Raw genomic sequence first — 71260 nt, forward strand, 5'->3', positions numbered from 1 at the left:
GCAGCACACACAATTCAGCTAAAAAAACAACTGAAAGAAGCTTCTTACCAAGGGGCATACATATTCATGCAACTGAGATCTAAACGGCTGCCCTCAAAAGTCAGGAATCAGGCAGATGCACCAAAGCATTAACAGAAGAGTAACCTTCAATCAAATTCCAACACAGTCTCGATTAAAGTGGGTAACCGAAGGCCAGACTCCTGCATTATTCATTCTCTTGTGTTTCATTTTAAATGTGTGCTCCAACTTGCCACTTTATTTTGAAGGCAAAGCCACTGCAGATCCTCAGTCTGGCATTATGCTCTGCCTGAACTGGATTGGGGCCCAGTAGCAGTTTCCTGGAGAAGATTGCTTCTCTCTCAGGGCCAAAGAGCTGCTAAGGAGGGGGTGGCTTTCAAGCAGGAAACTGGTCTGTATTTGGACCACAAGCTGGACTAAGGCTCCACCGCTACAACCCCGCACCCACAATAAAAAGCAGCCAGTTTAAACAGGCTTCTTTAAAAACTTGAACCATGCAACACATTGTCTGATCCTGAAAGAGTGAAACTGTAGCACCCTGCTTGTGGTTAACGCTTAGCTGGAATGAAATATTCAACGCAGCAATAGAGAAATTAAAATAATAATTTATTTGTCAGACAAATAAATGAGAGACACAGTGGTATATGGATACCAAAGCTCTGCCCACTCCAGCCCTGATGGCCAGCACTTATATTTCCTCAGCCCAGCCCCCTTGCTCCTCCTTTGACTGCCTCTGTCCAATCAGCCTGATTGAAATTCCTATTGGCTGTTTGCTAGAACCAATCATAAAAGATACACCCATTTCCTATTACCTTTTATGGGAGACAAAGACCTTCTATCCATAAATGGCAGACAAGTAGCCATATATCTTACATTTGCCTCGACAAGGCACCTTAATTATCAGATCATCTTTGCCCTATTGCCCTATTGCCCTATTCACTCCAAAACAGATGGCTCATGGTTTTAAATTTTTATTTTAAACAGAGATCTTGGGCTCACCTTCTCACACACCATCAATGAAATAAGAATCTAACATAAGAATCTAACATTTCTTACTTTCTAAATCCTTTGCATAATTACATTTAAGCCAATATATTTCATACATTAACATATATAGCTTTTTAGAAGGAAAGGAACTTAGTAAAAACAGTTTCCAAAAGCAACCCCTTAAATTTACACCCCCCTTTCAAGCCAGCTGCTGTTTCTATTAGCTCTTGCCCTTTAACCTTATGAAAATATGGCTCAAGTCTAATGGGAGGCACCTAGTATTATTTTCTGTTAAACAATAAATGTCACTATTTACCAACTCTTAATTGTGTTTTTGCAGCTTGATTGTATTCTGTAATATGTAGGGTCACTGTAACCTTTGCTCCCAGCCTGTAAATTCCTTTTACAACTTTGAGAAGCGTGTCTCCTGCTACTGCTATAAATCAGAGGGGCCTCTGAGCAGGAAGACAAACAACTGCCAAAGCACCCAGCCAGCTGCTTTATGCCTGGCATGAAACACACAAGCATCTGCAAATATATCTTTTAAGCTCATTTTAAAATACAAGCCTTGATCAGATGCCTCAAAACAGCAGGAGAGATTTACACCCAGTGTGACTGAGGATACGTAGGGAGTTGGCCATGCACACATATATCATCACACTCTTGACACAAAGTTCATATTTAATATGGGGTGTGCTGAGGTGTTTGTGAGCCAGAAGCTAGACACAGGCAGCAGGCTGAAGCCTCTGAGGGAGAGACATGTTTGATTTCTGCTTGAATCCAAGGCTGCGGCTATTGGAAAAGCAAAAGGTGTGAATGCTGTGAGCCCTTCCACCATACTCTCAGGTTGTATGCAGATATCACAGTCTCCGCTGTCACTCATTCTCAGGAAGACAAACCTGGATATGCACCTGGAAACCTTGGAATCTTGCTTGGGATGGTGTGCGACTCAGAAATTAAAAACACAGGGCCTCAATCCATTAAAAAAGGGGAGGAAGCCTGGTGAGTAGTTAGGAAACATATGCATGCCCATCTTTTTTAAAGTAATATTATAACATATTCGCACAGGTCATAGTTAAGCTTTGGCACTCGCTCCCACAGGAGGCAGCGATGACCCCTAACCTAGATGACCATAAAGTGGACAAATTCACGGCAGCTAAGGCTATCAATGATTACTAGATATTATGACTATGCTCTGCCTTCATGGCCAGAGTCAGTGATGCTTCTGAATCCCAGCTGTAAGCCAGGTGGGATGGAGAGCGCACTTGTGTTTGGACTCTGCTTATAGGTGTCCTACAACATCTGGTTGGCCGCTGTGTGAAGAGGATGCTGAACTCAATGGGCCATTAGCCTGGTGCAGCAGACACTTCTAACATTCTTATTCGGATGATTTCTAAACTATAAACTGTTACCCTCAATAAATCTCCAAAGGGGAAAAAAAACCCTCTTGTATTTATTCTAATCAGATAACAAATCCAATTAGATAGCTAAGCAGAAGACAGTTAATCAACTAAAGCCCTACAGTCAGACAGGCCCATGATCCAGCTATCAAAATGTAACTTAACAATGAATGATAAAATGTAATATTGTGATTACAAATATTGCTGAGATGGGAGAGGAATGAGGGGATAAAAACCATTTCTAATGAGAAAACCTAACACCTCCGTTCCCACTCCCACTCTCAAGAGAGAGCAATATTGTTCAGCTGTAAAGTTTATCACAATATTATATTTTACTATTTCCATGCATATTAAAATTAATAATACATTAGCTAGGTCCAGTATTTGGCTTTGCTGTTGTATCTTCTCAGGTTTTCCCCACATTTCTTCCCGCTGCATTTTCTTCTATCTGCATTATTGAAATAGCATTTGTTCACCGCACATCTCCCTGCCTTGCAACAATTGTACCTCACTGTTCCTTTAATTTACCACATGACATTGCTGCTGTTCTAACTTATGCAAGCACACCTGTCTCTACTGAGGCCTCCTCCCCATTGTTTATCTGCGGATGCACCTTTTTATGAACTCTGCAAATCCTGCTCTCCGAATTCTCCAAGGCGGTGCTTGTGTTTGTATTATCCGCTTATACAATGTGTCTGTCATAATGCAGCTCTCTCTGGGATCTGTAAGCCTTCCCATTACAGAAAGAAAAATTCTGTCCATTTCTGGTGCAATCGTTTGTGTGATTGGTCAGGATTAAGTTTTCCTCAGTTCAGTGGGACTTACTCCCAGCTAAGTGTCCTTAATATGAAGCCTTCCAAAGTTTTCTTCAGTGCTTTGTCTTATCTTGTGTCATATTCTGTACTTTCTGAATGATTTCTCGCACTTTTTCTATCTATTAGGTTTTTGCAAAACACCCTGTTTTGTGCTGAGAATTTGTACCTGAGGAGAAATAAAGAGCTTCTGACCAAAAAAAATAAAAAATGAACTTCTGTGTAGACAGTATTCCTACTGGGCATTCTGTTCCGTATTTATCCTGTCTGAATTTTACCTGCAAGATAGAAAACGATGAGATAAAACATTAAGGCAGTTTGATTCATTTATATTAATAGCAGAAATATCTCAGACACAACGTCTCTGGAGATGGGGTCTTCAAGACACAGTGAGTTCTGTTTCATTAAAGCCAGGAATAATGTCAGCGTCACTAACTCATTCTCAACAGTAGACATTTAAGACACCCCAAGGCATTTCCTAATGCTTAATAATATATGTATAAGGTTGGAGAGACTCCGCTTGAGAGCTTACTCATGCTTGGCAGGTTTTTCAAGTCATCAGTTAGTGATGAGTGTGGATTTGCCTTTTGAACGAATGGAGACCTTCATCTAGAACATGAGTCATCTGCTGAACTTTAAACTGACAATAAGCTCGGAGGTAATTCTCAACTGAATATGTGTTTATTATGGAGACAGCAGCACATTTAGGACATGACTATAGAAAGCATCATTAACAAAGCTGAAACAAATAGCTTTTCATTCAAGCTTTCTGCAAATTATCCCATCCATTCTGAACTTTTTAAAATACCATTGTGGTGCGTTTTTTTAAAGAATACCAGACCAAAATAAGATTGTATCTAGTTTATGAAAGTGCCATGTTTTTACTAATGCCAATCATGAAAAACAAGAGGGTGAATGTCCCATTGGTGAAATTTTTGTGTCTGCAGAATATAGTTGCATAAGATAATGCATAAGAAACAGCCTAGGACCCTCGTACCTACGGGACAGCCTCTCCTGGTATGCCCCACGGAGGACCTTAAGGTCCATAAATAGCAACACCCTAGAGGTCCTGGGCCCTAAGGAAGTTAGATTAGCCTCAACCAGAGCCAGGGCTTTTTCAACACTGGCTCTGGCCTGGTGGAACGCTCTGTCTCATGAGACCAGGGCCCTGCAGGATCTGATTTCTTTCCACAGGGCCTGTAAGACAGAGTTGTTCCACCTGGCCTTCGGCTTAGAATCAATTTGATTCCCTCCCCCTCTTTCTTTTTTCCTTTCTCCTCCTGTGATGAGGCTGCATTTTAATGTTTCAATGTTTCAATGTTGTATTTTAATCTTGTTTTTAAGTTGTATTCATTCAACTTGTTTTATTATTGCTTGTTAGCCTCCCTGAGCCCAGCCTTGGCTGGGGAGGGCATGGTATAAATAAAAATTTTTATTATTATGCTAATAAAAGACAATAATAATAGCATAAGAAACGTGCTGGTGATTTGTTGCATAATGGATTGTGCAATTTGTTCTGCAATGAGTTCCTCCTATCACAACTGTTACATTGAATTCCTCTGGTGTGCAAAATTAAAACTCACCCATTCACTAGTGCAAGAGCCCTGGCACTAGTGGGGGGGAAACCACTGGATACAGCCCATGGCTTTGTATTACTTGTTGAGGTACTAAATATTTTTTTAAAAAATAAGTGGGACAAATATTTAATCACACATTACACTTCTATTGTATGTTTTATAACCCACATTAAAAACAATATCTCTGGTCTAGGGCAGAGTGTTACTTTTACATTGACATGTATAATGTAAAATTTATGATCGTATGAGAGGCAGAATTATAAAGACTTCATCTCCATAATGTAGGGTTGCCATATTTCAAACTGAAAAATCAGGATTTTCCTGGGCATTTTAGCAATTCCTGCCCAGACATTGCTTCTGACCATGGTATTCTGGGTATGTCTGGGAAACTCCAGAAGTATGGCAACCGTACCATAGTATCCAATGGCCTTCATTCAGTAGAGTCAGGCCTAGCAACTGAGATGTTGGTGTATCAATTAGCTGATTACAATCTTCTACTTCCTTAAGTCCTCATCTTTCCTCCTCTGTTGTTGGGAAGCATATATATTGTCACTGCACGTTCATGACAAAGTTGTTGATATTAATATATGAGATCATTTGAAACCTGTGGGGGGGAATCACAAAAAGTGTTGGTGTGGAAGGAATGTCAGTAAATTAAGTGACCCCTACTATTTATTTATTTGTTATTACATTTTTATACTACCTTTATCTTCCAAGGATCTCAAGGTGATGTACATGGTTCTCCTCCTCTTTTCATCCTCACAACAACCCTGTGAGGTAGGTTAAGCTAAGAGATGGTGACTGGCCCAAGGTCACCCATTGAGCTTCATGGCTGAGTGGGGATTTGAACCCTGCTCTCCCAGTTCCTAGTCCAACACTCTAACCATTATGCCATGCTGCCTCTATTCAAGTTGCTAGAGCCTGTCAAATCCCTTTGGGTTCATCCAAAGCTTTTGAAAGAGTCTGGAGTTCACTTACCTTAAAAAGCTTGTTATGATGATGATCATTGACAACCACCACTGTACATAAATTATCTTAAATCACACCTTTCTTTCCCCCCCTCCCTTTATGGGTGTGTTAATTAAATCTTAATCTATCAAAAATCAGACTTTAAAACTTGATTAAATTTCCTCATCCCATCCTTTGTCTGCTACCTCTTAGGATCAAAACAGCAGAGGAGGGAGATCTAGGGGAAAACAAGGACAATAACCATTTGCCCAACATCTGACTTGTGGCACTGTAGTGTGAATTAACTTTAAGCCGCATAAGAAATAAAGGACAGCTATCTGTTGTCGTCCTTCCCCTCACTTTTCTACTTATAATCAAGTGTCAAGAGGCAAACTGAAGAGCACGAAAGGTGATGCTATCCATGCACTTTAGCTGCTCTAATTTATTCCCACTCTACCCTGCATAACATTTTTAAAAATCAAAATCATTTGCCCATCGGCTTTCTGTGCTGTCTACACAGCATCATCAACATTCATTTGTAGTGTCTGTATTTCACAGTGTAATAGTAAAGCCACATATTACAAATCTTTGACAGTTAAGTAATTTCAACCAAGGGCTGGTGTTAAGAGTTTCTGAATTGAATGCACTGATCCTGGAAAAGTCCTTTGAAATCTGCATTTCAAGGTTACCGCACAGATGTGTAAGTGGTACAATGATGAGGACACAGAATGCAGCTTCTGTAGGCTACAGTCCCATCCATCTTGCTTGCAGATTGCACAGAGATGTATGAATGGGCCACCCTGCATTGAACTAGTATATGTGTTAATGACATATTGCTGACTGGATGCCTTTAATTTCTCATTCTTCATCCTTTCCCCCTTGTCAGTATTTGATTTCAGCACACAGAAGAATCACTCCTTTTCCCCGTTAAAGCTTCAGCAATATTTTATAAAAACCAAATATTGACGCTCTTGAACACCACATTTGTTTCCCTACGAGCGGCATTTTTATACAAATTTGCTAAACATAGACCTTTAGCCTCCACCTTCTTGCAGTTTACAAAAGCACCTGTTTCTCTCACCTGTATTCCTATGGGGGGTTCATTAACAAAAAGTGAAGGGCAATTTTTACGTTGTGCCTGAAATCAGATTCAATGAGCATAGAAAAACTTGCATGCTAAAATAAATTGGTTAGTTGTTAAGGTGTCACAATGTCTTATTCTTGCCCTAATGCATTGGCATCCATTGGTTCAAGCCCACCTAGCTCTATACTATATTGCAGAATTTATGTGTAAAAGAATAATTATAAGAAGAGTTTGGATTTGATATCCCGCTTTATCACTATCCGAAGGAATCTCAAAGCGGCTAACATTCTCCTTTCCCTTCCTCCCCACAACAAACACTCTGTGAGGTGAGTGGGGCTGAGAGACTTCAGAGAAGTGTGACTGGCCCAAGGTCACCCAGCAGCTGCATGTGGAGGAGTGGGGAAGCGAACCCGGTTCACCAGATTACAAATCTACAGCTCTTAACCACTACACCACACTGTAAACTGTAAACAAAATAAGGTATGCAAATGAGAAATTTATATTTTCAACAACATGTGCATGTGTTGGGGAATTGGGGGATGTCCTTGCATGCATCCTGTTCAGGGCTGGAACCTTATAATGCTGTTGGTGAAACTCAGCAAGAGAACAGTCCAATCACCTGGGATCAGAACTCTGGACAGCTCTCTGTGGAACATTCATTATGAGCCAGATGCAAGGCAACTCCTAAGGATGTTTCTGTGCCCCCCATAGGTGTAGCCAAGGGTGGGCGGGGGCATCTGCCCCCAATAAATAAAACTCAATACAAATCAATACAAATCAGAAGTTCTGCCCGCCTCAACAAAAGCCTGCCCCCCTAACAAAAGTCCTAGCTATGCCCATGCCCCCCGTCCTACCAGTAGAAAGGCAGCTATTTAAACGTTTTGTTTGTAAATAGAGCGTGTTTTATTTACCGTATTTTTTGCTCTACACGACTCCCTTTTTCCCTCCTAAAAAGTGAGGGGAAATGTGTGTGCGTCTTATGGAGCGAATGCAGGCTGTGCAGCTATCCCAGAAGCCAGAACAGCAAGAGGGGTTGCTGCTTTCACTGTGCAGTGATCCCTCTTGCTGTTTTGGCTTCTGAGATTCAGAATATTTTTTTTCTTGTTTTCCTCCTCTGGTACGTCTTATAGAGCAAAAAATATGGTATATTTTTTATAATTTATACAAAATACAATTACATAAAATGACAGGAACATAATGAAACACTGCTGAAGAAGAAAAAACATAGAATCATGCAGCTGGAAGGGACCCCAAAGGTCATCTTTCTAGTGCAACCTCCTGCAATGTAGGAAACTGAGCTAAAGCATCCATGACAGATGACTATCCAACCTCTGCTTAGAAACCTCCAAGGAAGGAGTGTCCACTACCTCCTGAGGGAGGTCCATCTTCCATGTATTATTAAAAAGTAAACAACACAAAGAATTATCTTTCAGTGTTCCATAATACCACATAGCTGGCTTGTGGTTTCTCAGTAGATAGGCACAGCTTAGAAGAAATGTGTTTACATCCATTCTCAATGAATGCAATGGAATGGAATGGAATGTAAACATGACTAAGCCTTTGATTTCAGTGGAACTGAGTCATGCTGTGTTGGCTGGCAGCCACACCAATCTGGCAATGGAAACAAGTCACAAAATAGTAACTGCAAGATAGGTAATGTTCAAATATAGGCAATGGTGCTGCACACCTGCCTTATTTTCATGGTTTTCAGCTGTAATGGGCTGGCATTGTAATTGGGTTGTTCTTGAGATAGGACTCTGATAGGAGTCACTCCATTTCATGAATGGAACTCTCATGCAGCAGATTTTGTCATTCACTTCAATGGAGCAGGCAACTCTCAGCACATCCAACCCTACTGAAACGAATGAATTTGTTAAGTCATTTTGGGGAGTCTGGATTTTAACCTACCAGCATTTAATATTTCTTATTCTTCTAATCGCCAGACTATACTTTTTAATTGCACCCACACAATTAGCATTGCGTCTAGTTTAGCCACAGCACACTGTGTATCTAGTTTTTAAAATGTTCAGAGCTTTCCTCTTATGAAGATTTTGATTTAAAAGTTCTTGATTTGAAAATAAAATATTATCTTCATACTCATTAAGACCAATTCCTTAGGGGAGAAAAGATAATAAGAAGAACCCACGCTAATAATCATTGTTTGAAAACCAAAAAAGCTTTAGTCACAGTTAACAAAAAGGGGTGCATTAATTATCTTAGAAGATAAATGAACTGCTTCTCTGTACCATTTTGTTATACTTGCCAGCCAGCTTGCTTTTTTTGTACTCTCGTGAAGGAAAGACAATTCACCTCTGAGGTTTTCAGCGATGTATGAAATAAATCAAGGCAGAGTGGTGCAGTGGCTGATCAAGAAGATCAGGGAGAACTAGGTTCAAATCCATCATGAAGTTCCCTGCATGACCTTGGACCACTCACAATCTCTTAGTCTAATCCACTACACAGGTTTGTTGTGAGATAAAGTATACTGAAGGGTGGGGGAGTCAAACTTGGGAGAAACAGCAGTTTGTTTTTTTCTTCATGGAGTAACTACCTTGGAGCTAAGTTAAGTTTCAGCCTTGCACAGATGTACAGTTTCTGAAAATAGAATTATGTTGTTCTTATAGCTCCTATTCTTTTACATATTATTGCTTTAAATCCGGGCATAGTATATGTACAATTCACTATGATATGCAATATCCATTTCTTGCAAAGGGGCTCTTACAGCAGATGTTCCTGGCGGAATTGTATAAATAGAAAGGGCACCAAATATCTATATTTGCTAACAGCTTGCATCTGCTAGCTCATGGTGCATGAATGCCCACAGCAGACTTTAAATGAAGTTCTCTGCTTGCAATTAGCCATGGGAATAACCTGCGTGCGTGCTTTGTGCAAATGTTACATTACACTGAATGTGTGGGCTATTTGAATGCAAACTGATATTTAACTAATTAGAGATTTACATTGAATCACAAACCTTCAAGCCTACACGGCAGACGATTACTGAGCTCACAGTATTGAAGCAGAACAGAAGGATGGGATGCAGAACAACATCCAGATTGCATTTTAAGCACCATGGACAGCAGCACTCTGTGTACTTTGCCCTTTTCTGCCTTAAGGAAAGCTGGATTCTGTGATCTGCATAAGTAAACCAAGCTTATTTGGGATAATTTATTCTGCTTGTGCTAGTCAAGGGGAAGGACAGAGAACTCTGCAGAGTCCTTTGCTAACTATTGGAAACTTTATTTTATTCTAGCCTCAGTTTTACCTGACACCCATCACACATCACTCATCATCCATGAGGCAAGTATAATGTGAATATTATTTATAGTTCTTTTTGAGAACATTCTGGGCAATTGCACCTTTTGCCTCCAGTTTCAGTTCCTAACTGTAATATAAGAGTGATCTGCATATTCAGTCATGACATATTAACTATCCATTTTCTTGCTTTGAACATTTGTGCTTGAAGAAGGGTCCTTATGTGTTCCAGTGTTTTGTACCAGTTGTTTCAGTCAAGGTGTTCCACCTAACATGATCTGTGATTTTTGCCTGCACTTTACAGTTGTTGGAACATATGCAACAAAGTCTACATAGTCCTTTTAAAAAGCTTCTATATATCTATATCTATATCTATATCTATATCTATATCTATATCTATATCTATATCTATATCTATATCTATATCTATATCTATATCTATATATAGAGCAAAGACTGGGAAGAAGTAGAAGATGCCAAACTGCTTGCAGACATTCTCTGGACAAAGAGAGAAGCAGATATTGCCACACGCTAGGCACATCTGGTGCAGACAAGAATTAAAGAGAACCTGGATCAGAGCACAGAAGAACAACTGGAAAGATGAGGAAAGGCAGCGAAATGACTCCCTTATGAACACTTGCAGTCTGTTCCTTCCCATTACTGGACTTATCTCTGGGAATTGTTCAAACCCTCAGCTGTAGCTAAAGGAATCATTGAAGCTAACTATGGTTCCCATGGAATCTTCTCGTTCATTAGACTGGGTAACTTCGATCCATTCCCTGTGCTTTTTTATTACCTCTCAGAGAACCACCATTTGTCACAGATGACTCATCTCCCTTGTGCTGACAAAACTCCAAACTTCCCAGCTGTTGACTGTTAGTGGGAATGAACCTGTGATCTCCGGTGAGCAGCCAATACAGCAAATTAATCCCACTGCAAAAGCATTTTGTGTTCTGCCAAAATATTTTTTAAAAAAAAACACGGTAAAAGGGTTAAAGTGAGAAATAAGGAAATCAGATAAATAGCCCATCACCTTGCTGCAATTAACAGACAGTGAAATCTACCAGTCCAGTTTGCCCAGAAGAAGCGAATTGGCAGATAAGAATTGAATGAAAAGTTGAGGTGGTTGCTAAAATTCAATGTAGGGGCTACGAGGTGGGCTTTGCTGCTGTGCTTTTCCTGGGAATGCAGATAAGAAAATACTCCTTGCCATTGGCTAGGATTAGCATTCAAAACATGCTCGACAAGTACAGCTAAAGAAAACAGGTTCAGCATGCATTGGGTCAATCGCTCAATTCAGTACACAGGTTTTAAAATAGCATTGCCCTAAGCCAGCAAGAGATGTAAGCATTTTTCCCATGTGTAAATCCTTTCCTCCACTGTAGGGACAAGGAGTTCTCCCCCCTACACCCCCCCCCCGCCCAAGTCCTGAGTGCTGCTTGAGCCAGGTGTCATCATCTCTTTCCCCTGCTAGAAATCTTTCCGGAAAGGGAAGTGGAGAGGCCTGTGAGTTTTAATGCTCTCACAGGACTCAGAGCTGGTGCATGTACATAGCCGAGGCAAGAGGGTGACGGTGATTGCAAGCCAAATTATTCTCCCCTGTTTAGTAAAACCGGGGAAAACAAAAAGTGTTGAGTTGTAAAAGCACATCAGGGTGGGGGAGAGATGAGACATAAGGCTTCCTATAGGCGGATGCTTGAAACATGCGTCATAGTGCCATAAATCGTTGCAGCAAAAGGGATGCTGATGTTCAAGAAGCCATCCAGTGGGGTTTCGGATGACAAGGCTCTACTTTGATAAAGAAAGCTACCTGACACCTTTTCAAGTGTTCCATTGGTGCGTAAATTGTATTAAGCCAGTGCATTGCTGTCACCTGCTGTTCACTACCAGGTTAATTCTAACTCAGAAAAGCATGTTGCAATGGAAACGATGGCTTTCCTTCACTTTGCTCAGAGGTTGTGGTGGATCCTCCCCCACCTTTGCTTGGTTTGATTTGTCTCCTTGGTGATGATATGGCTGCTTATTAATTTGTTTAAAAATGTTTACTAGCTGCCTTCCATTGTAACAATGACAATGTCAGTATATAAATATTTCCATACCCAAAGAAGATTGGAAGCAATCCCAAATGTTTTTAAAGCCCACCTAATCACTGCCAAGGAGCGGCTGCTGCTATGCCTCCGGGGAGGGAATGACAGAGCTGTGGGGCCCCAGCAGAAAAGGCTCTGTTCCTTGTAGACACTAGCCGGACTTCCCTTCCAGGTAGGCACATGAGCAAGGGCTCATGAATCCATCTCCAATCCCTGGTGGAGTCCAAAATGTATAGCCTGCCTTTCGAAGCAAAACCAATCAAAGGTGCCTTACAGACATATTCAATGAACAATGTCACAGAGCACAATGACCCTGTGAGAGGACCAAATGAATGGTGACCAGCTGTTCCTGATTCTAAACCGTGGCAAAGCGTAAGTTCCAGCAAAAGAATGGAATTTTGTGCCTTCCAGAAGACTGATCCTAAGTCTGAAACTAAGGGTCAGCCTTCTGTGAAGAGTCTTCATATTTTAGCATTAAATCCAGAGCCATTCCAACAGAGCTCAGATGAAGTTTGAGACCATTTTCACAAGACACTGCACCCCACTAAAAAGGACTTAAAGGTACTGTTGTCCATTCTGTGTGCTTGGGAATCTGACATTGCACCATTGTTTGGGAGAAAGAGACACATCTGCCTAAAAGGCAATAAAATATCTTAAGCCACCTGTGCTTTGGGGCTTCAATATGTCTGAGCACAGCCTGAGCTTAAAATGGGGAAGCACAGCCTGAGCTTAAAATGTGAATTAGCAGATGTGTAAAAAAAAAATAAAAAAAAATCCGCTCAACTAATATAAGACAATCAAGATTGCACATTCCGCTATCTGTCAGGGATGCTTTAGTTAAGATTTCTGCACTGCAGGGGGTTGGACTAGATCAGTGTTTCCCAACCTTGGGCCTCCAGCTGTTTTTGGATTACAACTCCCATCATCCCTAGCTAGCAAGACCAGTGGTCAGGGATGATGGGAATTGTAGTTCAAAAACAGCTGGAGGCCCAAGGTTGGGAAACACTGGACTAGATGACCCTTGGGGCCCCTTCCAACTCTACAATTCTATGATTCTATGCAGTGATGTGTATTGCCTGCTGCTGTTTCCCACCTTCCAGCTCAAAGATGAGGAGCAGGGATGACACAGAAACTGACATGGCCACTGCTGAAGCCTGTCCAGGGCTCACCTTACAACTATGCTGCCCACCCCCCAAGCTTCTATTCCTGCTTATCTTCTGTGCTAGACACGCACCTCTGTCAGCCTCTTAAGCATATATATAAGAAAGCACCTCTGCTTTATTCAAGTGCAGAGTGCACTGTGTCATCTTCAAAAGGAATGGCTGAGAAGTTTACAGTAGCAGGTTGTATGAGAGAATATCAAATGGAAATGTTGGTGCACATAGTTCATCAAGAGCCAGAATCAGAGGTTTGTTGGTTTGTTTTTTAAAAAAACAGAAATAACAAATACAGCTACATGATGAAATTGTATTGGGTCTTCAGCCGTTCTTACCAGTCATGGTCCAGAGATTGTTCTGCATGACTCTACTTATGTGTAACTCTCAGAATCATTCTTGGACCCAGCGGACTAACCCATTGCAAATAATTGGTCAAGGCTTTCGAGTTGTGAAAGAATCTGAGCAACCCAGGGCAAACAAAGAATCTGTTAAATAAAAGTGAGATTTGCTTATGAAAATCGTCAAATCAGACACATCTGAAATAAGTTTTAGATAGTATTTTATATTATTGCTGTAGAGCGGGGATAAGGAACCTATGTCTCTCCAGATGTTTAAAGCTCTGTTGTCCTGCAACATCAATTATATTAGAAGGCCAGTATCCTGTTTGCAAAGATAAACAAAACAGCCTAAAGGCTCGATGCACTGGGAAGTTTTCCAACATTTCTTCTTGCAGAACGGAATGTTTGTCCCCATGGCACCTGATATATTTAATCAAGGAGGTATGCAGATGCTGATTTAGATAGCACCTTGGTGAGCAAAGCACTTTCCCCAGGGTCTGGACATGAGTCATTCCCCCAGCTCAGCTCATGCCTGTGCGGTATATATTAGTTGTGTGCACATTTGTGATGCAGGCGCCATTCCTCTGCAAGCTCTGTGTCCTGGACTGACTCACACCAGGTTGAATCAATTAATCTTGATGTCATTCCTCTTACACTGTATTGCAGGATAAGAAGTTAACCATCTGAAGAATATGCTAAAGCTACATTGGATCATACTGCCACCAAGCCTAGTACTAACTACTTGGGCTGGTGGTGCCTCTCCAGGCTGTGTCTGCATGAAGCCTTTTCACCAGATGATCCCAGGGCCTGAAGCAGAGACCTCCTAGATGAACAGCATGTGCTCAGCTCTGCCATTAAGCCAAGGGCCGCTGGTGTCGGGTTTAATGGATCCTTGAGCCAAGGCACTTAGCTTTATTGTTCTTTTATTTTCAAAAAAGTAAGTCAGTCTGACATTTCTGAAGAAAGTTAAAGCAGAAAATGCAGAGGCAGCTGTAATGCCTCTGCCCTCAGCAGGCAGCACCATTGCTAAGGACACGTAATTGCTTAATTGCTGTTACGGGACCAAAGGAAGGAATGTGGACCTCCCTTCCAACTGGAGGGGACAGACCATAGGCATTGTAGCTAGCAGCCCTCTGATTATCCTCCATCACTTTATCCAAACCTCTTTAAAAGCCATCCAGGAGCTCAAGGTTCTATACATATTCCACCCCTCTCTAACTGAAGTGCACTGTCTCTGCCTTAGATTTGCTTCTTTTCCAGCTCCAGTTGTGGATGGTGCATTCTAGGAGAAAGAATTTGTCAGCAAGAGGATCTGTCCACATCACTTGCTGTCTGTCACTTAAGAGCATTGAATTTTTATTTATTTTTTTTGACAACTCATTTGAAAGACCTTGGGACTTTGGGACATCATGTATTACAGAAACCTGGAGTTAAAAGGTATAATCAATGCCTGCCATGAATACAACCGGTTCTCTCTTGCCCCGTACTGCTCTGGTATAGGTGCCTGAATAGGAAACATGCATCTTGCATTAATGCTAAATGATGCCAGCTGAAGGTTGAATTTAACAGATAAGAATAAAAATAACAGCAGAAGACTTAGTCAAAAAAGCAAACTAATCTGCATTTGTATACAATACTTATCAAACACTTCCAGGATGCACTCCTGGGCGAGTCCAGACCCTCCAAGTGTCCCTATTTTCCAGGGGCATCCCTGATTTAGAGAAGCTGTCCCGGTTTCTGATTTGATCCCAGAATATCCCACTTTTCCTTAGGATGTCCCTATTTTCATTGGATAAATGTTGGAGGGGGTGGAGTTACCTGACCCCTGAGCTGTCTGAAGGCAATACTGTATAGAGAAGGGGTTTTTTATGTTTAATGTTTTATTATGTTTCCATATGTGTTGGAAGCTGCCCAGAGTGGCTGGGGCAACCCAGTAAGATGTGTGGGGTATAATGGGACGTCCCTATTTTCAACGGAGAAATGCTGGAGAGTCAGGGAGTCAAGTGACTCAAGCCTCACTCTCACCCTGAACAAAGTGCTTTTTGGGGAGTGATTGTGCAGCACGAGATTGAGGCACCCAAAATGACTGCCGAGATCTTGCGAGAAAAAACAGGATGTTCCTCTTTTTATCGAGGCACGTGGAAGGTATGGCTTTTATTCTTATCTTCAGTTTTTAAAAACGATCAGGATTCAGGTGAGAGACTTCTGCCTTAGACAGCAGCTGCCAATCAGAATAGATGATACTGGACTGAATGGACAAATGACCTGATCTGATAGGAGGCAGCTTCCAATGTGAGCAGCTGCTTCAGCTTTCCTCAGTGCCAACAACACAAGCACCTGCCCACCACACAGTTGAGATTTTACTGCGCCTTTACTGCTCATAACATCAGACTTGCTATTGCAGCCAGATTCATTACGGTGAGCCAACCTCTTGTTGGTGACTGTCTGAAAGGTTACTGCTTTTCCCCCTGCCAGGACTAAAGCCTCAAGCCTAAAAGAGCCTTGGAAAAAAATCTTGGATTGGGGAAAAACAACAACAACTAAGTTTAAAAATGCATAATGCCCTGCTGGGTAGTTATGAAACAAGCATTTCCTCAAACATCACAGGAAAAGTGTGCACAGCTTATGCATATTCGAAGCTGCTACAGGCCTGCATTTAATTCAGTTGCCTGTGGACTTATGGCTGGCATTATTGGGTACTGAAATAATGTTGTCTGAGGAGACATAAAGACAAAGCTGGCATCTGAGCTTGTTGCAGGGTCTGGCCCCTGTGTTTGGGACTTGTTTATGTGACCCTCTGTTGTTGGTGAGTAGCTGCTTTTGGGGGGTGTTTGTAAGCAAGGGCAGGGCTACCAGTGGCATAGTGTTGGGTGAGGGGGACAGAGGGGCTGTGGCACCAGGCGTAAGCGTCCCAGTGTCCCAGGTGCAAGAGGGGGCGGGGACAAGAGTGGCAAGTACACATGCACTCCATGGTGTTTGCTCTGTGGTGCAGCCTCTTGGCATCTATGCTAATGGTCCACATGTTAGGGGATGCAATACTTGCCCCGGGCACTGGCAACCTACGCTATGCCACTGAGGCCTACCACCCGGGATAGGCTGTAAGACAATAGATCTGAGTGGTTTTAGCTCAGAGATGTAGGTGAGAGCCAGTGTTGTTCTGCCGTTTAGACAATTATAGCATGTAATTTGAGGCCATCCTGCCACCATCTTCTTTTGTATCCCAGTGTTGAGACTAGACTCCTTTCAAAATATGACATATGCAAATAGATAAGATTATGAACATACGTGAAGTGTCTTCCCCACACACCTGAGTAACCAGCAGTCCCAGTGGTTCAGATTAAGGAAAGCTAGGGCCAAGAAAGTAACATATTTAATACCTGCAAGTTCTGGTTATTCTTACAAAGGGACACTGCTTGCCTTTGCAGCTGCTACATATGAACCTCTTCCTGAAACCTGTGGCTTTTAATGATGGCAACATTTTGTTCTCAAGCACCATTTCAGTCAAAACCGTTTGCTTGGGAGAGCCACAGCAGAGCATGCATACTAATGATGCTGAACTCGGCTCACAGCCTAAAAGCTGATGCAGGGCAAGTCAGAAATCGCCAGCTCAAAAATCAGATTAGTCACAAACCCCTTGAAGCAGGTATGCAGGGGCCTCAAGAGGATATCCTGGGCCCAGTTCATGATATGTGAATTGGGCCCCTACATCCTGCCCCATCCCTGCAATCTATTAAGAGCTGGATGGACCAATGGTGCGACTTGTTATAAAGCAGTTTTTTCTATGTTCCTTAAGCCCCTCATAGCTTACAATGTTTGCAAACACAGCAAACATTCTATTGAAGCAAATTTTTCCCCTCTCAAAGAATCCTAGGAACTGTAGTTTGATATGGGTACTGGTAATTGCAACTCTGTAAGGGGTAAATTACAGCTCCCGGGCATCTTTGTGGGTTCCTTAAATGTGGCAAGCTCCCTAAATAGGAATATTTCTCTTAGGGAGCAAGAATCTCTTGCAACAGTCCCCCCCCCCCATTCCCACTTGTATAGTGCTGATTTAATTTATAAGTTGCAAGATTACATATAACTGTAATCTTCGGCTGGGGAGGGCGGGACATAAATAAAATTTTATTATTTTTATTTATTATATAAATATCCAGTATGTGGTAGAGAAATGCTAGTTATTCTTAGCAAACTGCTAGCATTCCAGTACACCAGTCATTCCCTTTGCATGCTCTCTGTAACTTTTACTGATGGAAACCTTTTCCTTGAATAATACTAGGCTTCCCCCTCATTTTCATTCCAGTTGTGTTTTGCTGGGGACCCTTCATCATTGATGCATGACGAACTCCTAACTTTGCCAGTTCATTTCACATGCACTAAGAAAGGAAATAATAGATTTCAAGCGGGCGAGGAACTTGCACCCAAATTCAGTAAAACTTAAATTACTCGATCTGTTTCTTAGTATCCACGGTGACAATGTGACTGGAATGCTGGAATTAAATTCATGCCAAAGAAACTGGTGAATAATTATGTGATACTCTATTGTGCAGCGGGTGTGTGTGTCTCAAAGAAAGTCTTATCGGCAGTTTCTTTATTAAGAAAACGGAAATGTTCAGTCTTTGGGATCATTCTAATTTGCCACCGCTGCTCTAAAAGGAGGGATGTTTTATAGCAAGAACTCGCTACCCTGTTTAGGACAAAAACATGGCTTCTTTCCTCCTGGACAGCAATGTAAAAAAAAAAAAAAAAAAGGTAAAGGACCCATGGATGGTTAAGTTCAGTCACACTATGGGGTGTGGCGCTCATCTCGCTTTCAGGCCCAGGGAGCCAGCGTTTATCCACAGACAGTTTTCCGGGTCATGTGGCCAGCATGACTAAACCGCTTCTGGTGCAACAGAACACCGTGATAGAAACCAGAGCACACAGAAATGCCGTTTACCTTTCCACCACAGTGGTACCTATTTATCTACTTGCACTGGCGTGCTTTCGAACTGCTAGGTTAGCAGGAGATGGGACAGAGTAACGGGAACTCAACCCATCGCAGGGATTCGAACCGCCAACCTTCTGATCGGCAAGCCCAAGAGGCTCAGTGGTTTAAATTTATATACCACCCTTCATCTGAAGATCTCAGAGCAGTTCACAAGATAATATATACGGTATATATAATATAAATGCAATGTAATGAGATGAGATGATGCATTTGTCTACTTAACTAAGAAAATGGCCAGAGATTCCTTCTGAGAGGCTGCTTTCCACAGCTTCTCCCTCCCTGAAGGGAGATGATGTCATCAAGCTGCTTGCATCACTGGCTTTGCTGCCTGAGACAAAAGATAGCAAGATAGCAATTTCCCCATTTCAGGTACAGGAGCTACTAAGACCAGCAGTTGCCAGTTATCTCAACAGCATCCTCTATCTTACCTGAGTGCAGCAGGCTCATATAGAAAGCATGAGGCAACTGCCTCACCCAGGCTCTGAGACAGAGGTCTGTATTGCAGTTGAAGAGCAGAGTGGCTTTTTTTAGGCAGGAGGAAAGCCCCGCTTTTTAGGGGTTCAGTTATTAAGCTTTTTTTAGGGAGGAGAAAAAGAAGCAGCTTTTTTTTGGGGGGGGGGACTTCCACAAAAAGATCGCTGTGGATGAAAGCTCTGACTTCCCTTCTAGAGATCAAACAACATTGGAGGACAGGGCAGGAATCAGTTTTAGCAACGCTAAGGAAAGGGAGCCTGAGATCGACCGTGATCTACCAAAACCTCGTGGGGATCTACCAGTAGATCACGATCACTCTGTTGGACATCCTGCCCTAGAAATCCACTGGGGAGCAATAACTTGGGGACAGCTCTGGAAGTCAAGCTGTCTCTTCCTCCCTCTTCTGTACAAGGCTCACCGAGCAAATAGCACAGCTGGGGCCCTAATTGGTAGCAGCTCACCAGGATTAAAGTCAGAGTTCTCTCCTAGCCCATCTGGGAGATGTCAGGAATTGAATCGAGGCCCTTCTGCATTCAAAGCAAATGAACTCAGTCACTGAGTTGAGGTCCTTCCTATTTCATTGCCCACCCCTGACCCCAGTGTTTTCTGAAATGACTGCATATTGTTCCTCTTTATCCCAGGCTTCCTTCCCAGTCCCTTGCACAGTTGTCTTATCTGTTCTGATTTCTAGATTCAACGCCCCTCAGGGCAGGCTAATCTGCTTTATTATTTAAAAAAAGTTACACGCTTGGGTGGTACCGTAAAAATAACCCACTATTGGCAACAGTTCAGAGCACATTGCTTCTACTTGAGTTGCTTGTAGTGTGATACAAGGAAGCAAGACTAGAAACTTCAGATGGAACCTACAGGGACATATATCTCCCTGAGTTCCTTGAGAAGGGAAGGCTGTGGTATAAATTCAAGTGTTTCCTGCTTGGCAGGGGGTTGGACTCGATGGCCCTTGTGGTCTCTTCCAACTCTATGATTCTATGATTCTATGATTCTACACCACCCATCTCCAAGTGGTGCCAGATTCCATGCACTTACCCAGGGTTCATGTTTCCTTTGGAAATGGGGCAAAGTGGATACTGTGGTGTCTTTATGATACGAGTTTATTTACACACATATACAACCTGAGCCAGGGACACGGGTGGCGCTGTGGGTTAAACCACAGAGCCTAGGACTTGCCAATCAGAAGGTCGGCGGTTTGAATTCCCGCAACGGGGTGAGCTACCGTTGCCTGGTCCCTGCTCCTGCCAACCTAGCAGTTTGAAAGCACGTCAAAGTGCAAGTAGATAAATAGGTACCACTCCAGCGGGAAGGTAAACGGTGTTTCTGTGCGCTGCTCTGGTTTGCCAGAAGCGGCTTAGTCATGCTGGCCATATGACCCGGAAGCTGTACGCCGGCTCCCTTGGCCAATAAAGCAAGATGAGCGCTGCAACCCCAGAGTCGGTCACGACTGGACCTAACGGTCAGGGGTCCCTTTACCTTTTACAACCTGAGCCCACAGTGGAGGGGTTCACAGCATCAACATCCCAAGAGGGTCTTGTTTCTCCCATAGTCACAGCCTTGGATTTAAACAGAAATCAAACCTTGCTCTCAGACATTGCTCTGACTCTCTCTCCAACTTGCTACCTCTTCCTAGGTCACATCAATGCCCAAAAAAACTCTCAACCCTGGTTTTGTCCTTTTTGCCATCTATGAGTTTAGGGAGTGGGGAAAGGGGAGGGGGAGGGGTTCCACCCATTTGCAATCTTCCACAGAGCCCCTTCCTTTGTTCTCCTTAATGGCTCATCACTCAGGCTATCAGCTCACCAGGAGACTAGCTTGGCTACTCCAAGAACTGAAAGCCTTGACTGAATTCTGACACTTGGTAGATCCAGGGATTAGAGGGGTCTTGGCATACAGGCTACTTCCCCCTGCCCAAACAGTAAGATAAGAATTTATGTTATACTTCCTATGTACTTTACAAACACCATTTGGGCTTCTCCTAATTTTACCACAGCAGCATTCCCATCTCATTTACAGGCTTTCATTATTATAATTCTAAAGGCCTGGTTTTCTTTTCTTTTTTTTTTGCATTTTCTGGAGTGCATCCTTTACATTGGTGTTAATTACACTGCAGATTGCTTTGTGGAACTATTTTTCTCCAAGGGGACAAACATTCAGCATTTGTTCTCTTGCCACATAAGATAATAACCCAATGTATCACAATTAAATCAGACCAATGTACTTTAATTCCTATTAAGATTCTGCAGTGTATTTTCCTGTGCCATATTTGTAGTACTGTACTTGGCTTATTAAAAATGAGAGAGAGAGAGAGGAAGGAAGGAAGGAAGGAAGGAAGGAAGGAAGGAAGGAAGGAAGGAAGGAAGGAAAGAAAGAGAAAGAAAGAAAGAGAGAGAGAGAGAGAGAGAGAGAGAGAGAGAGAGAGAGAGAGAGTTGTGTTGTTCTCGACCTCAAATGTTCCTCAATCCTAGATCAAGAACAAGATTGTGTCTTAAGTAGGACAGGAAGACATCCCAACTCACTTACCACAACACATCATGCAGGCTGCCTCTGACAACTAATCTGAAGCAGAATGCAATGGACATTGCTCACTCCAAACACATCTCACCAGTCGCCACAGCTTCACTGGCTGCCTATCTGATTCTGGGCCCAATTCAAAGTTCTGGTGTGTACCCCCAAAACAGGCTGCGCCAACCTTGTGCCCTCCAGATGTTTCGAACTACAACTGCCATCAGTCCCAGCACTGGCCCACCATTCAAATACTTTTTAGTCTAGTTCTACAATGCTATATTGGAATTAACAGCACTGTTCTATAATGGCAAAGAGACAGCCTCATATTTATCATTCTCGTCTGTTCTAGTTATAGCAACGCTCCCGGCTTTCTGGGGGTATATTTAAAATGTACACCATCATCAGTTTTCCCAGTGAAATGTTGAAATTGTGAGTTGGTAAAGGTAGAATAGGGACGCAGGTGGCGCTGTGGTCTAAACCACTGAGCCTCTTGGGCTTGCCGATCAGAAGGGCTTGTCCAACAGTCTGTCTCCGTATATGGCAGCTTCTTCAATTCCTATTCCTGCTTTTCATTTTGTTGGGAAGTTTAGTGTTCATTCTCCAGGCTGCCGTCACGCAGACATGGCAATTCAGAACAATTCACACATGCAGAGACACCAAGAGTTCTTTTAAATGAAAAGATGTTTATTAAAAGTGCTTTTAGTTTGTGGTAAAACTACAGTCCCGAGTCCTTGTGGTACAGTACAGCTATATACTAAAGGTCCTCTAAAAATAGTTCAAGCAACAAGATTAGACACATGACCTGCAGTGCCCTATTAAAAACATAATAATTTGGCCAGATCAACTCTATTGATCAGGAGGCAAGTGCTTCAGTTTCTGTGCATTTACTGGCGTCTGTTGCAGTTCATAGCAGAGGTAGAATGGCTGGGGGCTCCAGGAGGGATACTTGCATGTACCTGCGAAGGAAGAAACCACTCAGTACAAAGAGTTAGCAAACTCCCCATTGATAATTCTGCAGCACTTCAAGTACTCGAGATTAGCAGATTGCGTAATCATGATTGGGAAATCTGCACTGGATTTAAGTTAAAAAAGAGAAGAGTCACATCCATGACTGTGGGGTTTATTCTGCTATTTGCAAGTGCCTAGGAATCTCTACTTCTATAAAAGAAAACACGCCTGTGTCTCTGGCCCTTCTGACAGCAGCTGTGTTCTTATTGGTTATCGCTTGGAACATCCTCAGGGGAGAAGCAATTTCCAATTTTTTAAAAAAAAAATCCTTGGAGAAAATAAGGCTGAAAGCATATAGGCAACACCAAGTGAGATATCAGAGAGGAGTTCTTAACAGATTTCCTGTGGTCATAGGGGAAGCTACCATTTAACAGTTTCGAAAGCTTTATGCGTCTGACAAAAATCAATTGTTCTTGGTACAAAGTTTAAATTGCATGTGTGTGGCACTCATTATATACATCCTGTCCACGCTTTTGAGCCAGGCTGCATGTCATGCTAAGACAGAATGTTGTGAGGATGAGACGCAGCAAGCCTTAGGCTCACCCATCGCCTAATCTTCCCTCCGGCAGCTGCTTCAGAGTGAGTTTGGAAGCTCTCCCTCCTGTTTTTGGATTAACTTTGAACTTTGAACTTGGATTGTTCGGATCCAAACTACTGCGGCTAATCCAAACTGTTGTCTTGTTTCAACAAACCATTTCAAGCCACAGGTTAAGCAGCTGGTTTGTCCGAACGAGCCATTGTTCACGTTTAACCACGGTTTAGGGGTTTCAGAGGCAGGCAGTGCTGGAGTCAATATAAAATGGAAACGGAAGTGTCCAAATTCCTCCTCTGCAAGTGGCAGAGAGGGGAGCACATGAGCCTAAAGCTATCAGCGGCTCATCCTCCTCAGTGAGTCATGGGCAACCTCTTTCTCACTGAAGGGATGAACTCCTTTCAGGTCAAATCTGCCAGGGGCTGCACAGGGTCAAAGTTAGTGGTAGGCAGGCCAGCCTCTTTGATCTCATTAAAGGTAAGGGGACTCCGGACCATTAGGTCCAGTCGTGGCTGACTCTGGGGTTGCGGCGCTCATCTCGCTTTATTGGCCGAGGGAGCCGGCGTACAGCTTCCGGGTCATGTGGCCAGCATGACTAAGCCGCTTCTGGCGAACCAGAGCAGCGCACGGAAACGCCGTTTACCTTCCCGCCGGAGCGGTACCTATTTATCTACTTGCACTTTGACGTGCTTTCAAACTGCTAGGTTGGCAGGAGCAGGGACCGAGCAACGGGAGCTCACCCTGTCACGGGTTTCAAACCGCCGACCTTCTGATCGGCAAGTCCTAGGCTCTGTGGTTTAACCCACAGCGCCACCCGCATCCCATTTTATCTCATTATATGAGGCCTATTCTCTCCCTCCTGCCCTTCCTCTTCCCCACTAACCAGTAGGCTACTGGGCAAGAGACAGATGATTCAACCGCCTGGAAAAAGCAGAGGGCTAACAGAGGATTTTTGAAATTAAGCCAAGGGCCAGGTGCGATCCTAGTTTCCCACCCTTGCAATACTGCTAAGCTATGGTTTGGCATTATTTGCAACCTCTCTATTATATTCCCACATGGTGTCCAGCTTTCTTCCTCTTCTAACAGCCATTATTTCCACTGGTCACAATTTTACAGAGCTGCTGAGGTGTTCAGAAAGCAGTTGTTGGCCCAAGAACTTACTTAGCCAGCTTGTATTTCTCCCTTATCGCTTGCTGTGGTCGGTGTGGAGCGTCAAGGCAGGCTTTGTGCAAGTCGCTTAGGCAAGGCACTATCTCACCTAGTGAGTAGCCAGTGAAGGCTGCAAGGGTTTCTGGCTGATCAGAAGAAGAGAGATTAGAGTTTTATTATTCCATTCAGGTAAGAACGTGTCACAATCACATACGCTTGGAAAGAGACTCTCCTGCCTTGAGCCAGCATCAAGTTTAGGAGAGACCTCACTCAGTAGCTTTGTTTCAACTTTTCACCAATTGCTGCTGGGTGCAAGGGAAAAAGGCTGCTCAAATAGGCAAGCACAGAGCAAAACCCAGCAGAGAAGCTCCACTCACATCCGGTAGACCCTCTACCCCAGTTATTCCAGGACAGTGTTTCCCAAACTTGGGTCTCCAGCTGTTTTCTCTGACCACTGGTCCTGCTAGCTAAGGATGATGGGAGTTGTAGTCCAAAAACAGCTGGAGACCTAAGTTTGGGAAACACTTTTTTTAGGGGAAAGGGCCATGGCAAAACACATGCTTTGGGTGCAGACGGTGCCAAGCAGGGCAGGAAAAGAGACTCTGGTATGAAATTCTGAAGAGCCACCAGCAGCCATTGTTGGCAATACTGTGCTATTCAGGTCAATTTGCTGACTTTGTATAAGGCAGCTTCCTTATGCTCCACTTGTACACAATGCAACCTTGGTTTTCCACTGCCCTACACAGGAGGTGGTGGCTCCTTTCATGAGAAGCAGCCCATACTAAAGTGCACCGCCCAGGAAGGGACACTGCAGAGTTGTGCTTTCATGAGCGCTTGGGAAACGTTTATTTTTTATACCAGCCATATCCTTTACCTCACAAAATTCCTAAAGCAGATGTTGGGAAGGTGCCAGTGAAAAATCTCATTTATGCCTATAAAGTTAATAAGGTAGCAGGTGTAGAACAGATGCAGCAACAAAGATCCATTAAGGTCAACTAAACCCATAGGAGTGCCTGGTGTGCTTTGGTCCATGGGGTCACGAAGAGTCGGACATGACTAAACAACAAAACAACAAATCAGCAACAAACCCATAGTTGTTTTTAACCCAGAAAGCTCCAGAGTTCATTTCTCTGCAGAGTTAATAGCCTCCTGAGTGACAAAAATGTAATTGTGTTGGACTGAAGGATTTCTACTGCGTCAGCCATTTTTTAAGTTTGTTGCTTTAAAAAAAAGGGAAAGCTAAACCTTGTGTCAAGGCACCTTCCCGTTTTGTACCCAGTTTCATTCTTTGAAGGGTTTGAACACACCGGGAGCCAGCAAGCTGTAAGGAGTTGGTTAATATTCAAAAGTCAGGCTTACCCAAAAATGCCTGTTCACGGTGTAGTTTGCAAGACAGTAAGCAGCTGCTGCCGTTTGTGAGGGAAGGTACTTCAAGAATGGATCGGCTTCAAGGAGACTCAGCTCTGCTACATACTAAAGAGAATTGGACACCATTTTAATCACAGGGAAATCAAGAGAGATTCAAGTCTATCCCATAGTTTCTCTACCAGCCTTCCAGATGTTGGACTGCAACTCCCATTATCCCTAACCATTGGCCATGGTGATTTTATAGCTGGTGTTTATATATTTTGGTGGTTTTAGTTCGATGGGAAGAAGAAGAAGAAGAAGGAGAAGGAGGAGAAGGAGGAGAAGAAGAAGATGACTAATAATAATGTCACCATTTGTGGAAAACTGATGGGCCACAGCAACAGCAGGCATTTAAAGTGCTCTTATAAAGTACTCTTGAATAGAATAGAATAGAATAGAATAGAATAGAATAGAATAGAATAGAATAGAATAGAATAGAATAGAATAGAATCATAGAGTTGGAAGAGACCACAAGGGCCATCGAGTCCAACCCCCTGCCAAGCAGGAAACACCATCAGAGCACTCCTGACATATGGTTGTCAAGCCTCTGCTTAAAGACCTCCAAAGTAGGAGACTCCACCACACTCCTTGGCAGCAAATTCCACTGTCAAACAGCTCTTACTGTCAGGAAGTTCTTCCTAATGTTTAGGTGGAATCTTCTTTCTTGTAGTTTGGATCCATTGCTCCGTGTCCGCTTCTCTGGAGCAGCAGAAAACAACCTTTCTCCCTCCTCTATGTGACATCTTTAAGAGCATGACTTCCCCCAAAGAACACTGGGAACTGTAGTTTGCCAAGGGTGCTGAGAAGTATAGCTCTGTGACGGGTCTAACAACTCTCAGCACCTTAAACCAGCTATAGTTCCCATGACTTTTTTTTGGGGGGGAGGGGAGCCATGACTATTTGAAGTGGCATGGTAGTGTTTTAAATTAAGGTGCAGTTGTGACCATGGTCAACACTGTAAAACATGTCATCCATAGTTCAATATGGACTAATAAGTGTGACTAGACCCAATATTTAGTTTAGCAGATTTAGAACATTTTTATAGATCTAAACTAGTGCTGCAAATTGCTTGTGAGTTTTGTTTTGCCCCAGTAGCCCAGGAAGGGGAAATGTTTCCTCTTAACTTACACACCCCACCCCCAAATTGTATGAGAGAGCTCTCTCATAGATTTCTACTGCCCATGGCTACCTCAGTCTCAGTTTTGGTCAAGAATGCTGGTCACCACTGAAATGCAGACAGGCAGACTCTTAATCTCAGGGTCGTGGGTTTGAGTCTTACATTAGGCAAAAGATCCCTGCATTGCAGGGGGTTGGACTAGATGACCCTCATGGTCCCTTCCAACTCTACAATTCTGTTAATTCTACGACACATATCCTTCTCTAGAGAAGATGCAGCTGGAGGGGCACTGGCATCAGGGAAGTTAGGCTAATGATTTTTTGTTATTATTACTTGGTCTGGATGTCCTTTGAAGTGTTTGCCATACAGGTCATATCCTTACCCTTGCAAAGTTCTCTGTCTTGATGCTGACACCATGAAGTTGCAAATACTGGAAGAGAAACTGGTTGATGGTTGGAACAGTCAAGTCAAAAGCAAGGACTTTGAGGAGCAGGTGTTCCATTTTGAGCAGCTGTTTTTTAGTGTAGGTATCATCGGTTATATACACAAATTCTTTGACTTCTGGCGGATAGATTTCTTCATATTTCCTGGGGATCAGGAGAAATAGCAACCTACAAAGCCTTACTGCATATTTTAAATTCTGCTTCATTAAGATAATCCCTTGGCATCACCATCCTAAGACTGCCAGGCACAAGAGAAACAGGGTCTTCTCAGTGGTGGTCCCACACTTTCAGAACCACTTCAAGTGATTTGTATACTGCACCAGCAGCACATGCATTATGTTATCATTATGGCCTAAACAAAAGAATCTGTTTATACCTTTCAGAATAGACTTCATTCAGACCAAGATAACATTATGCCAGGCTCCTGGAATATGTCTTGGTCCCTATACAAACCTGTTACTGAACCATTTGGATGCTAACCATAAAATGGTCCCAATCTTAAAGTATGTAAACACTCTTAAGAATTTGAACAAAGTTTTCATTCACCAGCTGGAAGAGACGACCCATTGAATGTTAGAACAATGGACCAATAGTACAGATGTGAGTTACCTGTAGTCACAAAACCGATAATAAAATTTGATTACATAAGATAAATGCACCCTTAGTAAGTTATATTATATTTATTCTGCACTTCCTTCAAGCAACTCATGTTGACATATATGATCATCTCTCCTTCTCCTTATTCCAATAACCACCCTGTGGGATAGGTTAGACCAAGAGGTAAGCAATTTGATACAAGGTCATCCAGTAAGTTTTGTGGCTGAGCAGGGATATGATTCTGGGTCTCCCGGGCTAATCCCCACACAAATAACTAAAGCATACCAACTTGTTTGATTTCCTCACTCTCTGAACTTGGGATCCACAAACTATTCAGGTGGATTAAGGTTGTAGATGCAAGTGAAACATTTGCTTGCTAAAAAAATGTACCTACAGTGATTTCAGCAGCAACCGAACATCATTGGGACCTGCTCACAGGAGCCACCGGCAATGAAAAAGCAAGTGAAAACCCACTTTGTCCTGCAAACCAGTGATGGGTCCAAACAACATCTGAAGACTGTTAGCCCACTCTCCAAGTATCTCTATGGGGAAACAGGGTTGCAGTCCATTGGCAGAGCACAATGGAGAAGGCGCCAGGCTTCAATTCTTGGCATCTCCCAATTTGGCCTGGGCAATAGCCCTGTTTGTAACACAGGAGTGTAGGCAGTAATGACCTAGAATGGTGCGGGGAACCTGCAGCCATCTACACAGATTCCAGCTCTCATCAGCCTCAGCCGCTATTGCCAGTGGCAAGGAATGATGGGAGTTGGAGTCTAGCTGAAGAGCTGCAGGTCCCCCCACCCATGAGCTAGATAGACTAACTTGGAATAAAGTGGCTTCCTGCCTTTGCTAGGACACATGAGCACTCGAGAGACAGATCCGGACAAGTCTCACCAGGTGGCCCTAAACAGTTGTCATCTGCCAAAGGTTTGCTCGCTCACGCAAGCCTACTTACGCAGCTAGGAGAACTGCCGCCGTTCCCACAAGCTGAAGCTTTCCTCTGAGGACGGACATGCAAGAGAGAAAGCGGTCCAAGTAGTTCACAGCAAGGTACACCGTTTCAGTACGAAGTTTATATTCTTCACCGACTTCTACCAGCCAGTCCACCAAGATTGCACGCATACTCGAGGTGATATCAGGCTGCTTCCTCAAGTAGCATGCTCTGGGCCTGTATTTCACCTGCATGGAAAGAGTTTGGCCTCAGAATAAGGAGGTGTAAGTGTAAGTGTGTGTGTGTGTGTGTGTGTGTGTGTGTGTGTGTGAGTGAAGCCCCTCTGTGAGTTAATTTACAGGAAGTTTGAATTCAAGATGTCCATGATACTAAACCGAGACTGTTCCTCCAGAGGGCAGGACTAAACTTGCATTTGAGTGCAATTTAGGCTCCATAAGCTAAAGTTCATACTCACAGCATGAATATCAGAAAGAAGGGAGGATGCAGAGTGCATGTTACACTGGTGCTATCTCTGAGCCAAGGCTACAGTGAGCTCCTTAAAAGTGCCACTCACTTCAGCTTCTCTCAAGTAGCGATGAATATCTTCTGCATATTCCGCAGCACACATGACGTCCTCTTTATAACACTGAAGATCCTCATCTTGGGACTGCAACGACTTATCCACCAGCATCGGAGAGCCTGGATTCACCAACATATTACCGGGAAGAATGATTTTTAAAATATATTTAAAAAATGTTAAGTTAGCCATTAGTTTCAGTATATGCTTCCATCAGCAGAAGTCATAAACCCTTAGATTTCTTGGATGTTATAGGCAACATACACTGTAATTTAAAAAGGCTTAGTAGGCTATGGTTTTCCAGACATTGTTGGAGCCCAACTCTCATCAGCACCAGCCAGAATGGCTACTGGTCAAGTGCCAACAACCTCTGGAGGGTCACAGGTTTCTACCATCATCAACACTGCCCCTGCTAGGCCATTGGACGTACCTGTACTCAAGCTCAGCAACAGGTGAATGTTGGGTCTTTGGGTGCAGGTATCAACTTCACACATGCTGGATTCTTCCACAGCCATACAGCTGTACCTGTTTTTCCCTTCCACTTCATCTCTGTAAACAGCAAAACCTTGCTTGGACGCCACGCAGACTGGCATCATATTCTTGCCAGTAGTTAAAGCAGGACAGACATTTTCGGATCCAGAGAAGCCTCTCAGCCTGTTTGCTCCCTGAAAAGAAGAATGAGAATCTTCTTGGTAGGGACAGCCTATATTCCTGCTCCAAGGAGTGCAGGAAAAGATGCATTTCAGTTCAGTTCGCTTACAATATTTCTATGCCGCTTTTCGCTCGAACAAATCACAAAGCAGCTTGCAAATAATAAATAGCAACAATGTAATAGTACAGTGGTACCTCGGGTTAAGTACTTAATTCGTTCTGGAGGTCTGTTCTTAACCTGAAACTGTTCTTAACCTCAAGCACCACTTTAGCTAATGGGGCCTCCTGCTGCTGCTGTGTCGCTGGAGCACGATTTCTTTTCTCATCCTGAAGCAAAGTTCTTAACCTGAAGCATTATTCCTGGGTTAGCGGAGTCTGTAACCTGAAGCGTATGTAACCTGAAGCGTATGTAACCTGAGGTACCACTGTACATCACAAATACAACACGAATTGTATAGAGTAATTAACAGATCGTCAGCAAAACAATGGCAAATAATCAGTAAAACAGACACATTCTATAAAGCCCTATTAACTAAAAAAATAATAAGTGAAGCAGCACAAACCCAACAATAGTCATCTTATAAGATTCACAAAGTACTCCAGCACTCATAATTCACAAAGCAATATTAACCAAAGGAAAGCTCTCTTGCAAATGTGGAAGTCCTTGCACAGGATTTCTGTTGGTCAGGCTCCCTTAATCAGTTGTTGCATTCTACGATCCTACCAGCCTAACAGGCTGATTAACTTCCTCCTGGAGCCTGATTGGTCTTCTCCTTCAAGCCAATCAGTTGTTGCATTCTAGGATCCTACCTTCCTATTGTTCTAGGATCCAAGCTTAGTACATAACAACAAGTTAATGCATTGTGAAAGAAGATGGGCAGGGAAGACTCTGAAGCAGAAGGCAGCCTGCAAATGAGCTGGAAAACTCCAACAAGAAACAGAGACTAAAGTTAACGGCAAATCAGTATTCCAAGAGAGCCCTGGCAATCCAGCACCAGAAGACATTTTGGTTTTGAAGCAACCATCATTAGTACTCCATATCAGTACAGAACATTGCATGGTGTGGTTATTTACCATTCAGCACGTAGAGACACTGTGTTCGTAATTTCCATGACTGAATACCAGGCGTTTCAAGCTACACAGAGATGGGGTGGGAGGGTGGGGAGCTCAGCCAAAGTGGTTCAGCCAGGCTAGTCTTGTAGCATCTTAAAAAGACATGGATTTAACTGCAGCACAAACCTTTGGAAATGGAAGTCCACAAATTCGATACAGAAGCATTGCCCTCAGTTGGTACACAAAGTTATAGGTAAAAGGTAAAGGTAAAGAACCCCTGGATGGTGAAGTCCAGTCAAAGGAGACTATGGGGTGCAGCATGCATCTTGCTTTCAGGCCAAGGGAGTCGGCATTTGTCCACAGACAGCTTTCCGGGTCATGTGGCCAGCATGACTAAACCACTTCTGGCACAACAGAACACCTTATCTTTTACACATAGTTATAACACACACACAGGGAGAAAAAAATAAGGCCAAAAGGCCACACAAGGCCAAGGGGGCCAGTGGCATTTCTACACAAACCTCACATGGCTGTGGACGGCAGATCTGCTTACTTTTTTTATATAATTTTTTATTATTATTATTTTAAAGTATAAACATACAACAAAAACCAATTCAGAATCCAAATATTGAGATTATTCTGAATCTCCTGACTTCCTCCCCATCCCTTCCATGGGTCCTGTTGATAATATTTTCAATTGCGTATCAATACTTCTCCAATTTTTTGTCTTTCTAAATTGTCCATACGTTCCGTTACATTACAAGTGTGGTTAAAATCCTGCCAATGTTTTAACCTGCTTACAAATGATCTCATATATAAATTGTAAACTTTTCCCATTCTTTTTTTAATGTTCTTGGCTTCCCGAATTCTGAGCTTCCCAATTAATTTTTGCCATTTTGACATAGTCCATCATGCTCTGCTTACTTTGCATACATGTGACCTCTTTCACAGTCTCTTGCATTTCATGGTGTTTTGACCCTCCATAGTTTACAATTCTCTCCACCCATATGTGCATACAGTAATACATATTATCTCTCACACTTAAAATGTCTCTGAAGACAACACTCTATGTGTCTGATAAAGTCCTCTGAAAGTCATGGTTATGATCAATTGCCAAACTTTTGAAAGGCAGGATAACAGCCTAGACTGCGCAGTGTTTCCCAAACTTGGGTCAGGTCTCTGGCTGTTTTTGGACTACACTTCCCATCATCCCTGACCGCTGGTCCTGCTAGCTAGGGATGATGGGAGTTGTAGTCCAAAAGCAGATGGAGACCCAAGTCTGGGAAACACTGGCCTAGAGTAGGGATAGGGAGGTAATGCCCAGGGGCCAAATGCAGTCCTCCAAGTCTCTCTACCTAGCCTTCAGTACTCTCTCTCTCTAGGCGACACCACCCGTCCAGCCACACTCCCTACCAGCCCTGCTTTGCACCCTCCTTGAGTGTTTTTGATTGGCGGGGATATGTCCTTGAGCTCTGAGATTACCTCTTGCTTGCTTGGATGAAAGGCAGAGAGGTGTATGGTTGATAACATGATACATAACATGCTAAATCAGGCTTCCTCAGCCTCGGCCCTCTAGATGTTTTGAGACTACAATTCCCATCATCCCTGACCACTGGTCCTGCTAGCTAGGGATCATGGGAGTTGTAGGCCAAAAACATTGGGAGGGCCGAGGTTGAGGAAGCCTAGCCCATAAAGAACTGTTTGGTGGCTCAACACTCCTCCTTGGCACAACAGCAAAAACCTATATCTCTAAAACAGGGCAGATGCTGAATTCTTAAGTCCCACTGAAAACCACAGAGAGAAAGACTTCTAGTCCCTCTCAATCCCTCACTTCAAGTTTCCAAGAAACTGAAGATGGAACCTTTCAGTAGTACTTGACCCACTGGCAGTTAAAAGAGTGCATGCATTTTCCAGTGGTCCTACATTCCACAGCTCATGGCATGCGCAAACCCCTTTAACAGTCGCCCAGTTTGTTGAGTGCCGTTGAGCCCAAAGAACATACGTCGGTAGTACTGGAGCAAAAGAAGAGTCAACAACTCACAGTGCTGCTCTGTACCTCCTACAGAGGATGCCGTTTGACAGCAAATATAGCGTCCCCCAAAGGGAAGGGCAACCTTTTTGAAACTGCTTTAAGTGTACAGTGCAGCTGGGACCTCAAGTCACACTATTCTCTGACCTGCCATTCCTACAGCATTTTAACATACAAAGCCCAAAGGAGTTGCTGTGCTAGCAATAACACCACCACAACCCTAGCCATGTCTACTCGTGAGTAAGCTCTAATAAACTCAAGTGGGCTTACTCTCAAGTAAACAGGATTAGAATTGTAGCTTAAGGGTTGGGTGCTCAAAGCAGACCCAATAGAATGACCAACTTAAGTTGGTTATGTCCCTTGATTACAATACTCCAGGGTGTGACTTGGCTAGATTTAACCCCAATAAACTGTAGGGTTGCCCAGAGTCCATGAACGCTCACACCCTTAGAAAATCTGTTTAGTATTTAAACACTTTTTAAACACTTTTTTTAAACACAGAAAGTGTCTTACAGTTCTCATTTACAGTTGAAAAAAAAGCTAACCTTTTAAAGGTGGGAGTTGTAAGCAGAGGAGGTGCTTCAGAGATGCACAGGTGCGGATAAACATGAAACTGCAGGGTTGTTGTCCCTTCCTAGTTGGTTAAAGGTAAACGGACCCCTGACCATTAGGTCCAGTCGTGGCCGACTCTGGGGTTGCAGCGCTCATCTTGCTTTATTGTCCGAGGGAGCCGGCATACAGCTTCTGGGTCATGTGGCCAGCATAGAATCATAGAGTTGGAAGAGACCACAAGGGCCATTGAGTCCAACCCCCTGCCAAGCAGGAAACACCATCAGAGTATGACTAAGCCGCTTCTGGGGAACCAGAGCAGCGCACGGAAACTCTGTTTACCTTCCCACTGGAGCGGTACCTATTTATCTACTTGCACTTTGACGTGCTTTCGAACTGCTAGGTTGGTTAGTGAGCCTCAAAACAAGTAGCAAACAGCTACTGAACCTAGGAAGCTGCCTTACACAGACAGACCATTGGTCCATTTATTCCCACCTTTACCACTCCAAAAAAATAAATCTCTGATTTCCTAAGCCCAGGTGATAAAAGAACCTTCCGTATGAGTTATCCAGGAATCCCAGTCCTCCATGATTTACCTGGACAGAGGGTCTCAAACACTGCCCATTTTCCGTCAGCTCCCCCAGAATAGCTCTCTGGTGGAGATTTTGATTGGTTCGAGGTTGTGCAACAGCCGGCAGGGCATCCCAAAGCTCATCTTGTGCCTTCTCATCACCATTGTGGCTGCAATGCATTTCCTCAGGGTCAGCAGCTGATGCTGGAAAGACAAAGAAACACACATTGAGGCTGCACCCACACAGCAGTCCGTTCCATTTCCCTAACTATTAACTCCTGCATTATATTTGAGCTTCTACCCAAATATGACAGCCACTTCCAGAAACCTGGCAGAATGCAGTGGAAGTTTAGTGCTCCCTTTCTGTATTAATTACTTCCAGGGAAAAAAAATACATTTGCAACCCAATTAACCTAGAAAATCACGAGAGCAGTGACAAGATTTGGGGCGGCATACAGTTGTTCCTTCCTGCCATTTTTATAGGAGAATCATGAGGAAACTGAAGCATGCATGTGCAGGAAGTGTGAGGAGTAGCAACGTTGTCTAATGACATTTGTTGTTGTGTCACATCACCCCCACTGGTGTAAATGAAGTTTACTGAGACATGCCCGTATCTCAGTCAAAAGGACACAGTTACTGCATTGTGAAAGGTATGTTAGGAAACGGCACAGAGGCGGTAGCATTAAAATCAGAAAAACTAATGTAATACCTGAAAGCACCCAATTTCTGACAATATCCTCAGATGGACTCCCTTCAAGAGCAACCCAACCCTGAAGTTGATTCTGACTCTTAGAAAACGAAAATCTTCCCGTAGCTTTGTTTGTACAAGCCTGCCTTTTCTTATCTTTGCTCTCTCACTAGTGTTTTGGTGACCCTCCATAAAACCAACTGAGAGGCAAGACTCAGCGCAGTAAGCCCAAAGCACAGGGTGAGCAACTTGTTTAAAGTTACCTCTCTTTCAAATCAGAACCAGTGAAGGCGGTGATGGTCCTGTGTGAGTGTCTGGAGGCGGTTGGAGGATGAATAGCGGCTAACAGATTGGGATTGAATCCTGACAAGACAGAAGTACTGTTTCTGGGGGACAGGAGGCGGGCAGGTGTGGAGGATTCCCTGGTCCTGAATGGGGTAACTGTGCCCCTGAAAGACCAGGTGTGCAGCCTGGGAGTCATTTTGGGCTCACAGCTGTCCATGGAGGCACAGGTTAAATCCGTGTCCAGGGCAGCTGTGTACCGGCTCCATCTGGTACGCAGGCTGAGACCCTATCTGCTTGCGGACTGCCTCGCCAGAGTGGTGCATGCTCTGGTTATCTCCCGCTTGGACTACTGCAATGCGCTCTACGTGGGGCTACCTTTGAAGGTGACCCGGAAACTACAACTAATCCAGAACGCGGCAGCTAGACTGGTGACTGGGAGCGGCCGCCGAGACCATATAACACCGGTCTTGAAAGACCTACATTGGCTCCCAGTACGTTTCCGAGCACAATTCAAAGTGTTGGTGCTGACCTTTAAAGCCCTAAACGGCCTCAGTCCAGTATACCTGAAGGAGCGTCTCCACCCCCATCGTTCTGCCCGGACGCTGAGGTCCAGCACCGAGGGTCTTCTGGCGGTTCCCTCACTGCGAGAAGCCAAGTTACAGGGAACCAGGCAGAGGGCCTTCTCGGTAGTGGCGCCCTCCCTGTGGAACGCCCTCCCACCAGATGTCAAAGAGAACAACAACTACCAGACTTTTAGAAGACATCTGAAGGCAGCCCTGTTTAGGGAAGCTTTTAATGTTTGATGTATCATAGTATTTTAATATTCTTTTGGAAGCCGCCCAGAGTGGCTGGGGAAACCCAGCCAGATGGGCGGGGTGTAAATAATAAATTATTATTATTATTATTATTATTATTATTATTATTATTATTATTATTATTAAAAAATAACAAAACCCTGGCAATATTAGAGATGGGCCACAACCATCATGCAAGGTTCAAATGTTCACTCAGCCATGGTGTTCACTGGGTGACCTTGAGCCAGTCGCAGTCTCCCCTACCTCACAGGGTTGTTGTGAGGATAAACTGGGCAGCGGGAAAACCACATAGCCACTTTGAGCTCCTCGGAGGAGAAGGTGGGATATAAATGTAACAAACAAAATACTGCGGTATCCTTAGCCCCCAGAAAGCCAATCACATTAAAGAGTTTATGAGATGAAAGCAACCTTGGCATTACATGTTTCTTTAAAACTGGCATCCTTCCACCAAATAGCTTTACCTTGCTGAAACCAATGGGATTAAATCAGCAAAAGTGGCTCACAGTTGAAGGTCCCCCAAACTCTAAGGCTTAGAACCAAGTGCCACTGGATTTACCTCCAAGTAAACATGTCGAGGAATAAGGGATGCATCACCTTTGCCTTGCTGAATTCGGTGAAACTTACTTCCAAATATAACATAGGACTGTGGTACCAGACTTAACCATCCAGGGATCCTTTACCCTTTTCTTACCTTTACTAAGTTTACACAAGCCTGTTCTCGGATTTGATAACTATTAAGGGATATTACAGAGCAAGTTTTTTTATTATTATTCAAAACACAAACAGCCTTCTACTCTGCAGCATCATTTTCTAAAAAAACAGAGCTCCTTTTCTGCTGGCCCTGTGGCAGCTGAAAGATGACCAGGTGCTCCCATAGAGAGCTATAACAGCATTGTGGTCACACAACCCTGCAGCAAGTGACCTGGGCCCATCTCAGCCCGCCTGCAGGCAGCGCCAATTACAAATTACAGAGGCTGCTGGAGGCAATAACTGCAGAGGGGTCTACTTGGGAATCACTAAATGAGGTAAGAGCTGTGGCTCAGGAGTAGAGCATCTGCTCTGAGACTGCTGGTTCCATCCCCAGCACCTCCAGGTAGGACTGGGAAGGAACACTCCCTTATCTGAAATGCTGGAAATATGGACTGTGTTCAGCTACATGGACCAAAGGCAACGTCCCAAGTTTCTAGTCCTCCGTTTCCAACGTCCCAAGTTTCTAGTCCTGTTTCCAGTGATTGCCCCAAGGCACCTGTGCAGTGAGCGCTCCGACCCTCCCCGAAACTAAGCCCGGTCTACAAAGACACCCGCAGGAACGCTACCAACCCACCCAGCCACCCTGGCAGCGCCTCCCTAAACTCTGCCCGGGGACCCCCGCGGACCCTCGCCGCGCCTTTGCCCACCTGCCTTTCCCCACCCGCAGCGGAGGCTGACGCGGGCGGTTCTTCCTTGGTGCCTGAAGGGGGCGCCCTGCTCCTTCCCGGCGCAGCGCAGGTGGGGACTAGTGGGCAAGGACTCGAAGTGGCTCCCGGGCGCCGCTTGCCGAGCCTATATAGGCGGCGGCCAATCAGTGGAGACCGCCGTCGCGCCGCCCCTCCGGGTGCGCCTCGGCGTGCGCGCTGCTTACTTTCAAGCCGCCCGTGACTGTTGGGAGTAGCGGCCAGTTGGCACTGGCACCGCGCTCGCCCGCAGGCGGCAGGCTGCTCCCGTGGCAACCGGAGATCTTGCGGGCGAGAGGAGGAAGCCGGATCTCTCTCTCCCCGTCCGTTTTCCTGCCTTTGCCTTGGTGCGCTGCGGAGGTCAATGCCGGATTTACGTATAAGCTTAACAAGCTATAGCTTAGGGCCCCATTCCCTTGAGACCCACCCACCAAAAAAAATTAAAGGAAAAATAATGCATGTACATTTCTAAAAAATACATATTTTGTTATGTGCAAATGGCTTCAGGTACCTGTTAGGTCCATAGATTAGCATATATTCAATACAAAAAAAAGCAACAATTTGTTGTTGACAAAGGACAGCTGGACATACAAAGGGCCCCATTACCTTCAGTAGCTTAGGACCTCATCAAACCTAAATCTGGCCCAGGTCAGGTCAGGTACACAGTCTTGCACTTTAAAACGAAAAGCGCGTCTCAGGTTGTGTGGTTAATACCCAATCATTCCTATATAATGTGCGAGGCAAAACATTTTAGAGATTCTACCCATCCATGATGAAGGACCACAACTTGACAGGGTTGCATGCTCCTGGTAGCTCTTCTGTTGCTGATAGAAGGCACCTTTTTTAAGAAGATCCCAGCAATGTGAGCATTTTGACTCCCTGTAATTCTGAGGTCAGGTATTGAGTGCCAGCAGAAACGGGAAGCAGCCCAACTGGAAAGCTTGGGTAACCCAAGGGGTTTGCAAAACCACTAATAATTAAATAAAAATGCACACGCAGACTGCAAAACAACAATGTTTGTAAATATTAACTTGCTCATTCCTCTCTTTATTCCTATCACTCTCATAAGAAAACTGCTAAAGATCCTCAAGAGGCTTTGTAGCAAATATTTCAAACTGTGACTTGATGCCAGATGTAAATCTGAGAGCAGTCCTGCTTTGCCATTTATCTGTTAGTTAAAGGAAAAAACGAATAAAGCCAAGTCTTGAGGATCTAATTATTCTCCTTCCTTGGTTTCCCTCTGTGTGTTTGAGAGGCTGTTCAAGACTCCCTGCTTGAGATCATCAGGGCTGCTCTTCGTAATTAATGTTTTGTGCCAGTCTTTTGTGGTTTGAAGGATGGAGAGCTGCAATAACAGCAGATGTGTAGTGCCAAACTCAGTCTATGAGATTCCTTCAAAAAACGGGGGGAGGGAGGGATACTTTTTAGAGTAAAAAAAATGCAGGTATCTCATCCGAGCTACAGATACTTAAGTTTCTCTTCCTGTTCAGGATTTTTCTGAATTGTTTTCATTTTAGGTAAAGGGACCCCTGTCCATTAGGTCCAGTTGTGACCGACTCTGGGGTTGCGGCGCTCATCTCGCTTTATTGGCTGAGGGAGCCGGCGTACAGCTTCCAGGTCATATGGCCAGCATGACTAAGCTGCTTCTGGTGAACCAGAGCAGCGCAAGGAAACACCGTTTACCTTCCTCCTGGAGCAGTACCTATTTATCTACTTGCACTTTGACATGCTTTCGAACTGCTAGGTTGGCAGGAGCAGGGACTGAGCAACGGGAGCTCACCCCGTCGCGGGGATTCGAACCGCCGACCTTCTGATCAGCAAGTCCTAGGCTCTGTGGTTTAACCCACAGCACCACCCGCACCCCTGTTTTCATTTTAGGGAAGCACATAATGCAACCTCAGGAGTGCTTGAAGAAAGATGCTTTGTACCATTGACACTCCTATCTCCAGAGACCTTGGTATAGACACCTGTGTTTGTTTGCTTCTGCAGCAATAATACTGCTAAGCTTTCATTTGATTCTATGTTTAAAATGATTTCTACTTTGCCTTTTGGCTGCCAAGGAGGACTTGCAAGTGCTTTATGTGTTCAAAACACTTTGCAGTCATTATCTCAGAAATTGCCACAACAAGCCTGAAAGGTAGGACTGTTGTATTAACCCTATGCTATTTGTATCACTTTCGTATTTCACTCTCTCCAATGAGCTGGGGGGGGATTAACACACTGACTTACAGCACAACCTTGTGCATGCCTACTCAGAAGTAAGCCCCATTGAATTCAGTGGGACTTGCTCTCAAGTAAGTGTGTAGTGAAAATGCAACCCCAGAGAGTGGAGTTTCTGAGTGAGGCAGGATTTTAGCTGGGATTTCTTCACTCATCTGCCAAATAGATTTCACACAAGCTTCAGCAAGATTGTTATTTGTATCATACAGAGTTCCACTGTCCTTAATGAGGCTTACTCCCATGTAAGTATGCATAAGATTGCAGCCATACTGCCCAATTCTATAGATTTACTCAGGTGTCAGTCTTATTTATATTCAGTGGGATGTGTTCTCAGGCAGGTTCAGTCGTGCTTGTGCTTCTTCACGTAGGATTTTGGCTTTGGTGTGATCCTGGCTTTCTGCTATTTCCCATTGCTAGTGGCTGTTGGGAGTACAGTACATGTGGATGTAGAAGCAGAATAGAGAGAGAAACAGCGACACATGTAAACAGAGTGAAAGTGCTCCTTCAAACACAACTTGGCCCGAGAGCCATTTCTCCAAAGACCCACTTGGGTGGAATCTACACACATTTTGGAAAAAAAAGTTCTGAAAATGCTTTTTTAAAAAAAGTGTTTTTAAAAATACATTGAATTTTCCATAAGGCTCATCATCGCTATCCACATTGCACATTGCACTTAAAACGTTTTATTTGCAGCTGTACAGCTGAGTCCTTGGTGTTCTTTGCAAAGAACTGAACAGTGTAGCACAGGACAGTTCATCCTGTTTTTGATGCATTTCCTGTGGAAACAAGGCCTTGGAAATGCTGAGAAATTGCTAGCAAGAGGCAGCACTTAAATCGAGCAGGGGGTGAAGATTTTAAAAATTCTCTGTTTATCCCGTACTTCCTCCAAGGAATTCAGAAAGGACTTGGCTTTCACCCATCCCCAATTTATCCTTGCAACTACCCCATGGACATGGGCGTAGCCAAGATTTTTGTGGGGGAGGGGAGGACTTGGTTGGGGGGCAGAACCAATGTGATTGGTCATTTAAGTATTTCTATTGTTTTACTTGATGGGGGGGGGACAAGGCAGCTGCCCCTTCTTGGCTATGCCCATGCCTGTAGAGTCGATTGGGTTAAGAGAAAGTGACCAGCCTAGATTCACCTACAGCGATTTGAAATTCACATCCACACCGTACATTTAAAGCATATGCTTCCCCCAAAGCATCCTGGGAACTGTAGTTTGCTACAGTTCTGGAAACTGAAGTCCTCTGACAGGTAACCTGCCCTTCAGCTATGGTCCAACACACCAGCCACTATCCCACACTGACCTTCCTCTGAGGAAGGGGCATAGCGCAGCCATGGAAGACCTGCATTGCATTCAGAAGGTCCTTGGCTCAGTCTCCAGCATCTTCAGCTGGGCTGGGAGAGGCTTTCCTGAAATCCTGGAATTAGGGCAGACAATGCCTATGATCTGGTTCAGTATAAGAGAGTTTCCTATGACACTCACAAGAGGGTATTACCACTGAACCTCTAGGGCTTGCTGATTGGAAGGTTGGTGGTTCAAATCCATTACTCTGTCCCAGCTCCTGCCAACCTAGCATTTCAAAAGCATGCCAGTGCAAGTAGATAAATAGGTACCACTGTGGTGGGAAGGTAAACGGCATTTCCGTTCTCTCTGGCTTCCATCACAGTGTCCTGTTGCACCAGAAGTGGTTTAGTCATGCTGGCCACATGACCCGGAAAGCTGCCTGTGGACAAACGCCGGCTCCCTCGGCCTGAAGTGAGATGAATGCCGTAACCCCATAGTCGCCTTTGACTGGACTTAACCATCCAGGGATCCTTTGCCTTTATCTTTTTATCCTATATTTATGTAATATTAGCATTCTTGGTTCTAGCACACCTTAATCCATAACTTGTTTGTTAGCCTTCAAGCATAGAATGAGTCATGGCTATTAAGGAAAACTGGAGTTTGGGTTTTGTTCTTTCTTTACTTTACATGGACTGCAAGAAATCCAAACCTATCCATTCTTAAGGAAATTAGCCCTGAGTGCTCACTGGAAGGACAGATCCTGAAGCCGAGGCTCCAATACTTTGGCCACCTCATGAGAAGAGAAGACTCCCTGGAAAAGACCCTGATGTTGGGAAAGATTGAGGGCACAAGGAGAAGGGGACAACAGAGGATGAGATGGTTGGACAGTGTTCTCGAAGCTACTAAAATGAGTCTGACCAAACTGCGGGAGGCAGTGGAATACAGGAGTGCCTGGCGTGCTCTGGTCCATGGGGTCACGAAGAGTCAGACATGACTAAATGACTAAACAACAACAACAACAACATAATAAACATCAGAGAATCAACTCATAGTGTAAAAATCCGTTTACTTGATGCCACCTCTAGGTTTCTACCAGGGTGATAGTTTCAGATTTGCACTCTTTCCAACCCCAGCAAAAATAATGATGTTTTATTTCTAAGGAACTTTTTGATAGTCTGTTTCAGCTGTAGACTTTCACAATCAACAGAAAACACACAGGGGACAGGGCATCATCTATCCAAAGTTAAGCACTTCTGCAACTTATTGATTTCAGTAGAATTTGTTGTTGTTGTTTAGTCGTGTCCGACTCTTTGTGACCCCATGGAATCTCTTCCATTACTCTCTCAATGAGACAGAAGTGCTTTGGCGGGGCTGGATCATTCCTCACAGTATATTAATAAAAAATACAGGCATATCTGAAACTTTGTAATTCTTCAGGTCACACGCCACATCTCCACTGCCACCTACCATATGCTCCTAAATAAAATTATGTCTTATTTTAGATGAAGCCACACTGTACCTTTCATATATGGTCAGACTCCTTAAATAGAACTTCAGGGCATCACATCCAACTCTGGACAAACGTTTTACAGCCACATGCACACGGGTTTATAGTTCTGGCAGCAAATTACCTTCATCTAAGCCTTAAGGGGAACATTACCTCAAAGGGAAATTCATCTTTGTGATCATTTTACGTCCAGCTGTGTTACACAGAACAGACACCATAGTTTCCTTTAACTACAAGAGTACTAAGAAAGCATTTCGTATCTTCCGTTGGAAGTTAATTATTAGGCATGATGGACAACGTTGAGCTTCTAGCCCCAAGGTCAGCTGTAGCTTGGTATCTTGCCTTTCATGAGTCAGGTTGTATTAGCTGAACACTGTTCAAAGCAGGGAAGAACAAGTTCAGTACCAGTTCAGTTCTGGCACAACAAATTCCTGGGCTCAAAATCCTGTAATTCTAACAGTGCAATCCTATTGCTATCTCCTCAGAAGCAAGACCTGTTTACTTACTTTTTTTAAAAAAGTTTTTTTTAATTGCTAAGCGTGTAAAGCTGAATGTGTGCAAGTTAAATGTGCATAAATTGTGGGCTTACTGTATATCCATACTAGAAGATGCTCAACCTGTTGGATTTCTGCCTGCCACACTACTGTTAAATGCCCAGGAACTATGCTTTGCCCCAATGCCAGACCTAAACGAAAGCCTAGGCTGTAATCCTGCACTCACTTACCTGGGAGTCAGCAAGACATGCTAAACACAAAATAACTCCTAGGGAATCCCTTATCTCAGACAAATCCGCCACAGAAAAGATACATATTGGTTGTTAGAGGGGGAGGGGGAAAGAAGGGCAAAATACAGAAATCCACAGACTGCAAAATAAGTCAGAAAGGGGTGTGTGTGTTGCACTGAAGGGCATGGCAAAACAGCAGCTCTTTAGGAACCCACAGAATTCATCTATCAATCACAGCTCTACCTTCGCTCATTGGCTAGATGGGAGCAGCCAGGCTGACTAACTGACACAATTTGTTTAGAAGAGTACCTAAACATTTAGCTTCATAACTTTTTTTTGGGGGGGGGCGGTAGAGACTTACATATTTTATTTTTTAAAAAAAGAAAGCTGAAAGTCTAAGGGTCCCAGTTGGCACATCCGTTGGTGGTCTTGTACTTCTAGGTAAGCATGTACAGTGGTACCTCGGGTTACATACGCTTCAGGTTACAGACGCTTCAGGTTACAGACTCCGCTAACCCAGAAATAGTACCTCGGGTTAAGAACTTTGCTTCAGGATGAGAACAGAAATCGTGTTCCGTCGGTGCGCCGGCAACGGGAGGCCCCATTAGCTAAAGTGGTGCTTCAGGCTAAGAACAGTTTCAGGTTAAGAACGGACCTCCAGAACGAATTAAGTATTTAACCCGAGGTACCACTGTATAGATTGCAGCCTTGGTGTATGTTTTTTACACTGGTTCTGGTTGGTGGATCTCATAGATCTAGTAGAAATCAAAGTAGATCCAACAAGCTTAAGATATGGGCACTCCTGGTATAAACCTTAACTTAGCTTTTTCGGATGTGAGAATGAACATTTAGTTCTGTAAATTACTTTTTGGAGAGGGCTCTTTTAACTGCAGCTGTAATTTTTTTAAAAAAAAATACCTGATGTTATTTGGTGCTGGCTTTAATATCACTGTTTTTAAAACCATGTTTTGTGGCATTTTGTTAATTGTTGTTGGTTAGCCACTTGGAGAAATTGGGGGGCGGGGTTTGAACTAAAAGATACAAATGAACTGAACAAAAAATGGTTAAATGACAACAGCCCAATTATTGGATGCTTTCTATTGTCTTTTCAACACGTTCCTTTTTCAGCAATCCTAAGCGGAGACTTTTATCTGTATCTGTGTTGGATGTGAATTGATTCTATATGTGTTGTCGTTTTACAATTGTTTTACATATATAATTGTTTTATATATGAAAATGCTTCACTTTTTTTTTTTGTATATGCAGTTGTTCTGTGTATGCTTTCTATTGTATCATAAATCTCGTATTTTCACTACGGGAAGAAAATCACTTGGATTTTTTCTTGCACAGTGCTGTTCAGTGAAACCAAAGCACATTTGCAGGGATTGGGGCCCTCATTTATGGCATATTTTTGACAGCTGGTATTAATCTCCATTCAGTGGAATTCATGTCCCAACTTGAGAGCCTTGTGATTGGAAACTGACCCTCTGGCTTCAAGTTACAAGTCACTACCAAGCACTTCTCTCTTTGCTAGCTGGATCTCAGATCTTGAAAGCAGGAAGAAGTGTGAAATAAAATAACTAAAAAAGAAGGGGGGGAACCCCCGCAGGGTTCACAGCCACTACCTCATAAAATAAAGAACATTCTCAAGAGACCACAGAGTGAATTAGATGTTGCAACAAAAACTGACCTGATACAGAAAGAAAGTCTATATTTGACTCAACAAAAAATAATAAGAGACAGGACTTGGGGTTACTTTCCTTACTAGGTTGTTATTAATTTAATGGCATAATAAAGTTTTGAAAATTAAAAACATTTTTAAGCAGTGTGTGTATGTATGTACACTGACATATGCAGCATGTATACACACGCACACACTTATATACCTAAGCTTAGAAAGGCAGTTTTGACAGGAGACCTGAGCATTTTAAAGAAACCAAAGTTATGTTGAACTGAAAGTAGTGGCAAAGGATCAAAAGCAACAAGAAGAAGAACTTTACAATAACCGCTAATGAAGATCCCGATCCAAATTTGCACTTGTATGTATATGTAATTATAAGCATGTAATGAGTCCTATTAAGCTTCCTGAGAAAAATCAAATCCTAATAATATTCCCAAATTTGTCTGGATGAGTGCAAAGCACATTAAACTTTGAACATCAGTTCTGTCTCCATAAAATGTAACACTTTGGATTTATTTATTTATTTATTTGACACAGTGACAAACACCTTAGTTATTACATCCTATTTGGATTCCTGTAATATGCTCTCTGTGGGGCTGCCTTTGAAAAGTGCTCAGAAACTTCAACTGGCTCAAAGAAGCCAGATTGCTGACTGGAGATGGTTATAGAGAGCATATGACTTCTCTTGTTACAACAGTTCCACTGGCTATTGCAGTGTTTCCCAACCACTGTTCCGCGGCACACTAGTGTGCCGCGAGATGTTGCCTGGTGTGCCGCGGGGAAAATTAAAAAATTTGATTTTTTTTTTAAAAAAAAGTCAAATTTTCGATTGGGGCGCCGTCACTAGATGACCCCTGGGGTTCCCTCCCTCCCTCCCGCTCTGCGCCTCCCTCCTCCTCCTCCTCCTCCTCCGGGGAGGCCCTTCCTGGCTCTCGGCCAAGGCTTGGCGGCTGCCACTCACTCACTCGCTCGCCCACCTGTCCCTCCATCCCTGCACCCGGCCTCTCCCCCTCCGTCCCCGGCGCAGGGGCTGCCGGGATCCGTAGACCCCTCGCCCTTGGGCTCCCCGCCCCCGCAGGGTGCGCGAACTACGTTTCCCAGCGTGGCCTGGCGGGCCGGGCGTTTTGTTTGAAGCGCTCTTCTCCCGGCCATGGAATGAGCGCAGCGGCGGCGGCCGGGCGGGCGGGGGCTCTTCCGCGCAGACCCCGCGCAGCCTGCCTGCGCCCCCGCGGAGATCGGGCGGCAGGATGGAGCCCGGGGATCCCCGCGGAGGCGGAGCGGCGGAGGCGGAGGCTGCCCCCCAGGTAGGGCTGCGTCGGGGGGGTGTTATTTTTGCAATGCTGCATCCGCGCCGGAGGGGACGCATCGGACCGCAGGGAGACCCCTTGGCGGGCGTGCAAGGCAATGCATGCGTGCAGGCGTTGCATGGAGTGCAGTGCAATGCAATGGCAACGCGGCGCCCTGCATGCATGCATGCAACTTCCACCCGCGCTCCGGACTTGGCAGGTGAGGGGGGTCCCCAGTGGGCGGCAGAGAGAGCCGGGAGGGCAAAGGGGAGCCGGGGGGAGCAGCGCTGCTCCCCGAGCCGAGCCCGGGGGGAAACTTCGGCGTCGTTGCGCCGGGTGTTGGAAGCGGAGGCTGGCGGGGGCCCCTCACCTGCAAAACCTGGTCGCCTCTCATATATTTCGTGCATTGCATTCATCGCCCGCTTTCTCCTCCAAGGAGCTCCCAGGGGTGCGCGTGGTTCTCCCCGTGTTATCCTCGCAACAACAGCCCTGCGAGGTGGGTCAGGCGAGTGGCCCAAGGGAGCACCCAGGGATTGTCCTGGCCAGGTGGGGTGATTTGAACCCTGCTCTCTGCCCGGTCTTTGTCCTCATTTAGCCCCCACATGTGCATGACTGTGCATGACTGAGGTTTTCCCCCCTCGTCTTGGCTATGGTGTGAGTCTGTGCTGTTAATTAATGGGGTTCTGCCTTCGGAGAAGATGAGCCAGCCCTCAAGGAGGTGATTATGTAATTTGCTAGCAATTCATGTCCCTCCCGGCGTGACGCTGCGCGTTGACGTCACGGGGCTGTAATGGTGGTGTGCCTTGAGATTTTTTTCATGAAACAAGTGTGCCTTTGCCCAAAAAAGGTTGGGAAACACTGGGCTATTGGTCTGTTTCTCGGCACAATTCAAAATACTGGTTATGACCTTTAAAGCCCTATACGGCTTAGGTCCATGTTATGTACTGAAGTTCTCACCCTGGGCCAGCAGGGGGATACTGTAGATAGTTATGCAAATGAAGGATCGAAAAGTGACGTTCAGTGATTGAATAGTTTTGTATGCAAATGAAGGATCGAAAAGTGACATTCAGTGATTGGATGGTTTTAGAACGTTGCAACAGTTACAATTGTTCTGTAGCTCTATATAAGCAGGCTAACTGAGCTCGTAAGTTTAGTTCTGTTCCAGCTTACAAAATAAAGAGCTGCTTTGGAGAAATCGCTGTGTCGTCTGCTATGTCAACCCACTACTTAACAGTCCAAGCTTTCGGAAAGACGGCACTCCCTCATACAAACCTGTCTGGGTTTTGAGATCTACAGGAGAGCCCTTCTCTCATTCCAAACACCCTCACAGGCAAGTTTGGTAGCTGCTTCCAGACCCTGGAACTTCCTTCCTGGAGAAGCTAGACTGGCTCCCTCCTAGTTGTCCTTCTGTTGGCAGGTGAAATAAATTCCACCAGTTTTGCTTTATAGTAATAAATCCTTTGGTCTGCCTTAAATACAAAGCAGAAGTTTGGAGTTTTTTTGGGGAGGAGGGAAGGCCACATGGTGAAACCCAGATATATCCAAGCCACTGGTAAAAATTGTGGGAAATTGTGGTCAATATAACAAGCAAGCTTAGGGCTAGTTAATGCATGAAGGGGTTAAGACCACAGAATTGCATTCCTAGACTCAGCTACGTTAGGCCCCTCATCTCTTGTTTCCTCTTTTGTTCGCCCTTTTTCCTCACCATGTGAACTCACTGAGATAGGACGTACCTGAGCTTGCTCGCTATAAGCTCAGGCCATATGCTTAGAGCTATTTCACTATATTTTGTATCCCAAGATTTCAACCTGTGTTTACTTGCTGCTACATAGATAAATGCATGAATCTGACATTTTTGTAAGTTTTGTAAGTAAAGTGTTTGAATTTACTAGCGTTGTGATCTGTTCATTGCAAGAGGGTTAAAAACAGGGAAGTGCTGGTAGAGACTCAGGATGGGATATTTAAAAGGTTTAACAGCCTATATTTCCATGCTGCTTGCTTTTGTGACTTTAAAACTCTGCTGCTGGGGCTTTTACTTATTGGAGTTTACTTGCCCTGCATTTCTGGATGGTAGGCGTCCAGCACACTCTTTTATTAATTACCCCCACATGGGTGATCTGTATCTATTTTTCTTCCCACAAAAATAAACACCAGAGTTGCCAGTCAGTCTAGCCAGAGGGGAAAAAATTCTTCCCTACTATAAATTTAAGTGATGGTTGGGCATGAATGCAACCATTCATCAAGTCTCTGAAAGAGAAGTAGCTGTTGTGGTCCTTTAGCATCCATCCACCTGATTGATTGACCCATCATTATTTACTTGGGACCATCTCTGATGTCGCAGAGGAAGACAGTCTCTTATCAGAGCTCAAAATGAATGGGATCTAATCTCTGAAAGAGCTCATCATTTATTGGTCTATATATAAAATCTTTTTAAAATAAAAAAATCAAACTTATAACAAGTAATAATTTATCGACTGTGCCTTCCTGATTCATGAAAGCCTGATAATTAGTGTTATTTTTAGAACACTTGCAAGTATGTGCCTTACATACAAATACTCAGCAAGGCAAATAGTGTTGTTCTGAATGGGATAATTGCTTGCAGGGATTTTGGTAAATGATTAGGGTGGGTTAAGACAAAACTATACAGAGTTCCAGATTCGAATACTGCAATGCACTGAAGGTGCATCTGCCTTTGAAGGTTTTCCAGGAACAACAGATAGTGCAAAACTCAGCTGCTGGGTTATTAATTTGGACCAGCTCTATGGATCGCATCTCAAGTTCTTGCAGCTACACAGGTTGCCTCCTTTCAAAATAATTAGGGCTGTCCTCTGCCCGGAATTTCCTGGACATTACTGGTATTTCAAAGGCAGAATTGATGTCCGGGGGGGGGGGGTTCCAAAAGGCGGCACTTTGTCCTGGATCTTAGGAAAGAAAAATCAGTCTTTTGGGGCATTTTTGTAAAACCACTCTGTGGTTTGTCCACAACATTCGGTGTGTCCTGGTTTTTACTTTTTGAAATATGGCAACCCTAAAAATAATCCAAGTTCATGCATTCCCCAAGTTGATTTTTGTTAGTTTGGGAGGTTTTAGAGGGGGAACACAATATGAAAAATATTAAACATAGCAAGTTGATAACACCATAAAAGGTACAAAAAAGACTAAAGATTTTGGAATAATATTGATTGCAAGGACATTCAACCCTCCTTCCCCCTTGTTATAACAGACAATATGTATTGATTGATTAATTTGGTTCTTTCTGCTCTTTTTTATAATCAACTCCAATTTTGATTTATTTTAAAATTCAAGCCAAATTTCAATATCGAAAACTGAAAACGCTTAGCAGCACAATCCCAGATCAACAGTCACCTCTGCCTACCTCTTGCAGTTTTGGAGACAGGTAACTTTGGGGTATATCCCTTTGTTGTGCAGCTACCATTCTTCAGTTCAGCCATCTCCCCTCATTTATATTCAAAAGCAGAAAAGGTTTCCCTCTACACCAGAAACAAACTGTGTTTTGGATACTTAACTCAAGAGACTAAGCCAGGAACCGTCACAGCTTCTGAGGAGTTGAGCAAGCCAAGCTTTGTAGTATCCATGTGAACTAGACAATCGGCACTGTTTGCCCTTGGTATTCTGTGAGGTCTCGTGTCATTTATGAGATAATAAAAAACAAATACAAATGCCTTTTCTATGATCAGATTACAATTCACTTATTGTTAGGGGATTTTCTTCTTATTTTCTGAAGGGATGGCATATCACAATTACCGTATTTTTCGCTCCATAAGACGCACCAGACCACAAGACGCACCTAGTTTTTGGAGCAGGAAAACAAGGAAAAAAAAAATCTGAATCTCAGAAGCCAGAATAGCAAGAGGGATCGCTGCGCAGTGAAAGCAGCAATCCCTCTTGCTGTTCTGGCTTCTGTGATAGCTGCGCAGCCTGCGTTCGCTCCATAAGACGCACACACATTTCCCCTTACTTTTTAGGAGGGGAAAAGTGAGTCTTATAGAGCAAAAAATACGGTAGGTTAGTGTTAAAACATGGTCTTGGCAAGGTGATTATGGTTCACTGTAGCCAGAAATCTTGTCCTGTAGATAGCAACATAAATAGGTTATGAGATACAAAAATTTCCCAGGATTACATCACTGATTAAAGTGTCTTTTAAAAACTTTAGTAATGTGTTGGGCTATCCTGATGCTAATGTGTCCCCGAATGAGGCAAAGTGAAGGTTGACACCTTATGTTTGTGAGATGAATGGATTTCAAAAACGCCTTTAGTGGATATTATCACTCCACCTCAATCACTGAGGTTCTCCGATGGAGCACTTCTGGTGGTGTCTCAGAATGGCTCCCCAAAGCAGCAACACCAAAGGGAATCAGAAACCCCCTTTCCTGCATTACCTTAACAAAAGTAACCCAGCCAGTCACTGCTGGCTTTTGCTACACTGATGTCATCTGCTAGCTCATTACAAATGTTGTGTGTGGCTTCTCCATAATTTCTATTTAATTAGGTCAGTATCTTTCAAACCGTACCTGCGGTTTGATTTATTTTGTTTGCCTTTGGTGATCACTAAGAACAAGAAGCGATTCGACAGAAGTCAATTGTTCTCTGCTTTTTCTTTTAAAGTCCCCTTTGGGTTTGAAAGCTCATTAGAAGCTGTTTGGGACCTTTGAAAACCCCTATGAAGATTTGTGGCTATACTTTTCTTCCCCCAATATTTGTCTGTTTGTTTCCGTTGCTGTAGCTGAGTTCATCAAACAAACACCGAAGCAAGAGGAATTAATTATTTCTTTCTCTCTCTCTCCAGATGCAATTTGTTGAGTAGATGAAAGCAACTCATCAGACGCTTTCCTAGACAGCTGTGTCCCAGAACACATATGGCCAGTGATGGGCACTTTTGGTCTATAACAAACATTTACCAGAGACATTAAAATGGTACCTTTGCTTAGTATTTTTGTACTAGATCCTGGTAAGCATGATTTTCCTTGTTTATTTCTTTGGAAAAAAATAGCACAGGGGCTTGTGGAATCAGGATGTCCATGCTTCTACTACATGTTTTTCTGAGAGACAGGGAAATCAATTCACAGTTTCCATTATGGGAAAAGAGATAAACCCAGACTGAGTGGATGCTTGAATCCAGGTTTCCTTTGTCCAACACTTTAATCACTTGGGCATTGCAGCATATTTGTGATCCACATTCCTTATATATTTCCTGAAGTTACAGTGACAACATATCCAATCAGGATTCTCCTATCATAGTGGAATGAAAGTTTCCCTAGCCACAAAAATTATCAAGGTTTTACTCTGCATTGTGAAAGCCTATACAACCCTTAACACAAAAGAGGTGACAGCAATGTATTCCACATTATTTCCATATTATACCTTTTAAAAAAATCTGTTTTTCCTCTTTAAGTAGTTGTGCAATTTCTAAAACATTGACCGTGAAGCTGGCCCTCTTCATGAAGTTGCCTTATTTGTTACTTAACTTCACTGGAAATAGAACTAAGCATTTTAGGTGTTGTAGTCAATTTTACAAAGCAAGTATTCCAAAGTGTTTATTAGGCATGCACATATATGCTTTTGCATATTCTGTAAAGCCCTGACATGTATTACTGTCAGAGAAATACAATTTCTTAACTAAATGCACATCCTGCTAATGAGGTTAAGTCACTTCTGGCATGCAGAATATTGAGTGCATCTCGATATTAATGTGTTTGGCCAACCAGTGACATTGCATAATGACAAAATGTTTGAAGTATGCTGGGAATACAGTTAAGGGCTCTTATTGATATTGCCATTAAAAATGCGGCACACAGTTGTACGTTCATGGGGAGAAATCATTTGCAAATGCAAATTGCAGTGCTGGGGCATCAAAGCAAATGGAGTCTCTGAGGAATACCATGGCTATTGTTTTCCAATTCAGTTTACCTTTCTAATACAGTTCAAAGTTGCTTTTTTCCTTCTTGTCAAAAATTAAAATAAGCACTTGTGCAAAGCTTATTTTAAAGAGAAACTGAACTGGAGGCTTAATAGGGACCCGAGGAACTGGAGTGTATGGTGGGGGGAAGGAATCCGAAAACAGGACAAGTATTTCAGAAGCAACGGCCTAGTTTTATAATCCCAGGATCAGAGAGGCCTCTCAAAATATGTCCTCAGTGATTCTAGCAGAGTATAACAATGAAGGCGACAGGTGTCACTCATATCTTCTAAAGTGGAGGCAAGCTACTCCGACAAATAAGGAATTCTGGTGAAAATAGAGCAAAGCAAAATGCATAATTCATCATCCACAATACAGGACAGTTGAAAGAAAGCCACAGGAGCATCTATATGAAGTGAGGTGGATTGCTTACCCAGTCACTAAAAAGACAACAGTCTAAACAACTAAGGACATAAGGAAAGCATAAACTTGATGAGCATGGTCTGAGGGCAGGACTGTTGTCAGGGTCAGCATCATAGGTGTATGTACAGGGTGTGCCGACTGTGTCCAGGCACACCCTAATGTCAAACACACAAAAGTGGCTTTGTGAGTCCCTGAACTTACTCAGCTATAGACCATCAACCCCACAATGACAACCAGGCTACTTTTCCATGTCTCCCAAGGACCTGCTCCTCATGTCCGGCCCCAGCAGTGTCACCATAGCTGCTAGTGCATTGCGGAAATTTTGTCCCAGGCTTTTTAGACTCGTCTACCCATGTACTATCTGAAACCATTGGTTGCCAGATGTGAAATATGTTGGCATTATTTTCAGCTCTCCCACCCCAATACTTCACTTTCTTTGAGGCCGCTGATCACATGCTATGTCTGGAAGATACTGAACATACGTTCTCCCCCCCTCCCCTAGTGAGTTTAATGAAGTTTCAGTTTCTTTCATAATACCCTTTATGACTGAGTAGGAGTATGTCTTCAATAAATGTTTGTCTTCAAAAACAACACCTTGGTGCAGACTCTAATGAAACAGTATGTGAAGCCTTGCAATGGACAGATATTCTATACTGCTTGTTGCTGTGTGAGCTTGCTTATCCTTCCCCTGACAGCAGTGACACCTTGACTGTTATGACCAGATTGAATTGCATGTGGTGTGTGTTCTTGATGGGCCCCTGAACTTTGATCTCTTTCCTGTGAAATAATAGAAAAGCTCGACACAGACACTTGTTTCCGTGGACAGCGAAGATCAAAAAGGACCTCGCACAGCCCAGAAACTTCACAACTATTGATTTTAACCAACTACAAATACACTAGCTAGACTCTGAAGTGAGCTTCCCTCTTACGGATTTTGTCATCAACTCAAGAATGCTCAGGCCTGGTTTTATATGCATTGAAGGCAGCAGGGGTTGTTGCCACCAGGTTCAGACAACGCTGGATCAGGTCTTGCAGAGTGAATGAGTGAACAGTTTTCATCTCTAGATTGAAATGAGCTGTCTGTGAATCCATGCCACTAAAAAAGGAGGTTTGGATTTGTATGGTAAGCACACTATCAGAACTACCCTATCCCCTACGTGCAGCACTTAGAATAACAGAATCATAGAACTGTAGAGTTGGAAGAGACCACGAGGGTCATCTAGTCCAACCCCCTGCATACCTGCCTATAATAATCATCTATATCTATATGTGCTGCCCATCTGACTGGGTTGCCCCAGCTACTCTGGGCAGCTCCCAACAAAGTATTAAAAGCACAATAAAACACCAACCATTAAAAACCTCCCTGAACTGTCTTCAGATGTCTCCTAAAAGTCAGGTAGTTGTTTGTCTGTCTGACATCTGATGGGAGGGTGTTCCACAGGGTGGGCGCCACTATTGAGAAGGCCCTCTGCCATGTTAGGGCATATTAACAAAACCCATCGTCCAAGATATACCAAGTGCACCCTTCTATACAATCCACTTGAAGGTTTAGATTTCAACACCCTCTAAACATGAGACCAGGTGTTTGTGAACCTCATTTCAATGAGAGCCCTAACACATGCTATTGACAGATTAATTCCAAAGTTAGATGAGCCCCTCTTTCTAAATAATATTAACCACCATAGAATTGTAGAGTTGGAAGGGACCAGGAGGGAGCATAGTTCAACTTCCTGCAATGCAGAAATCTTTTGCCCAGTGAGATCAAGAATCTCATACTCTACTGATTGAGCTATCATCACCACCACCACCTCATCTTCCCTCCAAGATGCTCACAACCACCCTGTGAAATAGGTTGGGTTGAGAGAGAGCTCACAGGGTGCTCATTGGCTCACAGTAACTTTCAACCTTTTCTAAGATCAAACATAATTTTTGATCAGTACAGGCACATTTCTAGCCCCCTCGACCAGGATGCAATGCTCTGAGGAAGGTTTTTGTGGGTTCTTCCTCAGAGTGAGGAGGGGAGAAAGCACCAGTGCTGCTGCTGCTAATTTTCGTGGCAAAACTATGGGGCGGGGGAATAATTTGGGGGAGGGAGATTAGGTTAAACAGGCAGCAGGGGGAAGACAAGAGGAAGAGGCTGTGTTGCAGGGGCTCTCCTGTTAATTAGAGCTTAATTGGACTAAAGTACAGGCATGTGCTAGGATAGATGAGATTGCCAACTGCGGAACAAACCAACTGCAAGGATTTTAAGGTTTGAACTTGTGATAAGACTTCATTCCATGCAGAAGACGGTGGGCAGGGGAGGGGAGCCTACAGTTTCTTTATTTAAAGTTTTCTTCTCTACATTTATGATTTGGCAACCCTCCTCTGAATATTAGTTCAAATTATATCTGTACAAGCGAGCATGGAAGAAATTGGATTATAAATATGGAATATAACATCAAACGGAACTGTGTGTGTAAAAAAGGGAAAAGGGAGGGAAGCTCTATTTTGCAAAAGGTTTACGATGGAAACTTTGAGCTGACTCTTCCCCGACCTATATTATTTATGTAGTGAACTGAACAATGCTAAGAGAACTTGGAATTTAACTTAATTGGAAGTATAATTGCTCATGTAACTTCAGTTGGAAGGAAGGATGAAAGGAGTCTGTGAACTGCCAAGGAACAGATAAGGTTCTTTACTGAGTCATCTGCTATTCGACAGACCATTCTTCTTCCCAGGCTGAGAGGAAAAATGGCGACAACAGGTTATTTACTAGGACAGAGTGACTTTTGCGGCTGTTGTTAAAGTTGCAAAACAATGAAGCACGGGATGGAGCGATGGAGAAATTTCTGGAACAACAATGGGATATCAGCTCTGCTTAAGGCATGACTGATAACATCAACAACCGGAGGAAAGAAAGACATAACATCTTACAAGGACAGGAAGAAACACTACAGACAGAATAATTGCCCCACACAGGAAGAACAAGCATATCGTTTGAGTTCCTCACTTGTATTTTTATAAATCATTTTATGTGTCAACTTGAATAGAAGTTATTAATATTGCAGCTGTTGTATAAGGGATTATTATTATGACAGGAATGTAATTGAAATTTATAAGATTTTGGAATGCAGAAGTAAGGAAAACCATCAAATTAGCGTGCAGGGGGCTGCTTTATCTAAATTATATAATTTGGTATTTGAACGATTGGCATTAATAATTGTACTATAAATTGGTATGTTATAACAAATTGGTATTGTTATAATGTAGCTATTATCGGACTGTAATTGAAAATTAATAATAAAAATAAATTATTTCAAAAAGAGGAAGGGGCTGCGCAATCTTTTGCAGCAGACCTGAGAAGCATGTTAAATGTAATGGTACAACATCTGTGGATTTCAGATGGAGTAATTATAATTGCTGTCACCTAGAACAAAAGTTTCCATTTCATCAGACTGCAAAAGCAGGGGTATTCCATCAACACCACTGAGAGACCAGCTCCTTTTGACCTCTTCTTTCATTCTAGTTGATTGTTATAGCAATTCTGTAAATTTAAGAACTAGTGCCTGAATTTGCTTTTTTCCTTTGCCCTCTCCATTCCCCTTTCCCTTTGTGATAGGCCTTTAAGAGTGTAAGCCTGAGGGCAGGAACTTGCTTGTTCTGAAAGCCAATGGGAGCTTTTTCAGTTGATGAGCAGGGGGAAAAAATAAGGATGAAGATGTTTCATAATCTGTATATAATATGTCTAGAGGGTTCCTCTTCTCTCATTTCTTGTGCAGTTTAATAGTGGAAGAGAGAAGTAACAAATGGGAGGGTTGTGTATGATTTGCTTCTAGACAGGCAATTAAACTCTGCAGCTACTACGACTAACAGCTCCCCTCTCGCCTCTACAAATCCTGAAGTAACTTTGGGACTGACAGCTAAGGGGGAGATGAGGCATCAGTCCTTGATCATTAACTTCCCAAAGGCTTAACATTTCACACATTGCTTGTTCAATACACTGCTTGGTGCTGCGTGGCATTTGAAATCTTACATAAAATGGGTGCCAATTTATTGCAAATCCTGGATTGGCAGCACTCTTTAATTTTGTTTCACTTTGAGACATTGTGTTAGAGAATCTAGTAAATACTTCTTTAAGCCTCTTTATTTCAGCTAAAGGAACATCACGGTATTAGACAATGAAAGCGGTTAAAGTTTAATAATACTGTCAAGCGCAATAAAATGATTTCTTCATAGAATTCTGTGCTTGCCAGGTGCCTGGATTGGAGCAGGCAGAGAATTCTTTCAGCCATTCATTTAAATGCATTATGTTCTGCCTGACTAATCATGCTTTGGTTTTTGCACCATTTTTATTTTATTTTAATACAGAGGTATTATCAAAAGGAACAGAGAAAAGATTTCATCATAAGTGAAGCAGCTTAGAAAAACCATTAGCATCCTTTTTAGTTATTGGCATATTATTCATTTTGTAGTTAAGCAAGATTCTTTTTGGCTTCAAGTTTACGTCATGCACCAAGGCAGACCATTTGCTCAACTACCCCAGTATTATTTACTCCGGCTGCCAGTGGCTCTCCAGCATCTGAAGAAGTATATTGCAACCTAGTTGGAGAATTAACAAAATACTTTTAGCTATATTATTATTATTATTATTATTATTATTATTATTATTATTTATTATTATTATTATTATCATTATTATTATTATTATTATCCTCCCATCTGACTGGGTTGCCCCAACTACTCTGGGCGGCTCCCAATAAAATACTAAAAACACAATGAAACATCAACCATTAAAAACTTTCCTGAACAGGTTTGCCTTCATGTCTTCTAAAAGTCTCATAGTTGTTTATCTGTTTTTACATCTGATGGGAGGGCATTCCACAGGGTGGGTGCTACTACCGAGAGGGCCTCTGCCTGGTTCTCTGGGGTGATGTGGAAAGCTGCTGCTCCCATGAATTAAAGGAGACATTTGCAAAGCTTGAAATGGATCAAGGATCATTCAGATGAGCTTGCAAGAGTGGCTAATATACAGAGGCACTTTTATCTAAAGCAAACAGACTATCGCTGACTTACAATGTTAGCAGTTATAAAGGGCATTCACGAGAAACTGTTTACTCAAAGGATTTTTCTATGTTCATTTGTTGATCTTTGTCAGCTAGATAAGAATATTTGCACGAGGCTGTCCACGGGAAAAATGTCCCAGTCCAAAGTGGCACACAGATAAATATCCTTATTACTAATCCCTTCAGAGCACAATCTATTGTATTCATCCAAATGCGGCAGTGAAAAGCAGAGATCCTAGAGATTTTCAGAACCAACTTCAAGAGGAAGCAACACAAGGAGCTGGTGGTTTCAGGTGCTCCCTTGCTGCTAAAACAGGATTCTGCTGTGCCAAAGCTAATCTGTGGGATCGTGCTGAAAGCATTTCTATTCTCTCCTCTACTCGCCAAAGTAATTCCAATTTAAATTGATTTGTTCCCATTTACTTCAATGAGACCAAATCAGCAGACGGGCCAGGTACCTTGGGCTTAATTGAGATGCCAGTATCTCTTTCCATCAGTTTTCCTCTTGGCACAATGGGAATCGTAATGTTCCCCTGGTTAATTCAGCACAACCCTGTGAAACACAGGTGCAAAAATGCTACAATAAAGCAAGAGAAGTGGCAGAGGCTATTATTCACCGAAGGAGAGGAAGTCTGCTGCCTGTTGGCCTGCATTTTTTGAACAAAACAAAATGTGGAACTAGTTACAGGATCTCCACACACAACGAAAGTCATGGGAGGTTTAGGGCAACCTCCATAAAATCCATACAACATTCAGCATTCATCCTGATTGGCTTGTGGGGGTGTATATATGTCTTCCTGTTAACCATTTCCTTGTCCAACTCTTTTTAAGTGCATTTCCCTAGTGTTGGACTCGGGTCTGGGAGATTAGGATTCAAATCCCTACTTGGCCATGGAGCTTAGTGGGTGACCTTAGGCCAGTCCCTGCCTCTCAGCTAGGGCCGGCCCACCCATGGGGCAGGCTGAAGAAGCCACCTTGGGTGGCAGAGGATTCCGTGGGCACCCCACTTGCCCCTCCACCGCCAAGGTTGGGTGGGTGTGGCAGCAGAACCAGGCAAGTTCTCACAAGATCTCACTGGAAGCTGCCACCGGTGCACAACCTCAGTAGGCAAGATTTTGGTGGAGAGGCGGTGGGAAGGACAGCACTTTTCCTGTTTGGCTGCAGGTGGCAAAACAGAATATGCTGCCCCTGCTCTCAGGCTAACCTATCTCAAAGGGTTGTGAGTTTTAAATGAGATGGGGGGGGGACCATATACACCTTGAGCTCCTTGGAGAAAATAATGGTATATAAACTCTGAATTTTATATATTTCACATTACTTATTGGTGGGTGTTTTTTCTTTTTCTTTTTTTGGTGTCCCCTTATTTTTTTTCATGTGCCCCAAAGCAAAATATGAAGTGTCTGTGACAAGCTGGGGTCCTCTTGACAGCAGCTGGCTAAATCTATCTTGAATTCACAAAAAAGGAGGCTCTTGGAGTCTCCCCCTCTGAATCAGGTTGACAGGTGACAAGAGAGAACCTCAGAGGCAGAGGAAGCTGCCAGACAGTGGACAGGTGGCCTACACTACAGGAAAAACCTCCTGCAAAGTTAAGCTTGAAAACAAGGCTTCAGCAACAGGAAAGGTTATGCCAGAAGCAAGTCACACGCAAAATGTTTCACAGGGTGATCTTGTGAGCAGGATCCTTCAAATGAAATTTCCAGACTGGCTGTTAATGGGACATTTGCACTGAGAAATTGGCACGAAACCTTCTCTCTCTCTCTCTCTCTCTCTCTCTCTCTCTTTTAGCGTTCTTCTGATATCTTCACACAGTGGTTACACAGCAGTGATTGAGGCAACTGGTGCTATTTTTGTCACTTTTCGTATTTTTTTTGCAGCTAGAAAAATAGATGTTATAATTGCACTAGAAAGCATGAGCTAACCACCAAACCTTATGTGAATAAACAGCCTGTCTGGAACCACCCCCGATTCCTGCCACATCCCAGTTACGGGAGTAGCTATTAGGACACAACAATTTTCCACCCTGGACTGTCCTAGAATCATTTTGGAGATCAAAATATGTAGAACTTTCTTCTTCTTCTTCTTCTTCTTCTTCTTCTTCTTCTTCTTCTTCTTCTTCTTCTTCTTCTTCTTCTTCTTCTTCTTTTTCTATCACTTGAAGCCAAGTAAGATTTTCTTCCCATGAACAAGGTCTTAACTGTGAGTCTGTAGGTGACTGTGGAGGCCAATTCTGGAACTACAGTACACCCAACTTAAGAATGGAAAGCAAAATACCGGTGGATAACAAAAGAGGTTTAAAGATGCTCTCAAGGCACATCTTAATAAATGTAGTAGAACTTACTATACCAGAATCAGCCATGAATGATTTGTGCTAGCTATGTTCATAAGAGCTGCCAGTTGTCTGAATTAAGTTTCTCCCCTTAATTTCCCCCTTTAGATGCAATTCACATGGGCAGATCTCATCCTTGGCTGGGCATCTCTAATATGTATCGTAGATTGCAGCTACAGGAGACTATTAGGGTGCAATTAGTCATCTGGTCACTCCATCATGTGGCCAGATTGTTTTTTCAGCTTGCAAAGGAGACATGTAGAAAAAGTTACTGCATGTGAACTGAAAATGACAGGAGTCTCTGACACCATTTATTGCAGTAATAATAATGTTGGGAATTGGGGGGGGGGCTCAGTCTGGATGATGCCCTGAGTCCCTTCCAATTCCTAGGATCCTGTATCTGTTGGGGGTAGAATGTATGACAGTAAGCTTGCCCAAGCAGTCCCTTTGTCTATCAGTAATGGCCAAACTTGGCCTTCCAGCTGTTTTGGGACTACAACTCCCATCATCCCTAGCTAACAGGACCAGTGGTCGGGGATGATGGGAATTGTAGTCCCAAAATAGCTGGAGGGCCAAGTTTGGCCATCACTGGTCTAGATAATGGTTTCGGCTGACTAGTTAAACACTACGATTAGCAGAACCAAAGAAGATGCTCTGTGACTTAGAACAAATGGGTGGGCCTTTCCATCCCCCCCCCCTTATAGCTGCTAGGTAGGAGAACAACAGCCCGAGATCATGTGTGTGAACTGAGCTGGAAACAGGAAACACAGACACCTGCTTGCTCTGTGCTGGGTCTAAAGCTGTGACTAATGGAGAAGCAAGACCTTTTGGGATGTCTGTGCTGTGAGCCCCTCTGCCTTATGCTCAGGTTGTATATAAGTGTAAATAAAACCATATACCCAGAAGATGACACAGGCCCCTCTGACTTTCCTTCCAAGGACACCAAACCCCAGATAAGTGCTGGAAGCCCTGGAATCTTTTGTCTGCTTGGCAATTGGAGTGATGTGCAACAAAAATTATGCCAAAGTACAGTACATGCAATTACAGAAGACTATTCACAGGCATCGATATAAATGGGATGTTTTCTTAAAGCTACTTGATGCCAAAACAAATAAATCATATTACAGTTAAGCTGGTGCCAAAACAAACAAGCCATATTACAGCATGGGCTTAGCCAGGATTTTTGTTGGGGGGGGCAGGCCTTTTCTGGGGAGGGGGCAGAACCTGAGTTAGCTATGTATTTTTATTGATTTGGGGGAGCCCCCCCTTGGCTACGCCCATGTATTACAGTTAATCTGTAGTATAGGCAAGCTGTCGTTGTTTGCCATGCGAACAATGCTAAATCAAATGCTTTATGAATTCTTGAAAAATGAGTCAAAAAGAGAGTTGCTTTCCTCCGCAAATTGCTGCCCTTGATATCTTAACTGCACGAGGAAAGTGATTGGGATTTTAGGCACAATACAAAGTCAATTTCTTGATTCTCTGTTCTGTCCCAGATGCTGCAGGGAATAAGTATTTTGTGTTTTATAACCTACACACCTTGACACAAAATCATTTAAGGAACTTGCAATAAACGGCTTTGATGTTCCATGTACTGCTGTTTTGCATGCATAACCATCTGCTAAACGCTGGTGTAATTTATTTCATAAAGGTAGCTATTGATTCCCCACAATAGTTGCATAAATTCTGGGCATTTGAATTCTTCCTTGAGCCCCAACCTAGGGAATCATAAACTATCTCTTAGCTGTCATTTAAGCATCTAGCAAATGCCTCAAGCTGCAGTTTAAATTGGAAGATTAATCTTCCGTCTTTTATGTGCCTCTGCAAAAGAAAAATAGAACCACTTAGGCATTATTTATCCCTGTCATAAAAAAAGGAAAGAATAAATGACCCGAACTATAGGATAAGAAAATTGACTGCAATTTTAAATAATACACAATTGGGGCATGCTAACTCCTTCAAAACACCACCGATAAAAGAAAGTCGCCAGCTGGGACTTCCAAATTTCAACCCAGACATTTTGTGTATACCTTTGAAAATTATTGAAGCAACAGGAGAGGATGCAAACTCTCAGTGTGATGACCACTTACAAATGCTTATTATTATTATTGAGTTTTTAGTTGCTTTATCTTGCACAGGGCAACCCAAAGCAACTTACAACAAACCAAGCAATAACAGACAATGCCCTCCATGTTGATACAATAAAACCAAGGGGTGGAAGAAAACACATTAAAAACACCCCACCCAATTCTAAAAGGCCACAGATAGTTAAAGGCCGAAGGAAAATAGTGGAAAGTTTTTGCCTGGCACCTAAAGGTATATAATGATGGCGCCAAGCAAGCCTCCCTGAAGAGAGCATTCCACAAACAGGGAGCCAACATAGAAAAGGTCCACTCTCTTGTTGCCACCCTCTAGACCTCTTGTGGAGACAAGGGCTCAGATGATCACAGGGTTGGTTCAAATGGGGAGAGGCGGACCTTGAGATGCTTTGAACCGGGAGGGCATTGCTTGAATTGGGGGAGCCATTGAGACAGCCCAGTGATCATAGTAAGCGCTCCATTTCTTAGTTCAGACAACCGTAAGGGATATTATGGGCCAATGCTTAATAACTATAACATCAAATGATTACAACAACAGCAGTCACTGGCAACAGTTCAGGACAGATGGGAGCTGAACAAGATGGAAATTAATCCAGGTAGTTACCCAGGAATTCTGGCATCTGGGAGAGGTTACTCAGCTCGTTCTAAATGGGGTTGTGCTCCCCTTGTAAGATAAGATGCATGACCCGAAGATTGTCTCTGATATTCAAGTCTTTGATATCAGAAAGTCCATTCTGTCTGATACAGGAATCAGGTCTGTAGTGTTGTGGCAGCTATCCTTTAGAGCCAGTGTGGTGTAGTGGTTAAGAGCGGTGGACTCATAATCTGGGAAACCGGGTTCGTGTCTCCGCTCCTCCACATGCAGCTACTGGGTGACCTTGGACTAGTCACACTTCTTTGAAGTCTCTCAGCCCCACTCACCTCACAGAGTGTTTGTTGTGGGGGAGGAAGGGAAAGGAGATTGTTAGCCACTTTGAGACTCCTTCGGGTAGTGATAAAGCGGGATATCAAATCCAAACTCCTCCTCCTCTTCTTCTTCCTTTAGCATTTCTTCCCATTTCTTATTCACCTATTTTTGGCACCTATTGAATGAAGACCTCCCTCTTCCAACACGTGTTCTAAGTGGGGGTTCATTATCCCAACCTGCATCTATATTGGAGCTATTTTAAACTGTTTTTATACATGGAATTGTTTTTAAATGATTGTGTTGTTTTTTATAGATGAAATTGATTTAATTGCTTTATATATTAAACTGTTAATAATTGTTTTTAGACTTTTCTTGGGTGTGACTCTAATGTATCAGTTTTATTATTTGACATCCGAGTGTCCTCCTGCAATCCAGGGAGATGATTTTCGCTTCAGCCCAGTCAAAGTGCCTCATGTCGACTCGGGGATTCATTATATTTGTCTACATTCTGTACTTTTGCTGGAGATAACTTGTTCCAGTATACCTGAAAAACAATAAAAACAATATAAAAAGAACTTTCACTGGCACATCTGCGTTCGACAGGGACACAGTTTATCCCCCAGGCCAGAAAGTTGTGCAGCTGCAGCAAAGCCAACTCCAGATGAATTGAATTATGTCTTCTTCGTAGGCAGAACAGTGGCCCAGGCTAACTTTACTTTCAGTTCTCTGATCATTTGTGCCTCTGAGGCTGCTTTCCCCAAGTTTTACAATGCATAGCGCTCAACCGTGACACAGAAGAAAACAGACTGGAATCCTCATACTGGCATTTCATTTTCCATGTTTAGCTTCTGGGCTCAAATGAGTGCTGAAACTCTGGGATTGACTGAATACAGTGGTACCTCAGGTTAAGTACTTAATTCGTTCCGGAGGTCCGTTCTTAACCTGAAACTGTTCTTTACCTGAAGCACCACTTTAGCTAATGGGACCTCCTGCTGCTGCTGTGCCGCCGGAGCACGATTTCTGTTCTCATCCTGAAGCAAACCCGAGGTACTATTTCTGGGTTAGCGGAGTCTGTAACCTGAAGCGTCTGTAACCTGAAGCATATGTAACCCAAGGTACCACTGTATGTGAATGATAGACCCTCCTTGGCTTTGATACACTTCACTGATGAACTTGTTATAATAGTATGGCCTCAAAAGAGCAACAAGTAAATTGTAAACTGTTATGGGCATCTCCTTGTGCAAGTTGTTTCTTTTAGCCCAATTATATAGATAGTCTGATGCAGAGTAGACCCATATATATATATGTGTGTGTGTGTGTGTGTGTGTGTGTGTGTGTGTGTGTGTGTGTATATATGATTATATATATATATATGAATATATATATATATATATATATATATGAATATATATATATATATATATATATATATATATATATATATATATATATATATATGCTTTCGTAGATTTTCACGGGTACAGGAATGCAGGTTTTGGTGTCTTCGGGTGTCTTCCCGTGTAAGAGTTGGGGTGTCTAGGCGACGTTTCGACGAGGTCTCACTCGTCATCTTCAGGCTGGTGCTTTCGGCTTCTTGTTACTGGAACAGAGCAAGATCTCAGTGTTTGAGTTCCTATAAATACTGTTGAGGGGGTGTGGTGTATAGCCTCCAACGTTCTGGGCAGAGAGGAAGTTCCCAGGTTAGTGTGCCTTTTCTTCTTTTGTTCATTAATTACTTGAGGGATATCTTGAGTGATTTCTTGAGTGATAATCTGAGTACCACTTAGGAGGGTCATTAGGTGTGGATTAGTTGCTAAAGCTTTCGTGTCTTGACCTCTTGAGCTTGTGAAGAGTTTTTCTGAGAAGATGGCTGTACTGCACTTAGTTGTGCTCTGGCTTGGCTTCGTGTATAGGGGCGAGCTGTGGTTTTGTGCCCTGTGCCAGCCAGATCTGTGTAGGGATTGCAGGGGGGTGCAGCATCCGGAGGTGCCACTATGGTTTGGCTACTGGATGGTGTCTGTAATTTATCTGTGGAGAGGGTCTGGGTTTGGGTCTGGTGTGGTTGATTGGAGATGGCGTTCTGTGTGCTTCTGGTTCTGGTGTCGGTTTTTGTGGGGAGGGCTATTTTCCAGATGTCTGGCAGGCGGGACGTATCGTCACGCTTGTTCATGTTGTGAGGGTGTTTCTCTATCTCGATGGCTTCCATGATTATTCTCTTGTGGTGGTGTTCCATGTTAAAGAGCAATTTGGAATCTGAAAAATTAATTTCGTGTCCTGTTTCTTTCATGTGTTGGTAAAGAGAGGAAGTTTTTTCTTCTTTTTTGACGGCATTCTTGTGTTCTGCGATACGTGCATTTATTCGTCTGTTTGTTTGTCCAATGTACGTGGCTGGGCAGACTTTGCAGGGTATTTCATAGACCCCTTGGTTTTCTAACTGGATTTTATCATAAAATCCAGTTAGAAAACCAAGGGGTCTATGAAATACCCTGCAAAGTCTGCCCAGCCACGTACATTGGACAAACAAACAGACGAATAAATGCACGTATCGCAGAACACAAGAATGCCGTCAAAAAAGAAGAAAAAACTTCCTCTCTTTACCAACACATGAAAGAAACAGGACACGAAATTAATTTTTCAGATTCCAAATTGCTCTTTAACATGGAACACCACCACAAGAGAATAATCATGGAAGCCATCGAGATAGAGAAACACCCTCACAACATGAACAAGCGTGACGATACGTCCCGCCTGCCAGACATCTGGAAAATAGCCCTCCCCACAAAAACCGACACCAGAACCAGAAGCACACAGAACGCCATCTCCAATCAACCACACCAGACCCAAACCCAGACCCTCTCCACAGATAAATTACAGACACCATCCAGTAGCCAAACCATAGTGGCACCTCCGGATGCTGCACCCCCCTGCAATCCCTACACAGATCTGGCTGGCACAGGGCACAAAACCACAGCTCGCCCCTATACACGAAGCCAAGCCAGAGCACAACTAAGTGCAGTACAGCCATCTTCTCAGAAAAACTCTTCACAAGCTCAAGAGGTCAAGACACGAAAGCTTTAGCAACTAATCCACACCTAATGACCCTCCTAAGTGGTACTCAGATTATCACTCAAGAAATCACTCAAGATATCCCTCAAGTAATTAATGAACAAAAGAAGAAAAGGCACACTAACCTGGGAACTTCCTCTCTGCCCAGAACGTTGGAGGCTATACACCACACCCCCTCAACAGTATTTATAGGAACTCAAACACTGAGATCTTGCTCTGTTCCAGTAACAAGAAGCCGAAAGCACCAGCCTGAAGATGACGAGTGAGACCTCGTCGAAACGTCGCCTAGACACCCCAACTCTTACACGGGAAGACACCCGAAGACACCAAAACCTGCATATATATATATATATATATATATATATATATATATATATATATGATTAACTTGGGCTCTTAATTTCAACTGGTCTACTCTGGGTAGGACTAGCATTGGCTACAATCTAATTTGTTTAAATAAAATGTGGGAAACTGCATCCATGAATAAGCTGGCTCTTTTGTAATGTAAGCAGAGAAAGGATGGTTTTATGCTTCTTTTTTCTCTTTAAAAACAAACTTGGAACAATTTCTCCACTTGTGGAATCACACCACTAAAGATATGTTGCTTTAAAACATGTGTTGATGTTTGTTTTAATTGCTATGTCAGGGTAATTTTCAACTAACGTTTCATTACAAGTTCATTACAAATTCAAGCCACGAGAGTCTGATGTAAGAAAAAAACACACCCTCTCAATAGACTTTCATAGAATGCTTTGGTTCCTTTAGGAATAAGGAATGCATCTCCCTCTTTGCTTTCCAGGTCCAAAAACCACATCACCACCTGACATTTAAACAACATTATATTTGTTAGTCTCCTTTAAGGTGCCACTGAACTTTTCATTGTTTTATTAGAGAAATCCTTTAAAAAATGTTTAGGTACATATTTTAAAAACTGAATTATTTGCACAACAGACCAGAATATGTTGTGGATGTTTTAATTTATTGGATAAATATTCATTTGATCCAAACACTTGCGCACAAGAGAATACCTAGGAAAGAGCTCAGCTGTGATTCCTAGGAATCCAGCTATTGAACAAAAACTCCCCCCAAATGGTCCTTTTCGAGGATTCATTCTGCTAAGTACATCAGATGAGATCTAACTGACAAGCTTTGAATGATACTTAGCTGCAGTAGCCATGAGCCATAGGAGGAACTGAATGCACACCTGATCTTTGCGACCCTCTTTATTGCTTCAATCCATACACTGACCATCCCTCCCACCTATGAGCAGAGCCTGATTAGGATCAAAACATATGAGATAGCAGGGGATCTGTGATTAGATTCTCCATGGGGCATTTTTAGCAGCTGCAGAAGACTAAGGTTCTATGGGAGAGCGGGGTCTTCCTGCTTTAACACTTCCCCCTGAAAAAGGTGTGGAATAGGTACCTGGGTATTTCTGCCATAGGCAGATTCTGCAATCAGAAAGGATTGAAATCAGTGAAATGATGTAGGGATGGAGCTAAATCCCCCTCCTTTGTTACCACAGCTGCAACCTGATACAATCCCCAATCCCTCAGCTACTTTTAAAGGTAAAGGTAAAGGACCCCTGACAGTTAAGTCCAGTTGTGAACAACTCTGGGGTTGCGGCGCTCATCTCGCTTTACTGGCCTAGGGAGGCGGCGTTCATCCACAGACAGTTTTTCCAGGTCATGTGGCCAGCATGACTAAGCTGCAGCACACGGAAACGCCATTTACCTTCCCGCCGGAGTGGTACCTTTTTATCTACTTGCACTTGATGTGTTTTCGAACTGCTAGGTTGGCAGGAGCTGGGACAGAGCAATGTGAGCTCACCCCATCGTGGGGATTCGAACCACCAACCTTCCGATTGGCAAGCCCAAGGCTCAGTGGTTTACACCACAACACCATCCACATCCCTCAGCTACTTTTAACTTCAAATAAACACGGGATATCTGATCCCAGATCTCGTCCTGTCTACTTGCACCCCTAGCTTCTGCAATAAACATGAAAGCATCGCAGATTTCAGTAAAACTGTCAGAAAATTTGGAATAACATTCGGGTGGTGACCTAAATTTGGCTATTGTATAAGCTGCATTTGTCTCCAGCCTTTCCCCCAAGGTGCTCCAGGCAGCAAACATCCTAAACCACATATTAGCTTCACAACTTCCCTGTGAGGTAGTTTAGGCTGAGAGAGAGCAACTGACTTAAGGTTGCCTAGTGAGCTTCAAGGCTGAGTGAAGATTTGAACATGCACCCCTCCCTTGACCAAAACCAGACAGAAAACCCATCATTGTGGTTATTCCATTTTCACCTCTGTTCAGCTTCTAAGTTACTTTTAGGGTTGCCATATTTTGAAGAGCAAAAAAGAGGACACATTTGCCGACTTCTACTTTTAACTATGGATCACTATGACGATTCTCATTTTACATACCCACGAAATAGAAGACGTATCCTGGAAATAGAGGACGTATTGCAACCCTACATACTGCAACAAAAGGAGCCTTAAGATCTGCAGATTTTAAGATATGGAAGGCTGGACTAGCACTTGGGTGTGCAGTTTATGTATTCTTAGCAAACAGCCTGAATGGGTCACAATATAATTTCCAATATAATGTTCCAACACAGGCTATTGCAGGATTTTGATGCTGTTGAATACAGCAAACTGGACAAAGTAAATACAGGTCATCCGTCAAACTTGTATGTAACATTTTCTCGGCTAAATTTGATGACGACCACTTACATTGTCTGAAAATGACAGGTTTTGGAAGGCAAAATGTGACTTCAGATTACATCAGACTACATTTCCGAAACTGGGCTAAGAATCTGACTAGTCATGCTCTTCTTAACTTGGAAGCAATGAAAAGACTGCCATCTAGTGACGAAAGGCTATTGAAATGTTAAAAATGCATGCTGCTGTATTCTTTATTTGTTGTGGTGTTGTGTTTACTTTATTGTATATACTACATTTATTATAACTCTGGAGGCCCAGTTTTGGGAGGAAAAGCAAGATAAAATAAACTCTCAAGGCCACTGTCGCCCTGCAGCCAGGTGAGGGCAGTCTGTTTCAGGAGGCAGCTTCGAGGTGGAAACAGAACAGGTGTTTCAGAGGTGCAGCTGAATTTAGCTTCTTCAGGAATGAAGAACTGCCAGGTCTCTGGCCTTCTAAACCCTAACACTTATAGGTGTCATGGTATGCGATTGGACTGCCAAATCCACGAATGAACAGAACTGCTGTTCCCAGGTGAAAAGAGAAAAGGTTTCTTACAAGATTTCCCCATTCTCGTGTATAAAACCTTTCATCACACAACGCATCACAAATCTGTGGCCTTCTATCCCTAAGGCTCTATCAACCCTCCATTGCCACTATTGTTCTGAAAGGTTTTCCGTCCCTTTAAGAATTGCACAACAGACAGAAATTCGAAGGGTGGAAATTCAACAGAAACTCATCCAGCATTTCGCCAGGAATTCTAGGATCTGTTCATGCTCAAGCTAAGTTCCGGAGAAAATAGCAGCTAGACTTCAGATCTTGAGAAGATTGTTGTGGCTTTAAGAGTCTCGTGACAGGATAAATGGTGCTGAAATGGTTCCTATAGCCCCTCTTGAAACAGTTTCCCATCTTTTGAACCTGGCCCCCTACGACAGCTGTGCAGAGGGGTAGTGTGGGGAGACAGGGGGGACATGGCGTCAGGTGCACATTTTTTAGGGGGCACACTCAGGTGCCCCCCACGAAGACACAGAGCCCTGGAAGCTGAGGTGTGGTGGCAGGCGGGTTGGTTTAGTGGGCAGGTGGATGGAAGCAGTGGGCAAGGAGCCTGTTAGAGGAGGGCTCCGTTCACCCTCTGCACTGGCTAAAGGCCACAACACTTGCTTCGCTCCAGGCACCAGCAACCCACACTACGCCACTGCAGCTGGGGAGAGAAGGCATAGCACCATGCCATGCTGATTACTTAGCAGGGAAGACCTTTGTTAAAGCAACAGGAGCAAGCCGGGCTGGCTCCTTTCCTTCCCACCATCAGATGCTATCCCTTGCTTGCAAACTACATTTGTGAGAGGGTTTTAATCCACCACTTCCCCCAAAACTACAATTCCCAGAGTTCTGGGGTGTAGCGGCAGCCTTTATCCAATTGCAGATGGAACGAATTCATTTTTGTTTTGCCGCATGGATTTTGTTGCTGCAGTTATTATTACTGATCTTCTCAAGCTCCCATCAGGGGCAGTGTTTCCCAAAGTGAGTGATATTTCCCCCTGGGGGTGGTGCTGGAACAATCCAGGGGCCATGTAGCAGCCTTGTGTGCAATTGGGGGCCACTGAAATTAATTCGTTCCGCGAGTTTTTTCGTCTTGCGAAGCACAGTGTCGGAAAAGTTTTGGAAAAGCTTCAAAAATCACCAAAAACCTCAAAAAAGGCTACCACACCACGTTCTATGAGTTGCTTCTCGAAGTCAAGTCGCAACTGTATTAACGGTGTTAAGAAAAAGGAAACAAACTTGCAAAAACCGCAAAACCCTTCCGTCTAGCGAGTTTTTTGTCTTGCGAGGCATTCGTCTTGCGGGGCACCACTGTAAAAATAAGAGGGCAGTGGAAGTGTAAAGAAGAGAAGAAAATGTTGAAAAACTGTTCATACATGTTTCATCTGTTGTGTAATGAAGTTTACTGCCAAGTCGAGTACAGTTGCAGGACGGTGACAATGCCCTCCCTTCAATGTGTCCTATTCAGGGCTGGATTTAGGTTTGATGAGGCCCTAAGCTACTGAAGGTAATGGGGCCCTTTATATGTCCAGCTGTCCTTTGTCAACAACGAATTGTCACTGTTTTGTGTTGAATATATGCTATATAGTAATTTATTGACCTGATAGGTATCTAAAGCCACTTGCATATGCAGAATGTAGGCACCCTATATATAGAAATGAGCAAACCAGTGATATTTTAGGGAGCAGGCGGGGCCCATTACTTACATACAAAACAGTGTTGCTGTATGTAGGCTTTATTTTATTTGTTTTTTATCTTATATTTTGGAAATGTACATCCAGTTTTTCTCCCTTTAAATTTTTTTGGGGGTCCTAAGAGAGTGGCGCCCTAAGCTGTAGCTTAATTAGCTTATACGTAAATCGGGCACTGGACATCTTTCTTTATTATGTTGTAGGACTTAGGTAGAAATATAGATACATAAAAGAACGCAAATTTGTCACTGCATCTTTGTTTGTTCGCTTAAAGAAGGTAGATTTCTAGGGGGGCGCTAAATAATCCCCCCGCCCTGAAAAGTGGGCGGTAGTAAGCCAAGTAAGTTTGGGAACCTC

The 71260-nt window shown here is 43.3% G+C and overlaps 1 protein-coding gene across 3 annotated transcripts; it reads right to left on the reverse strand.

The window, feature by feature from the left end:
- Positions 1 to 22307: 22307 nt before the first annotated feature.
- On the reverse strand, positions 22308 to 49688 carry CCNA1 (cyclin A1). Of its 3 annotated transcripts, XM_081197980.1 has the most exons (10): positions 37444 to 37635; positions 36290 to 36314; positions 34284 to 34462; positions 29836 to 30070; positions 29403 to 29527; positions 28853 to 29076; positions 27240 to 27444; positions 25693 to 25806; positions 24346 to 24479; positions 22308 to 22600 (listed from the first exon to the last, which is right to left on the reverse strand). In XM_081197980.1, exons 3-10 carry the CDS (start codon positions 34437 to 34439, stop codon positions 22549 to 22551), a joined length of 1245 nt encoding a protein of 414 aa, XP_081054106.1. In that variant the 5' UTR covers positions 34440 to 34462; positions 36290 to 36314; positions 37444 to 37635; the 3' UTR covers positions 22308 to 22548. The 3 variants fall into 3 exon arrangements, with proteins under 3 accessions (XP_081054106.1, XP_081054104.1, XP_081054105.1); XM_081197978.1 differs by lacking the exons at positions 36290 to 36314; positions 37444 to 37635 and adding an exon at positions 49562 to 49688; XM_081197979.1 differs by lacking the exon at positions 36290 to 36314.
- Positions 49689 to 71260: the final 21572 nt, after the last annotated feature.

This window comes from Podarcis bocagei (assembly GCF_964188305.1).
Source record: "Podarcis bocagei genome assembly, chromosome: 6".
In the NCBI taxonomy this organism is placed as follows: Eukaryota; Metazoa; Chordata; class Lepidosauria; order Squamata; family Lacertidae; genus Podarcis; species Podarcis bocagei.

Excerpts from the sequence above, each read along its gene's own strand:
- CCNA1 (XM_081197978.1), bottom strand. The coding sequence starts at position 49,637 with ATGGCTGAACTGAAGAATGGTAGCTGCACAACAAAGGGATATACCCCA. Across the intron at positions 25,807-27,239 it reads AGACAGAGAACTTTGCAAGG|TATGTAGCAGAGCTGAGTCT; the intron begins GTAAGGATATGA and ends AATTCTCTTTAG. Across the intron at positions 22,601-24,345 it reads GAGAAATACAAGCTGGCTAA|GTACATGCAAGTATCCCTCC; the intron begins GTAAGTTCTTGG and ends CTTCCTTCGCAG.